The sequence below is a fragment of the Mauremys reevesii genome, unplaced genomic scaffold (genome assembly GCF_016161935.1).
Source record: "Mauremys reevesii isolate NIE-2019 unplaced genomic scaffold, ASM1616193v1 Contig43, whole genome shotgun sequence".
NCBI classification, from domain to species: Eukaryota; Metazoa; Chordata; order Testudines; family Geoemydidae; genus Mauremys; species Mauremys reevesii.
This window is the reverse complement of record NW_024100855.1, coordinates 312,832-383,166: the sequence shown is the minus strand read 5'-3', so window position 1 is coordinate 383,166 and position 70,335 is coordinate 312,832. Positions and strand designations below refer to the sequence as shown.

The 70,335-nt window shown below is 50.4% G+C and overlaps 3 protein-coding genes across 3 annotated transcripts; 1 reads left to right on the top strand and 2 right to left on the bottom strand.

Moving 5' to 3' along the window:
• The first annotated feature begins 30,940 nt into the window (after positions 1-30,940).
• LOC120394241 (C-type lectin domain family 2 member D-like) lies at positions 30,941-36,587 on the top strand. Its single transcript, XM_039518477.1, has 4 exons — positions 30,941-31,091; positions 33,788-33,972; positions 35,571-35,674; positions 35,911-36,587. Exons 1-4 carry the CDS (start codon positions 30,956-30,958, stop codon positions 36,038-36,040), a joined length of 555 nt encoding a protein of 184 aa, XP_039374411.1. The 5' UTR covers positions 30,941-30,955; the 3' UTR covers positions 36,041-36,587.
• Positions 36,588-38,210: 1,623 nt separating this feature from the next.
• On the bottom strand, positions 38,211-47,987 carry LOC120394226 (killer cell lectin-like receptor subfamily F member 1). Its single transcript, XM_039518453.1, has 5 exons — positions 47,903-47,987; positions 44,246-44,395; positions 43,229-43,383; positions 40,552-40,664; positions 38,211-39,134 (listed from the first exon to the last, which is right to left on the bottom strand). The coding sequence occupies exons 1-5, from the start codon at positions 47,985-47,987 to the stop codon at positions 39,011-39,013; spliced, it is 627 nt and encodes a 208-aa protein (XP_039374387.1). The 3' UTR covers positions 38,211-39,010.
• Positions 47,988-61,046: 13,059 nt separating this feature from the next.
• LOC120394231 (L-amino-acid oxidase-like) lies at positions 61,047-69,946 on the bottom strand. The gene is made up of 7 exons (XM_039518456.1): positions 69,899-69,946; positions 66,792-67,015; positions 65,886-65,992; positions 65,058-65,259; positions 64,203-64,256; positions 62,739-62,869; positions 61,047-61,915 (listed from the first exon to the last, which is right to left on the bottom strand). The coding sequence occupies exons 1-7, from the start codon at positions 69,909-69,911 to the stop codon at positions 61,102-61,104; spliced, it is 1,545 nt and encodes a 514-aa protein (XP_039374390.1). The 5' UTR covers positions 69,912-69,946; the 3' UTR covers positions 61,047-61,101.
• Between the last annotated feature and the right edge of the window lie 389 nt (positions 69,947-70,335).

Genomic DNA, 70,335 nt, shown 5'->3' with positions numbered 1-70,335 from the left:
CCGCTCCAGGGACGGTCGCTGCGCACTGCATGGGTGGCAGGAGGGTGCGGATCAGAACCAAGAACCTGCCCCAGGGCCCTCGAAAACGCTTCCTGGGCTGACGCCCCTTGCTCCAGCCTCACCCTCCCTGCTTCCCTCAGTGCTGCTGAGTGCTTCCTCCTCCACCCTCCCTCGCTCCCCTGCCCACTCCAGCTGCTCCCCCAGCATCTCCTGGGATGGCTCCTCCCCCTGCTCCCCACCTGTGCTGTGGTCCTTCCTCAGCTCCCTCTGCACCCCACCCCTGGGTGCCCTCACCCATCCACAGGGGAGAAACCGTCACCACTGACAGCTCTCGGCTCTACCCCCAACTCCGAGTCTGGGAGGGGCCTGTGTCTGACCCGGGGGAGGGCTGGACCTTGTCACCGGGCTGATGGGAGAAGTCTGGCCACTGGGAGCTCCAGGGGGTGCCTGGCCCGGATGGAGGGGCTGGCGGCTGTGGGGCGCTGGGCTGCTGGGAGGTGCGGCCGAGAGCCGCAACAGTTGCATGGGGAAGCCAGAAAGAAAGTGCTGGTTTCTGGGGAGAGAGGGATGGACCAGAGGACAGAGGGATGGACGGGCTCCTGGGTGGGATGAAGGGAAGAGGGCTTGGGTGAGAATGTGGGGTCCTGCCTGGGTAGAGAGGGGGAGGAAGGGACGGAGGGTCCGTGGGGGGGGCAGAGAGGCCGTGATGGGGGCAGGCCCTGTGTAATGTCAAAAACTGCTCCAGGACAGAATTTGCTGCTTAGCTTGTAGGGAGCAAAGGCACATGAACTGAGCATGCTCAGTAACCACTGCTGAAGCTGCTGCCCTCACTCTGCCCTTACTTAGAATTAAAACCTGCTGTTCACAGAGCTTAAAAGGGGGCAAATATTGGGGGCTAGACAGGGGCTGTGCCGGGGATGGACACTGACTGGCCGGAAGTGGGTGTCAAACAGCTGGAGACAGGGGTAGGAGAGGGGCCAAGGGACAAAATCAGGGATGGGGGCAGGAGCAAGGGTTAAGCGCAGGGCTGAGGTGCTGCCAGACCCGGCAGAGGGTAAAACCCTGGCACAAGGAGGGGCGGGGGGGTAACAGTTACCCCGGATGGGGGGAGCCACCAGCTGTGTTTGTTGACTGCCCCAGACCTGGGGGCTGAAGCGGGAGTCACGGAGCTCTGCTGAAGTCATGGAATCCATCACCTCCGGGACCAAATCCTGCCCTTGTCCATCATCTTCCCTCCAAAACTCTCCACCACCCCTAAACATGTCACTGAGCTTGCAAAGCCACCAGCTCCCTGGCACTTCTCTGTCTGTGACACGGTCACTTTCCAGTGCTGTGGCCGATCGCTGCCAGAATGTCAGGGGATGGTCTCGGCATCACTGGCCAGAGCCCCCTGGATACGGGGGAAGGGGGATCATAAAGTCGGCAGGGGGGGAATGGAGACACACGGGGTCTCTGCCACCTTTTGAGCGCAGCCGCTGCTTCAAACAGCTCTGCAACCATCCACAGATCAAAGACCTGGTTGAAGGCACCATTGACCCCTTCATGCTGAACCCCCCCCGCCCCCGCCCCCGCCCCTCTCTGCCGAGCCTCCCAAGAGACTTTGACAGGCTGACGCCCCCAGTGACGCGTCTCAGAGACAGCAAGAAGAAGAATGGGGAAGACGGCAGCGTGGGGGGAGGGGAAATGGGGGTGTTCACAGAGCCCCTGGCATTGGGGGAAAGGGAATGGGGGGCACAGAGAGCCCCAGTCATTGGAGGGTGGAGAGTGGAGGACCTGTGGCCTGCCAAGCTCCCTGCACCCCCCACCCAGTTATTTCCTGTCGCAGCCAAACTCCTCTTACCCCCTGTGATACAGCATGGCCAGAGGGCAGCAGGAGAGTGTTACAAGGGAGCCTTATTCCCTGCAAGGGGAGGAAGGTTTGCTATAGATTAACTAGAGCCCCTGATGCCAATTAGAGCACCTGCAGTCAGTCACCTGATAAAACCCCCTGCTTCAGTCAGACAGTGTGGGACTTGGAGCAGAGAGCAGTTTGGAGAAGTGTTGCGGTGGGCTAAGAAGTCCCAGACCCTAGGTATGGGGCACCTGGCTTGTGCAGAGGGAGGGCAGGAAGCCCCCCCACAAGCTGAAGGGCAGGAGAGGGAAGTAGCCCAGGGGAAGGAACCGCCAGTTCAAGTGGTTCACCACTATCCTCAGGGCCCCTGGGCTGGGACATGGAGTAGAGGGTGGGCCCAGGTCCCTCCCTCTCCACTCCCCTCCTCTAGGACACTAGTGGGGCAGTTCACATTCCAACTTAGGGGCAAGAAATGGTGCCCTGAACCCCACCCCCCCCCAAAGAAGAGAAAGTGCGAGACCCAGCATAACAGTGCCGGCAATTTGCCGCACACCCCAGTTATTTTATGTGGCAGCTAAGCTCCCTGCGCGCTGCTCCCCAATGTTTGGGGCCAGGTCTCTCCCCCAGCCCCGCCAGCCGCCCCCCAGCGCCACCCCTGAGTGTCCCCTGGGCTCACTTCCTGCCCCCTCACTGCTCCGGAGCCTGCAGCTCACACTGGCTCTGCTCCGCTCTGCCGGCTTCCGGCATCACCTTCTGCCGCAGGGCCCTCGTGCCCCCCGCCACTAGGGCCAGGGCCGGCTGCCCTTCCCCTGCCCTTCTGCCCTAGTCCTGAGCCTCTCCAGTGCCCCAAATCCCTCATCCACAGCCCCACTGCCCTCACCCCTGCACCCCCTCCTGCCCCCAAACTCCATCCCAGAGACTGCACCTCAGACCCCCTCCCCCACCCAAACTCCCTCCCAGAGCCTGCGCCTCCTGCCCCAGCCCATAGCCTGCACCCAGCACCCAAACTCCATCTAAGGGCCTGCACCTCAGACCCCCTCCCCCACCCAAACTCCTTCCCAGAGCCTTAAGCAGGTGGGGGAGGAGTTTTGTTGGGGGCAGGTTCTGAGAACCACCAACATTTCTACAAACCTGCCACCCCTGGAAGAGGCAGAGCAGGGGTGCAGTGGTGGTGCAGCCCAGTGCAGTGTGTGGGGAGGGCAGGGAGGGGCGTTAACAGAAGTAAATCTAACTAAGTGTGTGTTTTGGCCTTTCAGTGAGGTGCATTACTGTTGGTGATGCTTGGCACTTTCCAGGAGGGACGGGGAAGAGCAAGGAGCCCTGCGCTCAGGGGAAGAGGTGGAGAAGAGATGGGGCAGGGGTGGGGCCTCATGGAAGGGGGTGGAGTGGGGGCGGGGCGAGGGGCAGCGACGGGGAGTGTCAGTGGTGCGGCCCCTGGGCCAATGCACTAGTCCTCATGTGGCCCTCGTGGTCATTTGAATTTGAGACCCCTGGTATAAACAGAGAGAGGGCATGTTTGAACTAGCAGCAAAGAATCCTGTGGCACCTTATAGACTAACAGATGTTTTGCAGCATGAGCTTTCGTGGGTGAATACCCACTTCTTCGGATGCAAGCAGTGGAAATTTCCAGGGGCAGGTGTGTATATATAAGCAAGCAAGAAGCAGGCTAGAGATAACGAGGTTAGATCAATCAGGGAGGATGGGGCCCTGTTCCAGCAGCTGAGGTGTGAAAACCAAGGGAGGAGAAACTGGTTCTGTAATTGGCAAGCCTGCCCCAGGGGTCTGGAGGCCTCTGCAGTTGCCACAAGGAGGAATTGCTTCATGGGTTGCTGCCAGATCATATCACCGGGGGAAGCTCCTTTACGCAAGAGTATCAGAGGGGTAGCCATGTTAGTCTGGTTCTGTAGAAGCAGCAAAGAATCCTGTGGCACCTTATAGACTAACAGACGTTTTGCAGCATGAGCTTTCGTGGGTGAATACCCACTTCTTCAGATGCAAGTGGTGGAAATTTCCAGGGGCAGGTTTATATGTGCAAGCAAGAAGCAAGCTAGAGATAACGAGGTTAGTTCAATCAGGGAGGATGAGGCCCTGTTCTAGCAGTTGAGTGAAAACCAAGGGAGGAGAAACTGGTTCTGTAGTTGGCTAGCCATTCACAGTCTTTGTTTAATCCTGAGCTGATGGTGTCAAATTTGCAGATGAACTGGAGCTCAGCAGTTTCTCTTTGAAGTCTGGTCCTGAAGTTTTTTTGCTGCAGGATGGCCACCTTAAGATCTGCTATTGTGTGGCCAGGGAGGTTGAAGTGTTCTCCTACAGGTTTTTGTATATTGCCATTCCTAATATCTGATTTGTGTCCATTTATCCTTTTCCTTAGAGACTGTCCAGTTTGGCCGATGTACATAGCAGAGGGGCATTGCTGGCATATGATGGCATATATTACATTGGTGGACGTGCAGGTGAATGAACCGGTGATGGTGTGGCTGATCTGGTTAGGTCCTGTGATGGCGTCGCTGGTGTAGATATGTGGGCAGAGTTGGCATCGAGATTTGTTGCATGGATTGGTTCCTGAGCTAGAGTTACTATGGTGCGGTGTGCAGTTGCTGGTGAGAATATGCTTCAGGTTGGCAGGTTGTCTGTGGGCGAGGACTGGCCTGCCACCCAAGGCCTGTGAAAGTGTGGGGTCTTTGTCCAGGATGGGTTGTAGATCCCTGATGATGCGCTGGAGGGGTTTTAGCTGGGGACTGTATGTGATGGCCAGTGGAGTCCTGTTGGTTTCTTTCTTGGGTTTGTCTTGCAGTAGGAGGCTTCTGGGTACACGTCTGGCTCTGTTGATCTGTCTCCTTATTTCCTCGTCACGGGTACTGTAGTTTTGAGAATGCTTGGTGGAGATTTTGTAGGTGTTGGTCTCTGTCTGTGGGGTTAGAGCAGATGCGGTTGTACCTCAGTGCTTGGCTGTAGACAATGGATCTTGTGGTGTGCCCGGGATGGAAGCTGGAGGCATGAAGGTAGGCATAGCGGTCGGTAGGTTTTCGGTATAGGGTGGTGTTAATGTGACCATCAATTATTTGCACCGTAGTGTCTAGGAAGTGGACCTCCCTTGTAGATTGGTCCAGGCTGAGGTTGATGGTGGGGTGGAAGCTGTTGAAATCATGGTGGAATTTTTCTAGAGTCTCCTTCCCATGGGTCCAGATGATGAAGATGTCATCAATGTAGCGTAGGTAGAGAAGGGGCGTGAGTGGACGGGAGCTGAGGAAGCGTTGTTCCAGGTCAGCCATAAAAATATTGGCATATTGTGGGGCCATGCGGGTGCCCATAGCGGTGCCACTGATCTGGAGATATATGTTGTCATCAAATTTGAAATAGTTGTGTCTGAGGATAAAGGCACAGAGCTCAGCAACCAGTTGTGCTGTGGCATCATCAGGGATACAGTTCCTGACAGCTTGTATTCCATCAGCGTGTGGGATGTTGGTGTAGAGAGCCATGAAGAAACTTGCACAAATACAAACGGATATCATCTTCCTTTCCAAATGTAAACGGATGGACATCATACCTAATGGACTAAAGGTAAAAAATCCACTGCTATCTACATACTACACAGACCACAGTGAGAGATTATGCCTTACTCTATCAAAGAAACTGAGGAACCACCTGATCAGCATCCTATACAGCAAACAGGAAAACATCAAAAAAGAGCTCTCCAACCTGGAGACTCTCATCAATAACCAAACTTCCATACAAACGGACTTCACTGAAATAAGACAGGAGATCTACATTACTCACTTCACCTCTCTACAAAGGAAAAAGGACTGTAAGCTGTCTAAACTCCTGCCTGCTACACGGGGCCACAACCGTAATACCCCTAACCCACCCAGCAATATCGTCAATCTATCCAACCACACACTCAGCCCAGAAGAACAGTCTGTCCTATCTCGGGGACTCTCTTTCTGCCCTGCCACCCCCACCAACATGATACAGTTCTGCTGCGATCTGGAAGCCTACTTTCGCCATCTCCGACTCAAAGAATACTTCCAGGACAACACTGAACAGTGCACTGATACACAGTTACCCTCCCACCAACAGCACAAAAAGAAGAACTCCACATGGACTCCTCCTGAGGGTCGAAATGACAGTCTGGACCTATACATTGAATGCTTCCGCCGACGTGCACAGGCAGAAATTGTGGAAAAACAACATCGCTTGCCTCATAACCTAAGTCGTGCAGAACGCAATGCCATCCACAGCCTCAGAAACCATCCTGACATTATAATCAAAGAGGCTGATAAAGGAGGTGCTGTTGTCATCATGAACAGGTCTGACTACCAAAAGGAGGCCGCCAGACAACTCTCCAACACCAAATTCTACAGGCCACTTCCCTCAGATCCCACTGAGGAATACACTAAGAAACTGCACCATCTACTCAGGACACTCCCTACACCAACACCGGAACAAATAAACATACCCTTAGAGCCCCGACCAGGGCTATTCTATCTACTGCCCAAAATCCACAAACCTGGAAATCCTGGACGCCCCATCATCTCGGGCATTGGAACTCTCACTGAAGGACTGTCTGGATATGTGGACTCTCGACTCAGACCCTATGCCACCAGCACTCCCAGCTATCTCCGTGACACCACTGATTTCCTGAGGAAACTACAATGCATTGGTGACCTTCCAGAAAACACCATCCTGGCCACCATGGATGTAGAGGCTCTCTACACAAACATCCCACACACTGATGGAATACAAGCTGTCAGGAACAGTATCCCTGATGATGCCACAGCACAACTGGTTGCTGAGCTCTGTGCCTTTATCCTCAGACACAACTATTTCAAATTTGATGACAACATATATCTCCAGATCAGTGGCACCGCTATGGGCACCCGCATGGCCCCACAATATGCCAATATTTTTATGGCTGACCTGGAACAACGCTTCCTCAGCTCCCGTCCACTCACGCCCCTTCTCTACCTACGCTACATTGATGACATCTTCATCATCTGGACCCATGGGAAGGAGACTCTAGAAAAATTCCACCATGATTTCAACAGCTTCCACCCCACCATCAACCTCAGCCTGGACCAATCTACAAGGGAGGTCCACTTCCTAGACACTACGGTGCAAATAATTGATGGTCACATTAACACCACCCTATACCGAAAACCTACCGACCGCTATGCCTACCTTCATGCCTCCAGCTTCCATCCCGGGCACACCACAAGATCCATTGTCTACAGCCAAGCACTGAGGTACAACCGCATCTGCTCTAACCCCACAGACAGAGACCAACACCTACAAAATCTCCACCAAGCATTCTCAAAACTACAGTACCATGCGAGGAAATAAGGAGACAGATCAACAGAGCCAGACGTGTACCCAGAAGCCTCCTACTGCAAGACAAACTCAAGAAAGAAACCAACAGGACTCCACTGGCCATCACATACAGTCCCCAGCTAAAACCCCTCCAACGCATCATCAGGGATCTACAACCCATCCTGGACAAAGACCCCACACTTTCACAGGCCTTGGGTGGCAGGCCAGTCCTCGCCCACAGACAACCTGCCAACCTGAAGCATATTCTCACCAGTAACTGCACGCTGCACCATAGTAACTCTAGCTCAGGAACCAATCCATGCAACAAACATCGATGCCAACTCTGCCCACATATCTACACCAGCGACGCCATCACAGGACCTAACCAGATCAGCCACACCATCACCGGTTCATTCACCTGCACGTCCACCAATGTAATATATGCCATCATATGCCAGCAATGCCCCTCTGCTATGTACATCGGCCAAACTGGACAGTCTCTAAGGAAAAGGATAAATGGACACAAATCAGATATTAGGAATGGCAATATACAAAAACCTGTAGGAGAACACTTCAACCTCCCTGGCCACACAATAGCAGATCTTAAGGCGGCCATCCTGCAGCAAAAAAACTTCAGGACCAGACTTCAAAGAGAAACTGCTGAGCTCCAGTTCATCTGCAAATTTGACACCATCAGCTCAGGATTAAACAAAGACTGTGAATGGCTTGAAAACTACAGAACCAGTTTCTCCTCTCTTGGTTTTCACTCAACTGCTAGAACAGGGCCTCATCCTCCCTGATTGAACTAACCTCGTTATCTCTAGCTTGCTTCTTGCTTGCACATATAAACCTGCCCCTGGAAATTTCCACCACTTGCATCTGAAGAAGTGGGTATTCACCCACGAAAGCTCATGCTGCAAAACGTCTGTTAGTCTATAAGGTGCCACAGGACTCTTTGCTGCTTTTACGGAAGAGGTGGTTGTGTTTGCTTTAAATCCAGACATTTCATAACAGGGAGTCACAGCAGAGCAGAGCTGGTCAACATTTTTCATTGCAAGACAGATGGTTCTGTGGGAAGATTTCACTTTTGACAATTTTTTTTTGGGGGGGGGGTTCATTGGAAACCAAAACTGTTTCTATTTTCAGCAACCAAACTCCATTTTGGGGGGGGGGTTATAAAGCAACTGAAAATTTCCAACCAATCCAGTGAAAGTTTTCAGTGAGACCAAAAATTTTGGCCAAAATGTTTCATCCAGCTGTAGCAGCCAATCCTCACAGGGGTGTTTGTGAGTATAAATACATTCATGATGGGGAGGTGCTCAGGTACTATGGTGAGGAGGCATAGACAGACTGGGGACATCTTTGTCTGTTTAATGTGGACCAGGAGGGATTTGCTTATTAACAAGCTGCTCTGGGATCTGCATAAACATCAGAGGCTCCATTCCAGGAAATGAACTCACAGAGTTCTTAGTCCTTCCATTGCTAGAAATGACCAGGATGTGTTGTCACAGAAATGTGTCCTCTCCACCCAGTCGAAGGCTATTGGCCCAATTCCTCAGGGTCCTGCCCGATGTGCAGTCATTAACACTAGTCCAAGGTGACTATCCGGCACTGGGATTTGGAAACATTTTGCACTGGTGTAAATGACCATGCACTGGTGTAAATCAGGCCCCACATGCTCATGCAGAGATAAGACTGCAGCCCGCCTGGCTCTGGCTTTCTCACCATTGAAAGGGGAACATTGTCAATCTCTGGCAACTCTTAAACAATACCCCAGATATGGGTCATTGCTAGGAAGGCTGCTGTGGCCAACCAGTGCATTAATGGGCAGCTGTGGCATTTGCTTTTCATGTGTCACTAGCGTGACAGCGCACCATTATTACAGGGCTAATAACTAGCTATTATATAGCAGGTGTAAACACAAATCACAATGAAATGCATTCATGGAGCAGAACAACAAGAATGATCTGAGGCTGGGAAAACCTGCCTTACAGTGAGGGCTTGGCTACACTGGCGCTTTACAGCGCTACAACTTTCTCAGGGCTTGGCTACACTTACAAGTTGCAGCGCTGGTGGAGGCTTTCCAGCGCTGCAATTATTCTCCATCCACACTTGCAAGGCACATCCAGCGCTGCAACTCCCTGGCTGCAGCGCTGGCTGTGCACCCGTTCGGGTTGGGGTATAAGGAATGCAGTGCTGGTGATCCAGCACTGCTCATCAGGTGTGGACACTCACCAGCGCTTTAATTGGCCTCCAGGGAATAAGGAGATATCCCAGAATTCCTGTTCAGCCACTCTGCTCATCAGTATGCACTCTACTGCTCTGGCCTCAGGTGACCCGCCCTTTAAGTGCCCCGGGAATTTTAAAAATCCCCTTCCTGTTTGCTGCAGCCAGGTGTGGAGTGCAATCAGGTAATCTTTCCAGGTGACCATGCCTCCACGCGCAAACGAGCCCCAGCATGGAGCAATGGCGAGTTGCTGGACCTCATTAGTGTTTGTGGGGAGGAAGCTGTGCAGTCCCAGCTGCGCTCCAGCTGTAGGAATTATGATATCTTTGAGCAGGTATCAAGGTCCATGCTGGATAGGGGCCATGATCGGGACGCGCTGCAATGCAGGGTGAAAGTAAAGGAGCTGCGGAGTGCCTATTACAAAGCCCGCGAGGAATCGCCGATCGGCGCTGCCCCACGACCTGCCGTTTTTACAGGGAGATGGACGCGATACTTGGGGGTGACCCCACTGCCAATCCGAGGACCACGATGGACACTTCTGAGCAGGGTGGGGGACAGAAGCAGCAGGAGGAGGAGGAGGAGGCGGCGGGGAGGTGGAAACCGCAAGTGAAGCTACTGGGATGGGGGAAGACACCCCAGAGTCCCTGGAGGCATCAGCCAGGAGCTCTTCTCAAGCCAGGAGGACGGAAGCCAATCGCAGCAGCCAGAATTTGCTGATGTACACACAGAGTATCGAGTTACCGGTAATCTTCTTTTATTTTCAGGGTGGAACTGTTTCGGGAGAGGAGGGGGGGTGAGGGCTGCATGCATGCCTGCCTAGTGGTTGTATAGCGCATTGATGTGGTCTATCACATCGCGGTAATCGGCTGCAGTAATCTCCTCAAAAGTTTCAGCCAGAGCGTGGGCAATGTGCCTGCGCAGGTTTATAGGGAGAACCACTGTGGTCCTTGTCCCAGTCAGGCTAACGCGTCCGCGCCACTGTGCCGCGAGGGGTGGGGGGACCATTGCTGAACACAGGCAAGCTGCATAGGGGCCAGGGCGGAATCCGCATTGCTGTAGAAGACCTTCCCGCTCTTCCCTGGTGACCCGCAGCAGGGAGATATCTTCCAGGAGTAACTCCTGTGGAAAATGTTGGGAGACTGTTTAGTGCAGATCCCCCATGCAGCTGTTTGCTGTCCCCAACGCACAGAAACCCCTGCACAGCCCTGAAGCAATCTCAGTACCCCTTACTCACCATTTCCTGTCTCCTGTTGTGTTATGTGTGGTCTTATTTGGTATGGGAAAAGAATGCTAAAGTGAACACTGAAAACTCCTTCAGTGTGTGGGAATTACTGTTTGGATGAGATAATTAACAATGCTACCCTGTTAAATGTTGCCATTTTTGCCTTCAAGAAGTGACCTTGACTGCTGGACTGCCCAGATCTACCACAGCACAGAGACTACAGAATCTGAGGAAAAAGCCTCGAAAAACCAGGGAAGACATGCTGAAAACAGTTATTGCTCACTCTGCTCGAGAGAGTAAACAGCTGCAGGAGTGGAGAGAAAGGGAAAGCAGGATCCGCCAGAGGGACAGCAGGATCCGCCGGAGAAACGCTGTGGCAAAGAGGAAAAGCACAGACCAGCTGCTAGGCATCCTGGCGCGCCAAGCGGACTCTCTCCAGGCACTCGTAGCTATGCAGGCAGAGCAGTCCCGTGCTGCCCCACAGCCCCCCCGTCCCAAATTTTATTCTCTTCTGCCCCAATGTTAGCTCCAACCCCCTCCCCCAGCATCTAGGTTCTTACCACCACCAGCTGCCTCCAACACCTGTACGTTCACCAACCAGCCCTGAGAACTACGACCCTTACCCTCTGCACTCAACCCCCATCACCATGCAGTATATGCACCCTGAAGTGCAGCAGCCATTGCACAGCACTGCAGACAGGACATATGCAAACTTGTGACTGTACAGTTCACCCACCCATCCCCCTGCCCTAAGTTCCTGAAATGTTGTGTGTCTGTCAATGAAGTATTTTTCTATTCAATAAAATAAATCTTGGCTTTGAAAACAGTCCTTATTATTGCAGATAGTGAAAGATACCTTATCCCAGTAAAGAAACAGTCACTGGAAATCATGTTAGGGATAATAGAATCCTAACAGTGTAACCACTGCACTTCACTCCCATGCAAGGCAGCAAACATTACTGTTGGCTTTCAGCCTCAGATTCTTCTCTCAAGGAATCCCTAATCCTTGTAGCCCTGTGCTGGGCTTCTCTAATAGCCCTGCTCTCTGGCTGTGCAAATTCAGCCTCCAGGACTTGAACCTCAGTGGTCCATGCCTGACTGAATGTTTCACCCTTCCCTTCACAAATATTATGGAGGTTACAGCATGCGGATATAACCGCGGGGATGCTGCTTTCCCCCAAGTCTAGCTTCCCATACAGAGATCGCCAGCGGGCTTTTAAACGCCCAAAAGCACACTCCACAGTCATTCGGCACCGGCTCAGCCTGTAGTTGAACTGGTCCTTGCTCCTGTCAAGCTTCCCTGTATAGGGTTTCATGAGCCAAGGCAGTAACGGGTAAGCGGGGTCTCCAAGGATCACAATGGGCATTTCGACATCCCCTACTGTGATCTTCCTGTCTGGGAAAAAAGTCCCTGCCTGCATCTTCCTGAACAGGCCACTGTTCCGAAAGATGCGTGCATCATGCACCTTTCCAGGCCAGCCTGTGTAAATGTCAATGAAACGCCCACGGTGATCCACAAGCGCCTGGAGAACCATAGAGAAATACCCCTTCCGATTAACGTACTCTGATGCTAGGTGGGGGTGTGTGTGCCAGAATAGGAATATCGTCCCATCTATCGCCTCCACAGTTAGGAAACCCATTTGTGCAAAGCCATCCACAATGTCCTGCACGTTCCCCAGAGTCACGGTCCTTCTTAGCAGGATGCGATTAATGGCCCTGCAAACTTGCATCAACACGATTCCAACGGTCGACTTTCCCACTCCAAACTGGTTCCCGACCGACCGGTAGCTGTCTGGAGTTGCCAGCTTCCAGATTGCAATAGCCACCCGCTTTTCCACCGTCAGGGCAGCTCTCAATCTTGTGTCCTTGCGCCGCAGGGTGGGGGCGAGCTCAGCACACAGTCCCATGAAAGTGGCTTTTCTCATAAGAAAGTTCAGCAGCCACTGCTCGTCATCCCAGACTTCCATGACAATGTGATCCCACCACTCAGTGCTTGTTTTCCGAGCCCAAAAGCGGCGTTCAATGGTGCTGAGCATTTCCGTGAATGCCACAAGCACTGTAGTGTCACACGCGGCAGGCGACTCGATATCATCGATATCATCGTCGGACTCCTCACTGTCACTTTGGAGCTGAAGGAATAGCTCAACTGCCAAACGTGTTGTGCTGACGACACTCATCATCACAGTCCTCAGCAGCTCGGGCTCCATTTCCCACAGAAATCGCGATTCACAGACAGAGAGTAAAACAGAAAGAGACTCACAATGGCGCCAAACGTGGCCGGAAAGACTGTGAATGCTGGGATGTGAAGCGATGCACCACGGGGCGTTGGCACAGGAAGCGGAATGAGCCACACACTTCCTTCCCCTTCCCACAATACTCAGCGCCAAAATGGGACGAGGTGCTCTGTGGGATAGCTGCCCACAATGCACCTCTCAATACAGCGCTGGAAATGCTGCAAGTGTGGTCACACTGCAGCGCTGGTAGCTGTCAGTGTGGCCACACTCCAGCGCTGGCCCTACACAGCTGCAAGACCAGCGCTGTAACTCCCAGCGCTGCAACTTGTAAGTGTAGCCAAGCCCTCACTCAGGGGTGTGAAAAAACACACCCCTGAGCGCAGCAAGTTACAGCGCTGCAAAGCACCAGTGTAAATAGTGCGGCTCCCAGCGCTGGGAGCTAATCCCCTCGGGGAGGTGGAGTACCTGCAGCGCTGGGAGAGCGCTCTCCCAGTGCTGGCGCCGCAACCACACTCACACTTCAAAGCGCTGCCGCGGGAGCGCTCCTGCACAGTGCTGTACAACTGCAAGTGTAGCCATGCCCTGAGTGACTAAAGACTAAAGCTTGGGGCAATTATCTGACTGTATTGTGTATTCCATACAAAACACAATTTCAGGTCAGCCAAAACTCCTTGTGAATTCACCAAATAGTTTAGGCCAAACTATAACATTGGGGGCTAGATTCTCCAGGGGACTTAGGCGCCATTTACTAAATCACTGGAGGAGGTGGTGGTGCCAGGGCCCCCACTTATACCAGTGGTTGGGGCACTCACCCGGTGCGTGGGAGGTGTTGGTCTATAAGTCTCTACAGGAGGAGAAGGTTCTGAGAGCAGACGGCTCTTTACTCCTGCAGACAAAGGCCGAATGAGATTCAGTGGTTGGACGATGCAGTGGGATAAATTCAAACAGGAAATAAAGTCTTGCATTTTTGCAAAGCGGGTGATTAACCATTGGAGCAGCTTCCCCAGGGACAGGGTGGATTGTCCATCGTGTGGAGTCTTTGCACCAAGAAGGATTGGTCTTTCTATAAGATACAGTCTGGTTCAAGCACAAGTCACGGGCCTGATGGCAGAATCGCTGGGTGAGATGCTCCAGCCTGTGTCATGCAGAAGATCAGACTAGATGAGCAGTAATGGTCCTTTCGACCTTTAAAATCTATGAAACTATTAAAGTCTGTCAGTTCATGAAAGTACCACACCTGCATGGTCAGTGAGTCAGTTTGACAGTTTTGTGAGGTTTCTCTCATACAGCCACAGAGAAGAATCCCATTGAAAAATATAGTGAATGGTTGTAACATGAAAGGAAACGAGATTGGTGGTGAAAAGGAGGGTTTGATCTCATATTGAGACAATCAGATTGGTGTGAGATAATTCCTGGCAGCCAGAGGATCACTGCAGATTGCAACAGCTGCTCTCCTAGTTTCGTACAGTCCAACACTAACACACTGACAATTGCATTTTACATACAACCCACACCCTGCCCCAAAGGCATTAAACTGAGTTCAATGAGGTTTTATTTAATTCAGGATGGTTACTCCAGGATATGACAGAAAACTGCCCTTTGTCACAGCTCTTGGACTGCGGGATCTTAACAAAGTGCAGGTCCTGTGGGCGGAGTGTGTCTGTGTGTGTCATTCTCTGACCCCCCTGCTGAAGCCCCTGGCGGCTGTATCCTCCCGCAAGCTGCAGTCCCTGGCTCAGTGCGCTGGGCTGTGTGGCTGTCCCAGGCTATTGAGGGACCAGCTGGATTTGCACGTGGATGGGATGGGCGTGGGCTCCCCACTCACCTGTTTGCTGTCTGTGAACAGGAGCCTGGGTGGCTCTCGGCACTGCAGGGTGTGAACAGCTGCTGAGCAGTGACGTACAAATGGTGCCGAGAGAAACTGTCTGGGCTGGCTGCTCTGGTGCACCAGAGTCTGATCTGGAAGGAAATAAAATCATCACTGCTAAAGTTGGACACAAAAATTGGGGCAGTGCTAAATAACAAAGAGGGCAGGTCACTGACTCAGACCGATCTGGATTATTTGGTAAACAGGGCACAAACAAATGGTATGTGTTTTACTACAGCTAAATGTAAATGTTAACATCTAGGAACAAAGAATGTAAGACGTACTGACAGGATAAAAGACTCTATCCTGGGAAGCAATGACTCTGAAAATGATTTGGGGGTCATGGTGGATAACCAGCTGAACGTGACCCCCCAGCTTGACTCTGTGGCCAAAAGAGCTAATGCGTTCCCGGGATGTATAAGCTGAGGAATCTCAAGTAGGAGCAGAGAGTTATTTTACTTCTGTATTTGGCACTGGAGCAACCACTGCTGGAATCCTGTGTCCAGTTTCGGTGCCCACAATTCAAGAAGGATGTTGATAAATTGGAGAGGGGTCAGAGAAGAGCCACGAGAATGATTAAAGGATCAGAAAACCTGCCTTGTAGTGATAGACTCAAAGAGTTCAATCTATTTAATTTAACAAAGAGAAAGTTAAGGGGTGACTCAATCACAGTCTACATGGGGAACAAATATTTAATAATGGGCTCTTCAACCACGCAGAGAAAGGGAGAACATGATCCAGTGGCTGGAAGTTGAAGTCAGGCAAATTCAGACTGGAAATAAGGCATAAATGTTTACCAGTGAGGGTAATTAACCATTGGAACCATTTACCAAGGGTCGTGGTGGATTCTCCATTACTGACAATTATAAAATCAAGATAGGATGTTTTTCTACAAGCTCTGCTCTAGGAATAATTTTGGGGCAGGTCCCTGGCCTGTGTAACAGGAGGCCAGTCTAGATGATCTCACTGGTCCCTTCTGACCTTGGAATCTATAAATCTATGAGGTGGAAACTGACCATGAATTTTACTAGCTTGTGCAGTGTTGGATCTACACGACGTGAACATCAAAGAGCTTTTATGCTATTGTGTCCTGCAGCACCTACTAGGACCAAGAGAACAAGTCCAGGCTCCCTGTCCTAGGAGAGGAACCCCCTAGTGCAGAGGAGTAGCATGCACGATAAACCATAGCCAGAAACTCCCATGATGCATTTCCTCCCCTCACAAGGATGGGTGACCATGGTGCATCATGGGAGATATAGTCCAACTAGGGAGTGTGGTCTGTAGAGGAGAATGGGAACATGAGGCACTCAAACGACAACTCCCATGTGGTAGCACGGGGACGTTTCAGAATCACAACATTTTGGTTTCAGCCCAACTGTTTCTGGTCTTGAATTTGCATCAAAACCTCGACGTAGATAAAAATGATTTTATTTCAATTATCTTTGAAATTTTCTCTGGATAAATTTTTTTTGACCAGTTGTAACAGACATATCAGTTATTGGACACCTGCTGCCCTGGTAGATGTTCTGATGAAGGCACCGTAGTCCCTTCCCAGCGGAGGCTGAGCTGAGCTTTCCAGCTAAAGCAGGGAGTAAATCCCTCAGACAGTGAAACTGCAAACTCTTTTCAGATGCTCCGTATGTGGGAAATGAAAAGCAGCTTCCAACACCGAGCTCTGGATGTAGCTAAATATCTGTTTTGGGATGAAGGATGCTCTTGTGACTAAACCATTGGCCAGGAATTCTGGAAACCTTTGATGTATTTTTGGGGCCTTTCTATCTGGTTAACCACCTCTTAACCGCTAACCCACACATTAGACCACAATGGAGATGAACTGCAAGAGCCAGATATTGCCACAAATAGAAAGATACATGGAGAGATGTTTGCTGGTACGATCTGGTGAAAGGCTGAAAACACAGAATGACGTTCGTTTCTGAAATGATTCAAGTCCTGAACTATAAACAAAAACCTGACTTTGAACGTAAACATCCTCTATTCTTGCCACAACTGCCACAACCTTCATGGAAAGAGGCGTTTATGGATTGCAACAGTTTAGTCACTGGTTGAACAAGCACAACAACAAACCTTCAACTTCCCGTTCCCAGTACTGCTGCCCTGAAGTGTCCAAAAATCATGATTCTGGCCCCCCAAAATCATGAAATGTTAAAAAATTATAAATGTTGAAAGCTTTGTATTTGCCTTCTAGTTTTTGAACCTTACATAATGTTCAGGTCACGTTTTTTTAAGCTTTTCATCGTAACCACAAGAGTGAGAAACTTACTTATATTTGTTCTTAAATCAAAGCTGAGATTCTCACCTAATCAACTCCTGGAGATGAAACTTTAAGAAACATACCAAACATTGTGAGACTTGTGATCAAATCATATGACTTGCCACCACTGCAGTCTCCTCCCGCATCTCTCATCACGCAAAAGCTACAAGAAATGCACAGTTGTAACTCTACCTGCACTGGTTGTCTGCAGCTGACTGTAGTTAGATTGTCATGCAGAGGAAGAACTGTTTATTAAAAATGGGGATAATTAATTTTCTCACTCTGTTCCCCTACTTGTCTTCTGAGACTCTAAAATCTTCAGAGGAGGGACTGTGCCTTTATTTGTGTTTGGCCAGGGCCTGGCACAATGGACCCTTTGGGTTCTACTGTAATGCAAGTATTTAATACCAACATGGCATTAAGAGCATGTCAATTGCTATTTGTACTGAGTCATTGCATTTGAAAAGGGAATAATTTGAATTCCTTGTACGGAATGCAGAAGTGGTTACACAGGACTATGAGGGTGATAGTGGTGTTTCTTACAGAAACACTGTCTTTATTTGATCTCCTCTCACATTGAGTTGGCTGAAATAACCCCGCCAGTTTCGTGTTGACCGACAGAGGTGGAATGTGGGAGGACAGTGGGGAGGTAGGGAGTATGGGACACACAGGTATGATTAATGTCTGAGTTCCAATCCGTCACAGTATGCAATTAGCTGGTGGTTTCCATGGGTTCATGTACTTGTCTGCGTTCCACTTCAATAACCTTAGAGACAAACTTTCTAAAGTGCTCTCCATTGGTCTAACTGGTCTCATTGAAGCCAAGACGGAGAGCGTTTGAAAATCCCACCTTGAAACAGCCCAGGAGAGGGCTGTGGCTGGGGCAAGAAGCCTGGGCTGATTGGGGAAATTAAGCTCAGCTGCGGCCATGCCCCAGTCAGGCCCAGCTGGCCCCTATAAGAGGCTATGAGCCAGAAGCCCACTCAGTCTTCCTCTGTCTGTAGAGGGAGAAGGGCCTGGCTGCAGGGACCTAAGCAAGATACCTAGATCGGGAGCAGGGCTGGGGAAGGGCCAGGGGAGCTGGGAGCTCCGGCCTGGAAAGCCCCAGGCTGCAGGCTGAATAGGTGCAGGGTTGCAGGGGCAGCCCATGGGGAGGCAGAGGCAGCAGGTCTGAACCCCTTTGCCTGTGATGAGTGGCTTATACTGCAGTCTGCCCCAGTGAACGGGGGCTAAGTGGTGACTGGCAGTAGCCGAGACTGAGGCAAAGTGAGGATAAGGGGTGAAGGTTCCCCTGGAAGGGGGAGACCCAGAACTGTGGGGGTACTGCCAGTGAGCAGCTCCCAGTTAAAGGGGCACTGGGGTCCTGGGAGGGACATGGTGGGGCCCGCAGTGGTGGCGAGACACCGGCCTGAAGAGGGTGCCCCGGTGGCTGGATGCTAATTTCCCGAGATGACCAGCAGGAGGCACCACAGGGGTGAGTGCGCACTCTTACAGGCAGTATATAGTCATGTGATAATGGAAGAAACTATCCAGGGCCCCGAATATTGGCTAGTAGCTTGGATGAAAGAAGCAACAACGATAAACTGTGACAGAGCCAGGAATTGAATCCAGATTGTGCTTTAGCCACGGATCACGCTTTAACCACTAGGTGCCAATGAAGATCAGTGTTGATGAACCAGAAAAAAACAGCCATGGACACAACAATGGGGGACACAGAGATTTGGAATGTGGTCTCAGGGAGGATCTAAAGCACAAAATTGCTCACCTGTCCGAAGTGACATATGTTCATGACTGAAAACGTGAACTTAACAGAGAAGTGGTGACTTTCTTTTGATATTGTTAAACACGCAGCCCATGGACTTTCCAGAAAGTCCTAAACAATAATGTTAGTTCCAGAAAGAACTAAACAATAATGTATAGAGAACAAAAACCAGTTGACTTACCTAATTCTCCATTTTGTGCCCACATCCATGATCACATGACTATATGCAGTCATAATGTTCCCCACACTGTTGGTCAACAACTAGCTACATTCAGACTGTTGGGCAGAGAAATAAAAGTATATTAAATATTGTACCTCTTTAACTGTATCCCCCCCACACACTTTGTCTCTCACTTGTCATCTTTCAGTGTAAGTTTTCCATGTCTTCCTAGTGTTTGTACAGTATGTAACACAGTGGGGTTCCAATCTCCCCAAACGCCAGCATCATTCAGGTGTTGGATAATGTCTGTAGCAGTAGTGTATGCGTGTTTATGCATGTGCGTGCTCACGTGCGCATGGACTGGTATTCGTATTGAATAATTGTGTGTGTTGAGTTCATAAATTTTACTTTGTGCAGACTGCAAAAGTGTCAGGTCTATGGCATGTGCAGTGGGTGTATAGAAAGGTAAGGGTGTTAATGGTTAGGACTGGTTGAAAATTTTCCACTGAAACTGGTTTTTGATGGAAAATTGGGATTTCAATTAAATTAAATTTCCCACAAAGAGAGTCTGTTTCCCGTGGGAAATTTTTACTTTTGGTTGAAAAATCAAACACACAAAAATAGAAAGTTTTTGAATTTTGGCTATAAACCAAAATATTTTAGTTTGGACATTGTGCTGTGGTGCATCATGGGGGTTATAGTTCATGTCTCTGTATGGGCCAGGCTCGCCAGACAGACCTCCTCTCCTGTGGTGCACTGCAGCCATGGGGCTTCCATGATACACTGTGGCAACTCCCTAAGATGGGATACCATGGTGCATCATGGGAGATGTCGTTGATCTACAGAGGAGAATGGGAACATTATTATTTGTATTATCATAGCACCTAGGAGTCCTACTCATGGACCAGGACCCCATTGTGCTTGGTGCTGTACAAACAGGACAAAAAGAAAGTCTTTGCCCCAAAGAGCTTATTATTTTATTACATGATGGTTACAGAGACTGTAAGCATGTGAGAGAAAACCCGTGAGAGAGACAGTCCCTGCCCCAGCTGAGATCAGGGCACCATTGTGCTGGGCACGGCAAAGACACACAGTGAGAGATAGTCCCTGTGCCACAGAGAATTTGGCCATGTTAGAATAATCCTAGGATTAAATGTAACATGAACAAAGTCCTGTGCCCTTGTCAATCATATGGTACAATCATATTAGTTAATAGCTCTAGTGTAAACACACCTTAACATGTCAAGAACCAAAACCGGATTTCTTGATCCTAATGCACCACCTTAGCCACACAACTACCCTGAGTTAGAAGAATCAGGCTTTGTCAGCTTTCTCATCCATACTGAAATATAACAGTAAATAAAATGAAATAAAGCCTCCACTTCTTTCTGAAATTTTAAAAAATCTGCTACTGTTACATGTAACATCTAAGATTCCTGAAAGACAAAAATTAGAGGCAATGTTTGTATTTAACTTGTCATTGTGCCAGAGGATGTTGTGAAGGCCAAGACTATAACAGGGTTCAAGAAAGAACTAGGTAAGTTCATGGAGGATAGATCCATCAACGGCTATTAGCTGGGATGGGCAGGGATGGTGTCCCTAGCCTCTGTTTGCCAGAAGCTGGGAATGGGCGACAGGGGATGGGTCATTTCATGATTTCCTGTACTGTTCATTCCCTCTGGGGCACCTGGCATTGGCCACTGTCAGTAGACAGGATACTGGGTTAGATGGACCTTTGGTCTGACCCAGTATGGTCGTTCTTATGTTCTTTCTTTCATTCAATTCACTCTTTCCACTGTGAACCCTGATCCTGCAAACACTTAAAAACACACCCAACTTTTTTCACATGGATTCAGTGTGACTGCTCGTATCATGAGTGTTGTGATACTTGGTGTGTTTTCTAAAATCTACATACAGGTCACTGAGAGGCTGCATGTGTGTCACCAAGGGCATGATGGGAAGGGGACGGGGGATGCACGGGGGGGTCAATGGAGGCAGGAAGGGAGGAGATCACAGGACTGCAGGGTTTGTCATGCCAGGGATAATGCATCTGCCAGTTCTCTCTTCCCTCAGCTGTGCTGACTCTGCACGGCAAAGAAGAGAAAAGTGTCAGTGAAAACAAATTTTAACCAGTAAATTCCACTGGTCTCTCCCACAAACGTCCCAGCCCGCACCATGCACAGGGGATATCGCTGAGCATGCCGGGGCTGTTTTTAAAGTCACTGTTCACAGTGTAATGGCTCTGTTAGCAATTCAGCTCTAATGCTGAGGCAGCTTCTGCTTGTGCCTCTAGGTGCCTGTTTTGGGCTGGGGGTGCTGTGCGGGAGGGTCAGAGCCCTGAGCATGACACGGCTTTAGCAGGTCCTGGCCCGGGGAGCAAACTGCAGCATTTCCCCCTCTTCCCAGCAGGGGTCGACATGGAGCTACATGGCCCGATGGTGGAGCTGGGAGAGGGAGCATTACCCTGAAGTAAAATTACCACACACAGGGAAGATCCCTGATTCACTGTTCACAGTGTAATGGCTCTGTTAGCAATTCAGCTCTAATGCTGAGGCAGCTTCTGCTTGTGCCTCTAGGTGCTTGTGGTGGGCTGGGGGTGCCCTCAGCATGACACGGCTTTAGCAGCTCCCTCCCCGGGGAGCAAACTGCGGCAGTTCCCCCTTTCCCAGCAGGGTCGATGTGGAGCTGCCTGGCCCCATGGCGGAGCTGGGAGAGGGACCATGGGTCAGGGAGGCATGAAATTACCCTGAGCCTCTATGTGGGGCTCACTCTGTGACTTGGTGCGGTGGTGAGAGCCTGCAGCACCCACCTTCTCCCTTTCCACTTTGGGGGCGGGTCACGTGTTCCTTGTCCTGCCCCCCATCACTGCAGCAAGACATAAGTGGCCACCAGCAGCTTAATCCTGCCTCCCAACCCCTGACCCTGCCGGTCGCAGAGACCCAGGCAGCAGCCACCTCTGCCCCACAGCACAGGAGACCTCTGCCCCTGCCACCAGGGGGAGCCCTAGGGGAGTGTTGTATGTCACAGGGGGGCAGAGCTTATTGAGACGTGGTGGGAGACAAGGGCTTCAGGGGTGGGGCCTAAAGCCCCCAAACAATTCCTGGCCCTTCCCCTCTGAGTCTGGATTTTAAATGTGCAAAAGTCCCTGCATGCCATGCCTGATGCCCTTTGTTTGTCCTATAACCAGAGCCCTTTTCATTTCTAATCCGTGTTGCAAGGTTCTGCTAGACGGCAGCCAAGGACATTCGTTATATAATCAGCATTAGAATTTACTGCCACAACAAACTTCAAACGAGCCTGTCTTTCCTGTTTCAGTCTCCCGGAACATCACATCACTGGCTGCTCCGAGCAGGGAGGAGCTGTGGGCCAGTGTATAACCCGCCTGCTCCAGCGAGGGACTGACACAGGACTGCGTGTGTCTCACAGCCCAGCAAACCCGTCCTGATCCGAATTAACCCTTTCGCCGCTGTTGGGCCTCCTGCGGGGAGCTGGCTGGCTGATGCTCAGGTGAGCAGAGAGCTGCAAGCGCGGGGCTGGGGGGGAGAGGGAGATATCTGCATGGGGAGCTCTCCTGGGGGAGGGGTTGGGCTGCCTCCATTCTGTCTCACTCCTGCTTTGTCCCCACGAATCCAGTTCAGCTCCCGGCTCATTTGCCCCGCGGGGCTGTGCGGGGCTGGTTGCAGGGGGCTCCTATGGGGCAGGGTGAGCGCGGGGCAGGTGCAATGCCCCTGGGCTCCCCATAGTGCCCAGCCCGGGATGTGCCCGCCCTGCAAAGCCAGGTGGGGTCTGATCTCTGCACCCACTGCAGAGCCCGCGGGGTTTGCCCTGGGGTCAGACCCTGGTGCCGGCTCCGTTTGGTGCCTTTGCTGGGGCCCGGAGCTCCTGGGTTCACCCTTTCTGGGATCCTACTCTGTTGATCTGTATCATCTGTCTGTCCCTGCAGCTAGGGACCCTCCTGCAAACACCCTAGGCAGCAGCTGCCAGAGCAGATACACAGAGACACTGGAGAGTGGTTGTCAGTTGCACTGGCTGGACTCCAGTTACCGATTATTAAAGTTCTTTTTGCTGGCGGGTGCTTTTGAAGAGGTGTGTGTGTTATGGGGGCGCATTCTGCTAGTTTGGGGGGAGGCTAGGTGAACATTTCTGTTATATTCTAATTACTGAATGTGTCAATCATTGGCATCTTTATTATTTTAATAACAATTCAGTTATGAGCTACCTAATTACATTCTTATGAATTACAGTATATTAAAATCATTGCAGCCAGCTGCAAGCTGTGTTCACTAATGTCCCAGTTTAAAGACATTATGTCTCACTGTAGCTTTCTGGATGAAACTACAGCCAGCAATCTTATTTACACCTAGTTCCCTGGGATGGTCTTGATGCACATTCAGGACAGCTGCATTATCCAGTTGTGTCTGTCCCATTGATGACTGGAGAGAATTTTTAAGTCTTCTGAAGCTGGAGATGAGTTCGGGATGATACAGGCACAGTGAGATGGATCCATTTGCAGTAATCTGGAAGCATAGTGCTTCCAGAGTCCTGCAAACGATTCCAAGGTCTCTTTCTTGATGGGTAACAGCTAATTTAGACCCCATTATTTTGTATGTATAGTTAGGTTTATATTTTGCCATGTCATAGAATCATAGAAGATTAGGGTTGGGAGAGACCTCAGGAGGTATCCAGTCCAACCCCCTGCTTAAAGCAGGACCAACCCCAACTGAATTTGCGTTACTTTGCATTTAACATTGAATTTCATCTGCCATTTAGTTGCCCAGTCACCCAGTTTTGAGAGATCATTTTGTAGCTCTTCGCAGTCCGTCTGGGATTTAACTATCTTGAGTATAATCATAGAATAATAGAACTGGAAGGGACCTGGAGAGGTCATCAAGTCCAGTCCCCTGCACTCATGGCAGGACCAGCACCATCTAGACCGTAACCACCCTGAGAGGAAGTTTTTCCTAATGTCCAACCTAAACCTCCCTTGCTGCAATTTAAGCTCATTGCTTCTTGCCCTATCCTCAGAGGTGAAGGAGAACAATTTTTCTCCCTCCTCCTTGTAACAACCTTTTAGGTACTTGAAAATGGCTGTCCTGTCCCCTCTCTGCTTGTATCAGCTGCAAACGTTGGCACCTCACTACTTACCCCCTTTTTCCAGATCATTGATGAATATTGCACAGCACAAGCCCCTTGGGGGACACCTCTATTTACTCCTCTCCATTCTGAAAATGGACCATTTATTCTTGCCCTTTGTTTCCTACCTTTTAACTGGAGCGCCTGGCAATGCTTTCAGGATCATCTAACCTTAATTTCATTTAATGCCCAAGACTTTTCTTATCTCAATCACTCTGCAGCTTTTTATAAACACATTCCCTGCCCCAAGGGCAGAAGCTGTTAGCAGCACAGAACTCCTCACATTCCACACTCCGGAGCTCTGACTCCTGGGTGCTGAGCACCCACTGTTTTTCTTCCAGAGCACTCAGGGAGTCACACCTATGATTAAATTGCTGCCCCAGCTTGTGCATGTGTTTGTGCATGAGTGGCGGGTGTGTGTATGCCTGTTTGCTATGTTAGTCTGTAAGGCTATCATATATCATGCAGTCTGCCAGCCCTATTGTATAGCCTGGATCCTGTGAGCAGCCAAGGACAAATGCCCCCTGGGGCAGATGGGGGCTGGGGGGGGCTGCTCCTTTCATTGTGCAGGGGGACGTGATGCAGGAGGGGTCGGGGGAAGCTCTAGGCAGAAGCTTTGCAGTGGCAGAGACTAAAATCTAAGCAGAGAATGCTGAGTTCCTTATTCTACTAGTTTCTTGCTGACTGGTGGAAAAAAGTGACTCTCAGGGTGTGTCTACACTGCACAGTGAGCCCAGCTCAGACTCAGGTTTGAGACCAAACCCCTTTTTGTCCACACACAGATCAGTCTGACTCAGGTCATGTCAGGTCCTAGCATCCTGCTGGGGCAAGTCTGAGCCTGCGTCTTGGTGTGACTCTGGTCCGAGCCCTGTCATTTTGCAGTGTGGATGCAGTGGTCAGAAGATCGGCATGGTGCGGTATTGACCATTAGCAAGGCTGAGAGACCCAGGGCAGCAATTGTAAACCCAGGTTTGCAGTGCAGTGTAAACGCTCATGCATGGGTTCAGACACAAGTGTCCAAAATCCGGGTCCCACCAACTGGGTTTACAATGCAGTATAGATGGACACTTAGTGATTCATTGGCACCATCCCATGCCAGGTGTAGTTGCCAAGAGGTTGGTGATGAGGCCAGTGGATACCAGTAAGACGAGATTCTAATCCGGTGGCATTTCATACCCCACTGGGCAGGTGGCCAAGATGTTACAAGGTGCCAGGCAGGGGAGAATCCGAATCTCTGTATATGCACAGGAGACTCTTACCGGGGAAACTGCTGCATTTTCTGTCTCCCGCATTCCTGCCCTTGTAGCATTTTATGACACATAATGGGACTATCGGGCAGTTCCCAGTTGGCTGAGGTAGCCGTTACCCCCCTCCCGCATTACCCCACGGCTCTGTTAATACCCGAGAGGAGCTGTGAGAGGAGGGGGATGTTGGTTTAGCTGCATTTTAGTGATTCACTGACAGAGCTGTTTATTGTCTGATTGCAATGACATTTCATTTCCACTAGGGGGCAGGTGTCATTTTGCAACAGATCTCCCAAAAGCCCTATCAGAACCACCCCCGACCACATCCCTGACTTGAAAAGGCGGCAAATTCAAATCTTATGAAATACATTTCACGCAAGGCACAGCTGGCCTGTGGAACTAGCTGCCACAAGATCTCATTGGTCAATCTTCTTTTCTGACTCCTGCCAAGCTCTTGGCGTTTATAGGGATAATGGGACCATCCTGAGTTACAAACATCACTCACTCACTCATGCCCGTCACCCCAGTCGGGGTATGGGCCGCCAACCACAGATCTCCAGAGTCCTCTATCCTGGGCCATTCGCTCTAGCTGGTTCCAGGTATAGCCCATTTTTTTGCTATCAGCCTGAAGGTCGCGTCGCCAGGTGTTTCTTGGACGGCCTCTTTTCTGCTTGCCTTGGGGGTTCCACCGCAGTGCCTGTCTGGTGATGTTAGTTGGCTGCTTGCGTAGTGTATGTCCTATCCAGCCCCACCTTCTCCTTCTGATTTCTTCCTCTGCTGGGAGTTGACGGGTCCTCTCCAAGAGGTGGATGTTACTGATGGTGTCTGGCCAGCGGATCTGGAGAATCCTTCTGAGGCAGCTATTAATGAAGGTCTGGATCTTCCTGATGGTTGTTTTGGTTGTCCTCCAGGTTTCAGCTCCATACAGTAGGACTGATTTCACGTTGAAGTTGAACAGTCGAATTTTTATTGCCAAAGACAGCTCTCTGGAGCTCCAGATGTTCTTGAGTTGTAAGAAGGCTGCTCTTGCCTTACCAATCCTTACTTTGATGTCTGCGTCTGTGCCACCCTGCTGGTCGATGATGCTACCTAGGTAGGTGAAGGACTGCACTTCTTCCAGGGGGCTTCCATTCAGTGTGACTGGGTCATTGCTGATGGAGTTAATCCTAAGGATCTTGGTCTTGTCCTTGTGAATGTTGAGGCCAACCTGTGATGACATGGCTGCCACTATGTTGGTCTTCTCTTGCATCTGCTATTTACTGTGCGAAAGGAGTGCAAGGTCGTTGGCAAAGTCCAGGTCATCAAGCTGGGTCCACAACGTCCACTGGATTCCGTTCTTACGCTCGTAAGTGGATGTCTTCATAATCCAATCGATGACGAGGAGAAAGAGAAGTGGTGACAACAAGCATCCTTGTCTGACTCTGGTTCGCACCTGGAAGCTGTTTGTGAGCTGCCCTCCATGGATCACTCTACAGTGTATGCCGTCGTATGAGTTCTTGATCAGGTTGACCACCTTTGCTGGGATGCCATAGTGCCGAAGGAGCTTCCAGAGGGTCTCTCGATCCACGCTATCGAACGCTTTCTCATAGTCAACAAAGTTGATGTACAACGAGGAGTTCCACTCCATAGACTGCTCGACTATGATGCGGAGCGTTGCTATCTGGTCCGTTCATGATCTGTTCTGCCGGAAACCTGCCTGTTCATCTCGTAGCTGTGGATCAACAGCATCCTTCATTCTCTCTAAGAGGACTCGGTTGAAGACCTTCCCTGGCACCGACAGGAGTGTGATTCCTCTATAATTGGCACAGTTGCTGAGGTCTCCTTTCTTGGGGATTTTGATGAGGTATCCCTCTTTCCAGTCTGCCGGAATCACTTCTTCTTCCCATATCTTCTCAAAGAGGGGGTACAGCATTTCCACTGAAGCATCCAGGTCTGCTTTCAGGGCCTCTGCTGGGATGTCGTCAGGTCCAGCCGCCTTCCTGTTCTTCATCATGGTGATGGTTTTTCTGATCTCATCTTTGGTTGGTTTATCGCAGTTGATTGGGAGGTCTTCGTTGGCTGGGTCGATGTCTGGTGGATTTGGTGGTGCTGGTCTGTTCAGGAGTTCCTCAAAGTGCTCCGCCCATCTGTTCATCTGTTGTTCTATTCCTGTTATAGACTTTCCCTGCTTGTCTTTAACAGGACGTTCTGGCTTGCTGAACTTTCCAGACAGTCGCTTGGTAGTATCGTACAGCTGTTTCATGTTGCCGCTGTATGCTGCCTGCTCCGCTTCTGCTGCCAGTCCATCCACATAATCTCTCTTATCCTTCCTAATATTCCTCTTCACTGCTCTGTGGGCTTCAGCATACTCTTTTTGAGCTTTGGCCTTTGCTGCTCTAGTCCTGCTGTTGTTGACTGCTGCCTTCTTCTTCTTTCTCTCTTCTATCTTAGTCAAGGTCTCTGCTGTGATCCACTCTTTCTGCTGGTGTTTCTTAATTCCAAGCACTTCCTGGCATACTGACCTAAGTGTCTCTCTCACTTTCTGCCATCTGTTGAGTACACTGTCTTCCTCTTCCTCAGACCGATCCTGTAATACTGAAAACTTATTCTTCAGCATCAGTCCAAAATCTTCCTTGGTCTTATGGTCCTTCAGAAGGCTGACGTTGTACTTCATTCTTCTGTCTGATGCGTCTATCCAGTTCTTCTTCTGCTTCAGCTTCAACCTGGCCACTAAGTGATGGTCGGATGCCGCGTCTGCTCCTCTTCTAACTCTAACGTCCTGCAAGGATCTTCTGAACTTCTTGCTAATGCAGACATGGTCGATCTGGTTTTCTGTCGTGCCTGCTGGCGATACCCAGGTACTCTTGTGGATCCGCTTGTGAGGAAAGATGCTACCTCCTATGACCAGGTTGTTAAGTGCACACAGATCCACAAATCTCTCTCCATTCTCACTCATCTCTCCCAGAGCATGGGTCCCCATGACTTGTTCGTATCATGTGTTGTCAGGTCCAATTTTGGCATTAAAGTCTCCCATAAGGATGGTGATGTCTTTATCTGGGAGAATCTCTAATATTTTCTGGAGTCTGTTGTAAAAGTAGTCTTTGTCCTCCTCTTCACTGTCATTGGTTGGAGCGTAGCACTGAACAACATTCATCTTAATCCTCTTCATTTTAGTTCTGAGGGATGCTGTGATGATTCTGGGACCATGTGCCTCCCAACCAATCAGTGCTCTCTGTGCCTGTTTGGACATCATGAAGCCTACTCCCTGTGTGTGGGGTGCGTCGCTCTCTTCATGTCCTGAATACAGCAACAGCTCTCCTGTCAACAGTCGTCTCTGTCCAGCTTGCGTCCATCTTGTCTCGCTAATGAATAGTAGGGTCAGGTTGTTGCTCCTCATCTCTGCTGCAACCTGCGCCGTCTTTCCTGACTCATACATGGTCCTCACGTTCCATGTGCCGATGGTAATCCTCCTGGTTGTAAGAAGGGTGATCGGCTTAGTGGCTTCCTCGTGGCTTTCACCACCCAGCGTCATGCGTCTTCGAGTTGAAGACCCTTCTTTTTCCAGGCTAAAAGTCTCTGTTATCTCTATTGTTGGCTTTTCTGTAGCAAATTGATTTTTTTACGGGGTGGAGTTGCTAGCCCCACGCCCAACCCTCCTCCTTTACCCTAACTTGGTATATTGCAAAATAACCTGGAATGGGAAGAGCTCTAAACCCGCCTGTGGCAAGGTATAAGCCCCAGCTTCTAAGCAATGGGGGTGAGGGAGGAATCTGTCCCTGGGGCAGGTTATTCCATCACTGTCCAGTACAGGGGTGTCCTGCCCCTCCCACTGAAGCAGCTGGTGCTGGCTGCTGTTGGAGTCGCTCCCTTCAGATCTGCTCAGCTGGCAGCTCTGCTGCTGTCACAGGGCGCAGCTGGGATCTGTGTCTGCTGCTCTCCCAGGTTCTGTCCTGCCAGGGTGCAGGGACTTCATGGGGCTCCCCCAAGGGCAGAAAGCAGGAACTGCTCCTCTGCATGCAAAATTCCAGGCTCTCCAATTAAACCATAACGACTTCTTGTGAACTATCTGCATAAGGGGAAGCAAATTCATTCCTGCCAATACAGGTGTGTCTGGAGCAACTGTAAACAGACATAACCAATCAGAGCTGGGGATCTGGCCCCATTGGCTGTAGTGGAACCACGGTTAATTTCACCAGCTGGGGATCTGGGGTCAGTGATTTCAGTGGAGTTGCCCCAATTCACACCAGCAGCTGGGGATCTGGCCCCACTCTCTCTGCAAGGAACTGACCCCAGTACAGCACCTGCCTCCATGGGTTTGTCAAGTGCTTTGGGATCCTTCTGATGACAATTGCTGTAGAGAAACCAGGGCCGTCCTAGCACTGTCGGCTCTAACCACCCTGCTGTGCAGGGCTGTGGCTGGGCAGATAAACACCGACAGGAGCCAGCCAGAGTAACCCGACAATTCTCTCCACAGGCACAGCCTCGAACCCAGACCCCAAGGAAAACAGAACAAGGATGATTCAGCGACCTGGAGTCGATTTGGGCAGCGCCTGCTGAGGCCTAGTTGACCCTGGGGATCAAAGCAGGGCCAAGGATACCTTTGAAACAGTTCATTCGAACACAACCCAGACACAGTCTGACTGGTGGGGTATTTGGACAAAACTCACCATCCAATTATATTTGACAGGGGGGTTTCCTCATCACCCCATGTAGCCAAACCGCTCCTGAGCTGTAATCCAGTGAGCTGCTTTGAAACTGTCCTGAAGAAGGGCTCTGCCGGCACCGCCAGCCCCACTGTGAACAGGCCTTAGTGACCGGTGGCTGCAGAAAGATGGTTCAGATGAATAGGTCTCCCGTTTTGGACTCCAAGAGTCTTTCAGAGAGAGAAGATGTGGGAGGAGTCCTCTCCTGCTGAGGAGCCAGAGCCAGATCCAGAACTGGGTTCCCAGAAAACCCCAATGACACAAAATGGAACAACTTATGTGCCCATCCCCCCCCAGGGTGGAGAGAGCTGCACAATCTGCCCTACAGGTACAGCTGCCTCTTTGGGGTCTTTCTTACCCTTCTCCTGTCCAACCCGCATTAACTCAGCGAGGGCCTTTAGCTCCCTCTAGTGGCCGGTCCATGTGAAAGACACTTAAGTCAGCCACGGCCTTCAATGTACTGCACCCGATCTCTGCCCTGCTTCAGTGCCTGCATAGTCACCCCACTTCCTCCGTCCGCGCTAGACAGGCTGGTCAACTTTCCATCAACACCTTCTGGGTGGGAAATGCTTTTTTGAACAAGGCAGATTTCCCCCCACAACTCTTTTTGCTCAGAAGTTTTCCGAGTTTCAAATGGAAACAATGACAATCTTCATTTCTAATGAGCAGGTTTTTGTTTAGGGGGGAAATTTGTGTTTGAAGTAGGAAAAGAATCCAATTTTTATTTTAAATGTTGCAGTGTCCCCCCAGCGTGCCTCTCCCCTTTTAACTGAGAACAGTTTGAGGGTGCAGGGGAAAACCCTGAAAACTTCCAATTGAAACCCAAGTTTTTCTGATTTTTTTTTAAGTTGAAAGGACTTTCCCCTCCCCCCAATTTGGAATGAAAATTTTCACTGCCTGCTCTGTATATTTCTCTATTTGCAAAATAGCCCCTGTTTTTAAACCAGCTCCAGCTGATGCAGTTAATCAGTGAAGGGCCCAGCCCTCCCTGCTCTGGCAGCAGTGCAAGGGTTAATGGCTTTTCCTATTACAGGTTTGCTGTCTGGGTTGAAACCAAGGGCGCATCGCTGGGCTGTTCAGAGCCTGGTTCTCAATCCCGTAATGCTCATCCTCATCCTCGTCCTCCTCATCGCCCTCATCGCCGTGTCAGGTGAGTGTGGCGCCCGCACTGACCCCGTCTCTGCATCTTCCACTCAGTGTGGAAACATCACAATCCCCCCCCAACTTCTCCCCCTCCCCCCCACAGCCCACCTCTGCTTCAACAGTCACATCAGACACTGCTGAGCCCGTAGCATTTCTGTGGGGTCTCCCCCGCCCCCAGTGTCCAGCTCCCACCGGCTATTGGTTTACTCTGCCCTGTTACCCAAACACACCTGGTTACCCAGGGCTGTGAGTCACTGTGTCATTCCTCTGCCTCCAGCGGGAGGGCTCTGCACCTGTACCTGGCTGGCTGTCGGCTCCCTGACCCCACCAGCCTGTCAGCCTCGCAAGCCCTCTCCTCCCGGCTAGGCCAGCCCTGGCTTTGCCCTGCAGGTAACAATAGCTGCACCCCAGTCCCTTTGCAGCGCTCCCTGTGACATCCAGCCCTGACACTGGCTACTCACAGAAATCCCAGATCCGCTGCCCCTAAAGGGGCAGTGTGCCCCCATTTACCAGTTTTACCATAAACCGCCGCTCCTGTATCTCACCCAGCCCTTGTGAGTGCGGCTAATAAACAAGAGGATGTTTGTTCAGGAAAGAATAAAGATTTAATCAGAAATTAGAGCGTGGGAGGGAAAGAAATGGTAACAATACAAAACCAAGTAATAAAATGTGAACCTGGGTCTACACTCGCCATTTCTGTCTAATAAAGCTGCTTCCCCCGCAAGTCCAGTCTCTTGCCGAGCTGGCCGGCTTCACAGAAACCAGGAGCCAAGCGGTCCTGAAAGCCCCCCTGCTCCTCCTCAGTGAATGGATCCAGTGGGGCTTTCCCCCTCCTCTGGTATATTCAAACAGAGAGAGAACAGCACCACCTGGTGGCTGGTTGCATCATCGGAGGTGTTTCTATTCTGTACCGGTATCAGAGGGGTAGCCGTGTTAGTCTGGATCTGTAAAAGCAGCAAAGAATCCTGTGGCACCTTATAGACTAACAGACGTTTTGCAGCATGAGCTTTCGTGGGTGAATACCCACTTCTTCAGATGCAAGTCAGATTTCATCTGAAGAAGTGGGTATTCACCCACGAAAGGTCATGCTGCAAAACGTCTGTTAGTCTATAAGGTGCCACAGGATTCTTTGCTGCTTATTCTGTACCTAGCATCTCATCTGTAGGTGCATGGGGGTAACAGCGCCACCTAGTGGCTGTTTATAATGATCTTAGTGGTTGGTCGTAAGGGGCCTCACCCCCTGGCCTTTTTGAGAGCACAGTTTTGTGCCCACAGTCCATTGCCCTGGTATTGCTCCCCCCGCAGACCAGCCTGGCCGTTCAGATGTCAATGCGCCTGGTGTGCAGGTGCAATCAGGTGTCTCAGTGACCGCGTCTGTCTGGCGTAGGGTACATGGCAGCCCTCACTGAAAATACCCAAACTCAGGGCAGTTTGCAAAAGGGAGAGCAGATCCTCCCAAGACTGGTGGGTAACAGCCAGTCACAAACTGTGCTTCTGATCCCCCACACTGGTTATCAAGAAGTTAAAAAAGAAATCAGCCAGCCCCCTCTATTGCATTCCAGTTCTCTGGCTCCCAGTCAGCACCTTTGTCTAGTACAGTGAGAAGTTATTTAAAAACTCTGCTCACTGTACAAAATGTTCTTCTGACCCCAAAGGGCCAGTCACATCACCAGGCCAGTATTAAGTTGGATCTTACCCAAAATACCACACTGCCAGCCAGTCCTTTAGTGTCTAAAACTAAAGGTCTATTATAGAAGAAAGAAAAAGAAGAGAATTATTAAATGGCCAAGCAGTCAGATACATACATAAGACTTCAAAGTCCATATATCAGGTTCTTAGCCATATTGGTGAGTTTGCTGGCTTGAAAGTCTCTCTGGAACATCCCCAGCTTGGATGGGTCATTCAGTCCTTTGTTCAGAGCTTCATTTGTAGAAAAGTTGCTTCAGAGGTAAAAAGCAGGACTGAAGACAAAATGGAGATGATGCAGCTGCTTTTTATAGTCTTTTGCCATGTGTCTAGTACTTCCTGTGTCCCAAACACAAGCTCACAGCACATGGCATGGAAGAGCTGTAGAGTTCTCTGTCCACCGGCCTGTCCCTACATGTCTTGCTGACTCAAGGTGTAGCCCCTGTCTCCTTTCCACGGGTTCATTGTACAGCTGATGACCCTGGATGGGCCACTGAGCAGGCTGGGCAGTGCCGATGCCAATCTGTCTGGGGGTGTCACCCAGACACACAGCACAGCTATACCCCACACATCTATAACTCATAGCACAAAAGTGATACAAACATATAAACAAGGTTATTGTGCTTGGCAAATCATATCATTTTCGCAGCTCCCTCACACGGCCTGTCTGGCCAGCTCGGTTGCCATTTGATAATATTGGTATCAATAACATCACTAAGTGTCCCACATATTCCACAGCGTCACCGTCTGTGCTTGCAGGGGCCAAATTGGGGACCCCAGCAAAGGAGTCCAGGGCTGGAAACGTGGCCCCGAATTCACAGCTGGCGTCGCTGTGGGGAGCTGGTGGGTGGCGCTGGCCTCTCTCTGTTGTGAAGGGGAACGTGCCCAGGCACAAGCTCAGCTTCTCATGGTGTGGAGGGGGTGCGGGGTTCCGTGGTGTGGTGTCACTGGGGCTTGTTGCCGTGGCTACAGAGGGTGACGGGCAGATCTCTCACCCTGTTACTTTCTCATCTCCAGCAAAGAAACTTGAGCCGTCTCCAGCTGGTGCTGCCTCCCCAGTGGCTGCCTGCCCAGACAGCTGGATCGGGCACCTGGGGAAGTGTTACTATTTCTCACAGGCTGAAGGGAACTGGACCTACAGCCAGAGCCACTGCTCTGCCCTCGGTGCCTCCCTGGCGGCGATTGACACCCAGCAGGAAATGGTGAGACCCAGATTCTGGGTTGCACAGGGTGGGGGTGGCAGGGCTTGTCCTGGGGTTGTCATGGCCCCAGATGCTGCTTGAATTTAGGGCAACTTCTCACATCCCAGAATAGCCAGAGTACAGAGAGCTCCACCCACTCTCCATCCTCCCCATTCACTGGGGGTTGAGTCGGAGCAGTGTGGGGCTAATGTGCCAACTGTCAGCTCCCGGGAAATTCCCAGCAGGGGAATCCAGTTGCTTTCCAGCCCCTTTAATGGGACAGGAGCAGCATTGCCAACCCAAGTGCTCAAAAATCATGGATTGGGACCCCCCAAACCATGAGATTGACTTTAAAATAACAGCTGTCATGGCTTTTAATTTGTTTTCTGGTGTCGTAGCTTTTAGGGGTCACATTTACAAGTTTTTCTCTGCAACCATGAGGGCTAGAAACTTAAGAAAGATGAGAGTCCCTTGGAATCACCTGACTCCAGGCTGGAGTGTTAAGAAAAGCACCAAACAGCATGAGACTCTCAGTAAAATCAGGGGATTTGGTAAAAATGCAGGAGTGGTAAAGGTCTGGAATGCAGCTGAGAAGCTGAACCAGGTAGCTGCTAAATCAGAATTGAGATGGGAAATTCTGATATTTTGACATTTGTGTCTATCATGATACAGGACAAGAAGTGGAAATATACAAACTTTTTACTTTGCATTCAGTTCCAGAAATGTGTGAAAATATCTGATTTCCACATTTGATCAAACCAATTTCTTTCATCATTCACATAGCAAAGCAGTTTGGTTTGTCAAACCAAATCAGAACGTTTTGTTTCAGCTTGGTCCAACCTTGAACAGCACCTGTGGCTCCTCATGGGAGTTGTAGTTTGGGGGCCTTCTGCCCCCTTCTGAGTGCTGAGATCCCGGGTTGGACTACATCTCCCATGATGCCCCACAGTGGCTCAGCCAATAGGGAAACCCTGGTGCATTATAGGAGATGTAGTCTGGGGGAACCCAACCCAGAGCGGAGAATGGAGGTGTGAGGCCCAAACTATAACTCCCATGAGGCACCTTGGTAACTCAGCTGGATACAGGTTAATGTGAACTGAACCCAAACAAAATCATTGCTCAATGGAAAATAGAAACTTTTCAGTGAACTCAAAATTAAATTTAAGAAAAAATCATCTTTGTAGGAAACACATTTTCTGTCTCAGAAATATTTTGATTAAAAATCTTCAGCCAGCTCCACGAAATATACCAGACTAGTCTTAGCACCATGTCCCTGCATGGGCTGACCAACCCAAAGTTCACGGAGCAGATGGGTGTTGCTTCCATAGATGCTGGAACTACGGGTGCGGTGGGTGATCTAGCACCCTCTAGCTTGAAGTGGTTTCCATCATATCCAGGGTTTACAGTTCGGTTCCATGGCTCTCAGCACCCCCACTATACAAATTGTTCCAATGCCCCTGGTTGCCTCTGAGTTGGGGATGTTATTTCTGGTGTAGAATTCCCAGCCTGGACCACCTGCCCAGCGCCCTGTGTAGCAGCCCAGAGCACCCAGTGTCGGTTGTAGAGATCCCAGACACGGAGATGTGTAACGTGTATTTGCTGTTACTTTTTTAACACAGGATTTCCTGATGCGCCATAAAGGACCCTGTGACCACTGGATCGGCCTCCAAAGGGAACCGGGCCAACCATGGAGATGGACCAGTGGGAGTGAATTCAACAACTGGTGGGTCCATTTTAGTGCTATTAACTCAGTAAATGCTGCAGCTCACATGTAAAACAGGACACTGGCTTTGTGGTTCAGGCCTGGGGCTGACTTGGGAAGTTGTGGCTCAGCGCCTGGCTCTGCCATAGATTTGCCATGCGACCTGGGGTGAATTGCTGGGGGCTGGAATTTCAATCCTAGTTGAAGCTGCTGTAACAGTTGTGTCGGGTTTTTATTATTATTTGTTGCTGTTGCAGGTTTACAATAGCGGGAGGAGGACCATGTGCTTTTGCAAACCACGATGGTATTTCCAGTTCAGGCTGCTCCATAGAGGGACGCTGGATCTGCAGCAAAGCAGCGGAGAAACCAGCAGGCAGAGCAAAGTGACTGACCCTGGATGCGTCGGGCCTTGTCCTGTCAGTGGGGCTGGCCCAGCTGCCTCAGCGCGTGGGGAACTGGACGGGGCTGGCGAAGGGGGACAGCCCAGCAGCAAGGAAGAGAGTCGCTCGCTGAAGGACATCAGGTAGCTCCTCCCCTTGGAGCCTCTGGCCCCCATTGGCCATTGGGGCACTGGGGTGAGGGTGCGGATTGGCCGGCAGCCCCCAGCTCACTCTGGCACAGAGACAGGAACCTTCTGACTTGGAAATCAGCAGGGGAGCAGCCAAGCTGCTGTGTCCCTCCTGTCAGGGGCCCAGGGCAGGAGCCTGGCCCGGGCTGTGGCTAGAGGCCAATGTACCGGCTGGGGCCTTCACGAGGTGCTTCAGCCCCTGCAGCCATGGGGCCTTCGGGAGGGGCTGTGACCCCTGCAGCCTGGGGCGAAGGGGCCGGTGTGACCCCTGCAGCCATGGGGCGAGGACGCATGAACTCTGCTGTACAGCGAGAAGGGCTGTTGTGCAGGCCCTGCTGAGCACTGTGGGATCGTGAAGAGACGCCGCGGCCAGGAGCAGATTGCTGGGACGTGCTAGGACGAAGGGAAGAACGGGTCTGTAACGAGCCCACTGGAATGTGGGTGAGAGATCAAAGAGCCGGGCTGGTCTCAAGCTGGCCAGGCGCAATCCCCAGGAACAATTCCTGATCCGACAAACTGCGAACAGTGACACACGCGCCCTAACCCCTGAGCTAAACATCAGGAAGATACAAAGATTATTTGTATCACATCAGCAGTCAGAAGCCCCAGCTGAGATCAGGGCCCCATTGTGCTGGGTGCTGCACAGACACACAGGGAGAGACAGGCCCTGCCCCAGCTGAGATCAGGGCCCCGTCGTGCTGGGTGCTGTCCAGACACACAGGGAGAGACAGTCCCTGCCCCAAGGAGTTCACAGTCTAACTAGACCAGGGGTCTCAAACTCAAATGACCACGAGGGCCACATGAAGAGTAGTACATTGGCCCAAGGGCCGCATTACTGACACCTCCCCTCCACTGCCCTTGGTCCCACCCTCACTCCACCCCTTCCATGAGGCTCTGCCCCCTGACCCACCTCTTCCCACCCCTTCCCTGCCCCCATTCCAACCCCTTCCCTGAAATCCTCACCCCCAACTCCACCCCCTCCCTGCCCCCAGGGGGTGAGGGCAGGGAGTTGGGGTGTGGGATGCAGGAGGGATGAGGGGTGGGGCAAGGGATTGGGGCACAGGAGAGGTGCGTCAGGGGGCTCAGGGCAGTGGGTAGGGGTGCAGGGTGCGTCAGGGGGTTCAGGGCAGGGAGTCGGGTGCAGCAGGTGGCTCAGGGCAGTGGATTGGGGTGCAGAAAGGGTGTGGGGTGCAGAAGGGGGCTCAGGGCAGTGGGTTGGGGTGCAGGAAGGGTGTGGCAGGGGGTCGGGGTGCAGGGTGCGGCAAGGGGCTCAGGGCAGGGGGTTCAACTGCAGGTGGGGTTCGGGGGGCGGGATCTGACCCGGCACGCACCAGGGGCAGGGCAGGCTTCCTGCCCCACTCCGGGAAGTAGCTGGCACATGGGAGAGGAGAGGTGCAGGGGGTGGTTGCTGTTGCTTCAGGCACTGGCCCCAGCAGTTCCCGTTGGCCACAGTTCCCCGTTCCTGGCCAATGGGAGATGCTGGGGGCGGTGCCTGAAGCAACAGCAACACCAGGGGTGGCTCCAGGCCCCAGCACCCCAAGCGCGTGCTTGGGGCCGCACGCCACGGGGGACGCTCTGCCGGTTGCCGGGAGGGTGGCAGGCGGCTCCGGTGGACCTCCCGCAGGCGTGCCTGCAGAGGGTCCGCTGGTCCCGCGGGACTGGCGACCGGCAAAGCGCCCCCCGTGGCATGCCGCCGTGCTTAGGGCAGCGAAATGTCTAGAGCTGCCCCCGACCAACACCCACCTCTGTGCCTCTCCTCCTCCAGGTTCTGTTGGCTTCCTGGAGTGGCGTGGGGTCAGGGCAGGCAGGCAGGGAGCCTGCCCTGCTCCCGGTGCACGCCGGTCCAGACCCGCTTTAGGTAAACACTGTGGGAGGGCCACGAGGAGCTCACGGGCTGCAGAAAATAACCTCGCGGGCCGTATGCTGCATGTTTGAGACCCCTGAATTAGACCGACAAAGTCTGGGAGAGGAAACTCAGACACAGGGAGGGCAAGTGATTTGTCAAAAGTCACAGAACAGGTCAGATCCAGGAATAAACCCAGGTGCCCTGAATCCCAAGCCAGGGTTCTGGCTGATCTGTGGCCCATCAACAATAAACACACTCAGCTTTTGCACGGTTCAACAGAAATCTTTACTCTCTGAGTGATGATAGCCAGCAATAGGCATAAGCAGACTAAGCAATTGCCTAGGGGTCCAAGCAGCTCAAGGGGGCCCCATTCACTTTTTATTATAAGAACTTGTGGTAGTATTGAGGGGGAGTAATGTTCCTACTTAGGGCCCCAAATGACCCCTGCTGATCCCTAGCTCTGATCTAGAGCTTTTCTGTCTCATTACCCCATTTCACAGATGGAGAAACTGAACCACAAAGGGTGGAGTCACTGGGCCCAGCTCGGACACTGGATCTTTGCTGATTTACATGACCCAGGGCAGACTCTTCTCTCCTGGTCCTGGGGGGTGAGGGATAAGTTTCCCTCTGGCTGTGCAGAGCCTGATACTCTACGCCCCAAGCCCAGCCCCCGCAGCGCTCTCCAGCCCCTGCTGGAATATGTGAAGCCAGAGCTTGGAATCACTCTTCTCTAGGCTGAGGTAGGACTGGGAGTCAGGATGCCTGGGTTCTATTCCCAGCTCTGGGAGAGGGGTTAGAGGGCTGGGGGCTGGGAGTCGGGTCCTGGGTTCCATTTCCCACTTTACCACCAACTCTGTGTAATCTTGGGCAGGTCAGTGTCGGTTTCCCCAGGTGAGACATGGGGCTAACAGTGCCGCACTCTGAGGTCTCCTTCGTATCTTGTTCAGAGCGGGACGGCATCTTGCTGGCAAATTGACTGAAATGCAGAGCTGCAGGTGTCAGAATGAATCTGATTCCCCTTCACTGCCCCACAGCTGTTCCCCTCAGCCGGGCCTGACACCGGGAACCTGCAGGACAAAGGAGAGGACCCCTGTCAGCGCATGTGGGTCCATCACACTCAATCGTTAGCAGCTCTCCCCCCTTCTAACAGGATCCATGACTCCTCTCCTCCAGCTCTGCCCTGGGGGGCTGCCCCCTTTCTGCACTGTCAGGGCCCTGGCCAGGGTCTCTAACAGCCTCTCCCTGCCCAGAGCCCAGGGACCTGCTCCAGCCTCATCTGCCCTGCTGCATTAGAACCTGTCTTCTTCTTCTGCCCCGTGTCCCCTCCTCACTGGGCTGTGCGGATGCTGTCCATCCTGGTTCCCTCCTGCCTCTCTGGCTGCTCTGTGTCTTCCCCTCCCCCCTGCCCCACTCTCCAAGGGATCCCCAGGGCTCTGGCCTTGCTCTTCTCACTCCACACCCTCTGTCATAAACAGATAGTTAAGGGTTAAGGTCTCCTTTACCTGTAAGGGGTTAACAAGCTCAGTGAACCTGGCTAACACCTGACCAGAGGACCAATCAGGGGACAAGACACTTTAAAATCTCGGTGGATGGAAGTCTTTGTTTGTGCTTTTTGTGTTGTGTTCTGTTCTCTCTTGGGATTAAGAGAAGCCAGACGTACATCCAGGCTCTCCAAGCTTCCTGAAATAGTCTCTTCTATTCAATATAGTGAGTATTAGTTAAAAAGGGGGATTAGTCTTTGGTTACTTTCTGTATTTGCAAATGTGTGTTTGCTGGAACAATATTTTATTTCTGTTTGCTGTTACCTGTGTTTATGCTAGAAGGGCATGGTGGAGGGGAGTCCCTCTAGTTTTTAGGCTAGTCCCTGTAATATTTTTCATCCTGGTGTTATAGAGATAGTGTTTACTTTCTTTTCATAAAATCTTTTCTTTTTAAGAACCTGATTGATTTTTTTTCCTTGTTTGAGACCCCAGGGGATTAGTTTGACTCACCAGGGACAGGTGGGGGGAAGAGAGGAGGGGGGAAGCTGAATCCCTCTTTGTTTTAGATTCAAGGAGTTTGAATCAAGGTAGTCTCTCCAGACGACCGAGGGAGGGAAAGTCTGGGAGGGGGAAAGGTGGGGGAATGGTTTATTTCCCTTTGTGTTAAGACCCAAGGGGTTTGGGTCTTGGATTTCCCAGGGAAGGTTTGGGGGGAATGGAAAGTGTACCAAAACACTATATTTTTGGTTGGTGGCAGCGCTATCAGATCTAAGCTAGGATTTAAGCTTAGAAGGGTACATGCAGGTCCCCACCTTTTGGACGCTAAAGTTCAAAGTGGGGAATAAACCTATGACACCCTCCCTTGTGGGGAGTCTCATCATCACCTTACACTGATCACACAATCCCCAAACTTCTGACCTTCCCCCCAAGCATCCCTTCTCCTCCCCACATCTCTCTCATGGCCCCTTCTGCCCAAAGAGGGGAGGGAAACTGAATCACTCACTGGGTCTGATCCAGCTGGGAGCCGTCCACCCAGGTCCAGGCCTTCTCCACGGAAGGGATGGACAGTCCAATCCAGAACAGAGATGTGCCTTGTGTCAGGTCCTTTATGAACTCCTGCAGTGAGGGAGTGACAGGCAGCTGGTGATTATAACACTCTCTTACCTCTGGGGGAATTCTGTGCCACTGAGCAATGCAGAATTTGCGCAAAAATTAATGTTGTACGTGCAGAATTTCCCTTTTCCCCCCAACAGAAATAGGCTACAGAGCTCCCGGTCGCCACTAGGGGCTGCTGGACCCAGCAGATCCAAACTTGCAAATAAGAGACACTGCTGGAGTGGGAGCTGGAGAGTTCCTGGCAGCTGAGGTTCTCAGCCCGCCCTGAAGGACGGAGGTGGCATGCAGGAAACTCTGTACTAGCCTGGGACCCAGCATCAGGCTATTTCTCCCTCCGGATCCCTGAGCTCTGGGGGAGGGAAGGGTGTAAGTGGCTGGACTGGGGGGGCCTGTGGCTGGGCTCTGGGGGTAGGGGTGCAGGTGTCTGGGCTGAGGGGGTACCATGTGGCTAGGCTCTGGGGTGCAGGGGGCAGAGAAACAGGAACTGGGTTGATGTAAGGGTGTGGCATTACACACCATATTCTTCATAGTTATATTATGATATGATTATGGATTACTTGATGTATTTTATGCAAGATAGGTCATGTAAGATATCATTGAAAGGTTACAATTTACTGAATATGATTATCCTACTTGTATGCATGTATCATGTCTGTATCTGATGTTAGGAATATTGTCTATGTATCTATTACAAATGTGTTTACATCTGGGGAATGCCCACTAGACAGAATGCAATCAGTCTAGATGGCTGGGAAGGGCCATTAGGGAGAACAATAGGTCTCAGATGCTAATCTCCCACTGGGAAGCCTTCCTGAGGACACTACAAACAACCTCCCAGTTATGGTTGCTATGGCCCTACAGAGACATGTGACCAAGTCACCTGGTACTGGACTCCGTCACAGAATCCTAGTGTTTTTCCACTGTCTGGCGTGAGAACTAAAACGGGGAGACAAAGGGTTCCCGCCATAGGCAGAAGCTATTTCAGGCAGGGGAATGACATCATCATGGTTCTCCTTCACTGACTCCCCACCCAAGAAGACTGCTGGAAACACCTGAGAAACAAGGACTGAACTGGGGGAGAAGGGCTGAACCCAGGCTAGAGGGATTTCTAGCCTGTGAAAGGAACAGCTGGGGTTTTAAGCTGCAAGTGCAGCTTGTCCGCCAGAATCTCTGCAAGCTGCCTAAATCAACAATTAGGGTGAGAATTTGCTACTCATTTCCAATTTCTTTAGTACATTAAGCTTAGATTGTGTTTTGTTTTATTTGCTAGGCAATCCGCTTTGATCTGTTTGCTACCTCTTATAGTCAGGGCCGGTGCAAGGATGTTTCGCACCCTAGGTGAAACTTCCACCTTGCGCCCTCCCCCTCATCCACCCTGAGGTGCCCCCCTTGCGGCAGCTCCCTCCGCCTAAATGCTGGCGGCGACCGGGGCAGCTGAAGATCCGGCCGCTGCCGAAGAAAACGGCATCCCCCAAATCCTAGCGCCCTAGGCGACCGCCTAGGTTGCCTAAATGGTTGCACCAGCCCTGCTTATAGTCACTTAACATCTATCTTTTGTAGTTAATAAACTTGCTTTTGTTTTGTCTAAAACCAGTGGGTGGAAATCATAACTTGGGGCAGAAAGTTGTGTATGGTCCTTTCCACATGGAGGGAGGGGGTGAATTTCATGAGCTTATGCTGTACAGTTCTCTGGGCAGTGCAAGACGGTATAATTTTCAGTTTACCCTACAAAGGGGGGTGCACTTGAGTAACTGGGCAGTTCCTTAGCTGAGCCGTCCCATGCAGAACTGATCTCAGCAGCTGTGTGTGTAGCCGCATCTGGGAGTGTCCCAATCTGTATGTGTGCTGGGAAAGGCTTGTCACAGCAGTGCAGTGTTAGGGTGCCCAGGCTGGTGGGTCAAGTGGGCTCAATGGTACCCTAGTTCCAGGTGGCACCTCGAGGGGGGTGGGGGACCCATCACAAGGGGCTTGTTTAACTCTCTACTCCTGGGAGAAATTGTGTGTGTGTCTCTATTGTTATAGACATACTTGCTGACAGGTATTTTGAAATAAATTACCAAAATATTTGAACCTGGACAGATTATACTATGTTATTTTGACAAAATATTGTGTGCAGAATTTTCAATTTTTTAACACACAATTTCCCCAGGATTAACTCTCTTCTTGCATTTCCAAGTCTTCAACAACTTCAGCACCAGAATTACAGGGCTGTCTGTCTAATCCATCCTTCTACATCTCACACACAAACACACACACACACACACACACACACCCCGCCCCTCGGTTCCAGCTGAGCAGTCTTGGGCACACACAGAAGGGGGATGGCTTAAAGCAGCCTTTGTCCCCCCACCCTGATCCTGGGGCTACTGATTTAGGCTGGGATTGTCAAAGCCACCTAGGGGGATTGGACACCCTGTTATTAACAATGGGAACAAGGTGTCCAAATCCCCATAGCAGCTGTGAAACTCCCAGCCTTAAAGTGTATCTAACAAACCCCTTGGACTCTGCACCCAGAGCCCAGCCCTGCAGGGGCAGCTCCAGCAAGAAGGTATCATCCCCTTTACCAGCTCCTCCCGGTCCCGGATCACCAGCAGCTGAGAGCCCCTCGCTGAGCAGTCGGCGCGGCTCTCGTTCCATATTTTATTTTCTCTGGAGACCCAGTAGCACTTGTTCCCGTCCAGCCGCCAGTCCGTGGGGCAGAGTTTGCATCTGGAACCCCCTGGACAGAGACAAGCATCATTAATGCTCTGAGCCCTCTGGGCCTCATTCCCAGATACTCCCTTCCTGCAACTGGGGCAGGGATGGGGTTAAAATGGTTTTGAGTCCCCTTTGTGCTCCCTGAAATCTGGGGCTAGGATGGGCCCTGCCTGGCTCTTGGTGTCAGTTAGAGCAGCCTTGGGGCTGCTCTCCCTTATCCATTGCTCCCACATGGGCCCTGGGGAGGAAAGGAGTGCAGGGCCCTTACCTTAGCTCCAGACCAGCCGGAGAGACCCCCTCCCCCAGGACAGGGGAGATTGTCAGGGGCCTATGGACCCACTTTAAGGCCCCTTTACACTGCCAGAGTGGCCTACAGGCATCTTGCAGTAACTTGGGGGAAGGGGTGTTGTTAAACTGGGAACAGAAGGGAAGGCTGGGACCCAGCAGTGATGGGGAATGGATGGGGAGATAGGAGTCAGGTGTGGGACAATGGGAGAGGAAATAGGGCCCAGATGTCAGGGAACAGGAGGGGGTGGCACCATAAGACAAGCTCACTAATGGGATGGGATGTGACACCTCCACACTGAAAATAATTAGACAACTTTGTATTAATTATTAAAATCTTCATGGGTGGATATTACCCTGAATGGCCATTAGATGTCGCTGCTCCACACAGTCTCAGCAGAGGCCCCAGTTCCAGTCCCAGTTGAGGCGGGTACATTCCTAGCTTGGCACCCAGAGGGGCTGGTGGCTAGAGAGGTGCAGCCAGCAGGGGACGGCGTGTCCCTGCTCTGCAGGATCCCCACGGCCTGGGACGGCAGCTGGGTTCCCACTGGCAGTGCCAGGGGTGGAGGGCAGCTCAGAGACACACGTGTTGGGGTTACCTGCTGGGCTGGGTAGGGCCGGGTGGCACAGTTGGGATCGGAAACGCTCTAGGCAGGTGCTGCATTCTGCTGTGCTGGGGTCTCTGCTCCCGGCTCCGTCGCAATCAGGGGCTGCCGGGGTCTGTCCCTTCTCGGACACCAAGTGGGAAACTGCAAAGCAGCGTAAGTGGGAGTGAGGACGACCGGTCAATGTTAAGGGGGGTTGGTGGAAGGACCAGCAGAGAGTCCTGTGGTACACAGTGCCTGGTCCAAAGCCCGTTCAGCCCCATCACCACTGACTCAAATGGGCTTTGAAGCAGCCCCAAATGGCCACGGTATAAAAAACTGGCTGGGATTGAAAATCTGTGGGAGCTGGTGCCTAAATCCATTGGGCCCCTTTGCAACCCCAGCCAGTGTTTACATCTAAGTTTCCCATCCCCCTTCACCAGAATGGAAGAGTGAGGCAGGGCAGGGCTGTTATCCCCATGGCATATGTGGGGAAACTCGAGGTGGCAAGGAACAACTTCATTTCCAGGCTGGGGACAGGCCACCTGAGCTGCCCTCTTGGGCTGCAAGTTCAATACAGTGTAGCCCTCGTGGTCCTGCGTGGTGCCCCAGCGAGAGGAGGAGCCAGGAGCCGTGTAGGCTGGGGGGTGAGATCACACAGGAAGCTGAGACGCTGGGCTGCAACTGTGTGGACGTCTGGGCAGCAGCTAGAGCATCCGGTGTCAGGGGCTCTTTGCTGCTACAGAAGTTGGTTCCATGAAAGCGCTCCCAGCCCCTGATGGGAGCTCCTCCCCCTTCAATGCTGCCACCTGATACCAAGGTGAGGGGCGCAGCCTGTCTGATGCCCCTGTCACTTCCTGTCTGTGTCCCTCACCCACATTCCCTGTGATGCAGGGGAGGATCATGGAGACAGATTGTTTGAAATTTTGAATTTTCAGAATTTAGAGGGTTTTTTTTTAATTTTGAAAAGAGGGTGCCAGGGTGGTTTTATATATATATATATATCTGCAAAATTTTCCCTAATTTTTATCCAGTTCTAGTGTATCTCTGGATCTATCTTCTCTCTCTCTCTCACACACACACACACACACACACCGTACCCCCTCACATACTTATTAATCTATCTACACACACACACATCATGTATTTATTCTCTCACACACTCATCAATATATCTATCTATCTATCTATACACCCACATACTCTCTCTCTCTCTCTGTTTCAGTCAAGCTGTCAGCAACTTCAGGTGGTTTGTCTACAATGGAAGTGAACTCTGCTATGGGAGAGCAAGAGAATCCATGCTACACACGTATGCAAATACACAAATAAACACCCAGCTTTTGGCACTTACCCCAAATCCCCAGCGCTATGACAACTGCCAGCAAAGCGATGATCACAACCCATGCAACCCACTGAGCGAGTCGGTGCCATGGCGGGTGCTGAGGAGGACCTGGAGGAGTTCACATTTGGTAAAACACAATCTGAATCAAGCACAGGACTAATTAATATTTGAAAAGCCAACACGGCTCCAGGCTTCCAATGAGGCCAGGCACTCGTCTGCCTCTCTTCTCTCCACTGACAGTCAGATTTAGAGTGGGTCAAAGTTTTTCATCCATAAGTTTTTCAATTACATTTTGCTACTTTTTTCTTTAACTCGGAACTTGTGTGAAAACAGGTTGATTTTCCCCAAAATGTTCCAGTTTTAGGTCCTTTTTTTGTTATGAAAATGCCTTTTTGTGGTTCTATTGGTTACAGTGGTGACCCATTTCGACTTATAATTTCCTTTTTCATTTCCAAAGCCTGGGGGTATTTTCTTTGCCAGGTTGGACTGGGCAGTTTAGGAACACGAGGGATTTTTCAGCACTGAAAACCTGTTTCCTGATGTTTTACGCTCTTGGAAATGAAAAATGTTGGGCTCGGAAATGGCAGTTTTTAAAAATGGAAAAAAACATTTCCTCCGAAAACCTCAACCCCCAACCAGAGGAAGGACCCGCCCAGCTCAAGGAGCCAGTGCGCTCAGCAGGATTCGCTCCTGGGGCTGGACAGTCACTCCCAGCCCTGCAGGGATCAGGGGTGAAATTCTACAGCCCCGGGGTGCAAGAGATCAGGAGAAACCCTCTGTCCTGTGCCCGGCTCCGGGAGGGGAGTGGGGGCTAGTGGTTAGAGCTGGGGGGCTGGGAACCAGGACTCCTGGGTTCTCTCCCCACTGAGGGAGGGGAGTGGGGTCTAGTGGTTAGCAAGGGGCTGGGGGCCAGGACTCCTCGGGTCTCTCCCCAGCGAGGGGAGTGGGGTCTAGTGGTTAGAGCAGATGGGGGGGACTGGGGGCCAGGACTCCTGGGTTCTCTCCCCAGCAAGGGGAGGGGAGCAGGGTCTAATGGTTGGGGGGAGGGGCAGGACTCCTCGGGTCTCTCCCCAGCGAGGGGAGCGGTGGCCGTTGCTGCCCCTCCCCCCGGTGCCGCAGTACCGGGCGCTTCGCGGGGGGCTGAACGGTCCTGTCCCCCTGAACGTTCGGTGCCGCCCTCGGACCGTTAACGGCCGCTCTGCTCGCGCGCTCCCCCTGCCCCAGCGACCTCGGGGAAAAGCGCGCGCACGCTGCTCGCCGGGCCCGAGCCCGGGACTGAGGCGCTGGCTGGCGGCAGCCCCGCCCCCTCCTCATGGCTGGGTCCGGCGGCGGCTCCTCCTACCTCCGTCCCCCAGTGAGACCCGGGTAGGTGCCGGCGCCGCCTCAGCCCGCGGGGGGGCCGGGGCGGGGGGGGTTTTGGCGCCTCCCGCGGCACCGCCACAGGTCGGGTTCCGCCCCCGCAGGCTTTGCTCCCCACTCGCCCCGCCCTGATACGGCCCTGGGGCGGGGGGCTGGGAGCCCGGACTCCTGGGTTCTCTCCCCAGCTCTGGGAGGGGAGTGGGAGCTAGTGGTTAGAACGGGGGGGGGGCGGTCCCTGGCTCTGGGGTGCGTTGGATTGAGGCCGGGGGATCCGTGGTTCTGAGGTGGGGGGTGGGGTGCGTGGGATTGGGGAGGGGGCTGGGGTCCCTGGCTGGGGGGGGGTGGGTGCATTGGGTTAGAGGAGGGGGTCCCTGTCTCTGAGGTGGGGGTGGGGTGCATTGGATTGGGGAAGGGAGGGCTGTGGGGTCCCTGGCTGTGGGGAGGGGTGGGTGCATTGGGTTAGAGGAGGGGGGTCCCTGGCTCTGAGGTGGGGGGTGCATTGGGTTAGAGCTGGGACGTGGGTGTTACACCTGGCTTCTCTCCCCTCCCGTGGGCGGGAAGTGGGGGCTGTTGGTTCGATCTGGGGGTCGGGACGTGGGGGTTCCAGTCTCAGCTCCGTGAGGACTGTGGGATGCGGGGCTGGCAGGGGGAAGGAAGGGATTCTGGGAAACAGGATTCCTGGGTTCTTTTCTTAGCCGTGCCACTGATTTGCTGCATGTCCATGGGTGAGACACTCCCCCCATCTGGGCCTCAATTTGCCGATTGCTCCCACCTTGGAGATCCTGGGATGCAAAGCTCCCGTAGGTGCTCTCAGTCGTGTGTGCGGATGCTGAAGGATCAGGCCCCGTATCTTTCCCTGCTTTGTGCACAGCTAATCCTGCCCTGGTCCACCAGCCCCAGCCATGCTGTGTGCCCTTCCTGCTGCTGGGACGTGGAGCCCGAAGGTGAGAAGCGGGGTTTGAAATCAATACCTTGGATCCTGTCCGAGGACGGGACCACTGAGCCTCTCCCCTTGGGCTGCAGGTTCAGCACGGTGTAGCCCTCCTCGTCCTCCATCAGTGCGGGTATTGTTCCTCAGAGAGAGGAGGCAGCGACAATGCAGCAGGGAGCCCCGTGGGAAGGGGTGTGTGAGACCTCACAGGAAGCTGAGACACTGGCCTGCAGCCGTGTGGGCGACAAGGTGATGGTCAGAGCTTCCGGCTTGAGGGACTCTTTGCAGCTGCAGAAGGTGCCTCAAGTCACACAAGGACTCATCCCAGCCAGTAACTGGTGCAGCCTACAGCCACACTGATATCAGGATGAGGGGCACAGTCTGTCGGTGTAGGGGCTTTAGCCTGCCCCTGTCACTGTAGCATCTGCAGGCCAGTGTTGAAACTCATATTTAGATGAAAAAGGTGCATGCCTCAGTTTCCCCCACTGGCTTCGAAGGGGTTCAATTTCCCTTTGGGACATAGAGGCCGTGGACCTGTCTGGGTCCCCATAGCAATGCACTGTCCAGAACCTTCCCATATGGATGGAGAGCCAATGGAAGAGTCAACAATTAACTCAACAACTGGCAGCCCAAGCAATCAGCACAGACAGAAGCAAAGACATCTGAGGTGTCTGCTCCTGGAAACACAAATGGGGCTGCCCAGCATGGGGAGAGCTGAAGCCCAGGCAGCTTTGGGGTAGGTGATTCTGCCAGCACAGACAAAGAGCTGAGCTTGGCTTTCTCAGACTAACCTCATGGCCCTCAAATGCTGTGTCCCAGTTGGTTAGTCAGTGTCAGCTTGGTTTGGAAAGGTGGCTGCATCTCTCCCTCAAGGGGTGAAGTCTTTACCAGGCATCTGAACTCACTGGATCCACTGGGGAGCCACAGTGCGAATGTGAGGGTGCTGGATTCCCAAGGCCCAGTGTCGGAGTCACGGGGCTGTGGGGCTTGCCCGTGGGAAAGTGAAGCACAATAAAGGGGGCACTTCCAGAGAGAGTGGGAAAACTTGCAGGCAGAGCACAGCCTGTAAATCCATGACAGCCTCCCAGATGGTAACATACTGAGGGAGAGATCAGCACCCCCACATGGTGAAACTGAGGCATGGAGTGATGAAGTGACTCACCGAAGGCCACATAAGTCAGAAGCAGAGCCAGGTCTCAAGGCCTAGTCCACAAAGACAGCCTTTTTTTCCCCATAGGATCACTTTGGATCTCCTCCAGTAATCCCCCCCAGCAGATCAATCCCCTGTTGCACAGGAAACGTACAGCTATGAAGGTCATTGCTCTGGGATGTTTTATAGCCACCACACAGTATAATTGCCCCCTTCCAGTCAGATGGATCTATCCGTCTGTGCATAAATCAGGAGCCAGATGGATTTTTCACATGCTTTTTATTTATTCACACACATTACTGTAATAGCACAGCTGAATGGGGCATGTGGGGATTGAACCCACGACCTCTGGATCTAAAATACACAGATTATCAGTGCTTGAGCTATACAGCTAAGTCTATTAGCAGTTTTGGCTTTGTTTCTAAGAGAGAGCTAAAGCATGTTGGCACAGATTGCACTATCAAGCAAGCTGCTGATTTTGAAAAAGAAGCACCAGACTGAATGTTTACAGATGTAGCTGGGCAGAAAATGGATTTGATTTCCATGGAAAATTTGGATTTGCCCAAAAGCCATGAACTGGAAATTTTTCAGTTGCAAAAAACTGAAAAGGTTCAGCCCAAACCCAACAATTGTTCAGTCCTGAACTGCTGAAATCTGACGAATTTGGAGATTAAGTGACAATTTTTCTATAGCTCAGATTCCCAATAAAAACTCACATTTTTTGAGAAAACCGACTCTCTGCGTAGGACTGGTACAAACTGATCCCTCAAGACGGGTTTTTTGATGGAAAACTGTTTTTACCGTTTAACCAATTTTCCTTGAAAAGTATTGGGCTTAACATGGAAAAGTTTAAGTTTTCTTTTAAAAAATCCCTAAAGGCCCAATGTGACAGGGTTCCCGGAGTGCAGCCAAGACTGTGGGACCCTTGAGGGTATCCCTCTCACACTGTGATGATGTTGCTATGCCACAAACCTCTGGCAGGTGCTGCAATGACATGGACATCCACAGGCAGGGACACACCCAACTGAGTTACATGGATGATCTCCCAGCCACTCATGAACCAACAATAGGGAAGCTCCAGCACCCCCTTCTTGCACCCCAGAACTATACTCTCTTGTCTTGGTCAGAAGCCTGGCCAGTGTAAGTTCATTACCCATCCACCCCTCCCTCAATGTAGAGCGGACACACACTAGCCTTTGTGTAACCCAAGCTGATATTTTCCACGCACTTCAACCAAAATACACAGTTTTAAGTAAAATAGAAAACAGATTTATTAACTACAGAAAGATCAATTTTAGATGATTATAAGTAGCAAGTGTAGAGATTAAAGTCGGTTATCTAAGAAATAAAAATAAATGTGTAGTCTGAGTTCTACAAACTAAACATGATTTGAATCAAGCAGTAGCTCACCTTGACGGATGGTACAAACAGGTCACAGAACTTCAATACAGAGGCTGCAACTGCCTGGGACCATCCTCCCCTGGTTTAAAGTCTTTGTCCTCCAGACGTGTTTCCAGGTGTTGAGTTGTGGGGGCAGTGAGGCCAAGTCATGATGTCACTTCCCCTCTTTTATAGTTTTCTTCCAGCTTGCTGGAAAAAATCTATGCTTGTAACGTGGGGGTCCATTCCCATTGATCAAGCAGTCTCCATTGTCTACATGCTGTCTCTGAGAAGTCTGCTGGGATGGTTGTTGGGAGAGTGGATTCCCTTTAATGGGCCACTAGCACATCTGGCTACTCCATTGTTGAACCAGAAAGGCTGTTTGTAGGTGTTCCCAACCTCACGACATTACAGTAACACACACTCAGCAATGCATCATAATGTCACATACAATCCAACAGGATATTAATGTCGAACAGATCAAGTCTTTTAAAATGATACATCACAAGGCATACTTTGTACAAAACATATCGTAATTGTATGACAGTGGTGAATATGGGGGTTCAGGGTGCTACTTGGAGGTACAGGGTGCCATACCCAACAACCATAATAGTTTGAGTCTGAAGTGGCCTCATGGGAGTTCAGTGACACCGAGGCAGAGTAGTAATGGGCAGAGGGCAGCACTTGGCCATCCCAGGATGTGTCTGGGTCTCAAATGCCGTGGCCACAATAGATCACTTTAAAAACCAAGATTTATACGTTTAGGTCCCAGTTTTAAGCACCACTGTGATCCATAAAACTTGTGGTCAGCTGCTGCCCAGCCCTGGAGACATCTAAAATAATGCAGCGCCAAAATATTTGCTCCGAAAGCTTCCTAAGTGCATTTTTTGAGGCCTCTGGGGATGTGGATTTCTGTCTCACTATAGGTGCTTAGATACCTTTCTCCTATGTAAGCCTCAGTGTAATCCAGTAACACTAAGAACATAGGCATTCCTCCAGCTACCCCAACAGGTATGCTCCAACCACACATAACTCCAAACAAAATGGCTCGGCTGGGCTAGGCTAGAGGAGAGCTTTTTCCTAACTTTTAGCCCCGTGGTTAGCATGCTCACCCAGGGCATGGGAAAACCCCAGTTCAATTCCCCTTTCTGCCTGATGAGAAAAATAGGTTTGAAGAGGGGTCCCACACATCTCAGGTGGGTGCCCTAAATACTCATTTACAGAGTGATTCTCACTCTTTATCTATCCCACTTAATATTTAATTAAAATGGAACAGCTTCAAGAAGAGAGAGCCCATTATCAGAACATCTCATTGTCCAATGTAAGTAACTGCTCATTCTTGTACCCCATGGGGCTAATCAGAACTAAAGGGCTTGTCTGCACTTGAAACACTACAATGGCATCTGTTTACCTCTTCTGTGTAGACACGATTTACGCCTGTGGGAGGGATTCTCCTATCTGTGTAGGTAAATGCCCTCCCTGAGAAGTGGTAACTAGGTCAACAGAAGAATTCCTCAGTCGCCCTGGTGCTGTCTACTTGGGGACGTAGGTTGGCTTAACTAGGCCAATCAGGAGTGTGGATTTTTCACATGCCTGAGTGACTTAGTTATGATGACCTAATTTTCTAGAGCAGACCAGGACTTAGGTATTACATAAAATAAGGAAGTGTGGTAGAATCATGCCTGGAGTGAAGTACTATTCCATGAGAAGTTAAGTGGCCAAATCACATGCCCAGTTTCAGGATGAACACACTGTAACGGGTTCGATCACAGAGACTGCCCTCAAGACTGTCACTCGATGAGCTGGGATACCACTGAGAACAAGCCTCCTGCCAGAACAAGAGCCCCTCCACTCCTGTCTTGCTGAGTTAGACACACCAATCGACTCCAGCACACACCCAGAGGTTGGGCCATATCGCTCTGCAGTTCACAAACTGAGATTCACTCAGCCCAGGAGCTTCTCAGTTAACCAGGACTTTTCCAGCACCCAGTGTTCAGCCTTTCTGGGAGCCAGAACCCAAGATAAATCCGTTTTACTCTGTATAAAGCTTATACAGGATAAAATCATGAATTGTACGCCCTCTATAACACTAATAGAGAGAGATACACAGCTGTTTGCTCCCCCAGGTATTAATCACTTACTCTGGGTTTACTAATAAACAAAAGTGATTTTATTAAGTATAAAAAGTAGGATTTAAGTGGTTTCAAGTAATAACAGACAGAACAAAGTAAGTCACCAAGCAAAATAAAGCAAAAACACGCAAGTCTAAGCCTAATACATTAAGAAACTGATGACAGGTAATATCTCACCCTCAAAGATGTTCCAATAAGCTTCTTTCACAGACTAGACTCCTTCCTAGTCGGGGCCAAATCCTCTCCCCTGGTCCAGTCCTGGTTAGTCCCAGCAGACAGGGTTTGCAGGGGTTTTTTTCATGACTGGCAGCCTTTGTCCTACTCCACTCCCTTTTATCTCTTTGGCACAAGATGGGAATCTTTTGTCTCTTTGGGTCCCCACCCCTCATTCTAAATGGAAAAGTGCCAGATTTAAGATGGATTTCATTATCAGGTGACATGGTCACATGTCACTTTAAGACCCCTACTCTCCATTTTCCATAGGCTGGCCCAGACGTACACAGGAAGGCTTTCAAGTAACTACGGCCATTTACAACATATTGTTTCTGGAGCACCCTTAATGGCATCCACTTAATATGTTTACATCAGTGATACAGGTTTATATCTTATTCTCCTAACTCCAGAAATAGAAACAATACATGGAAACAAATGGGATGAACACACTTAGTAGATTACAAGTTTTCTAATGACACCATACAAGTGGTATTTAGCGTAAAGCATATTCCAGTTATGGCCTATTCATAAGCATATTTCCATAAAGCATATGGAGTGCAACGTCACACACACCCTCAAAACAAATCCCACAGTGGCAGAGAAATGGCTTATTTCACCCTCATGTACTTCAGCAATATCTGAAAATGTTTTAGTCACATTTTCTTTGAAAAGACATCACGCAGAGGGCCCTGTCTTGAGCAAAATATTTGCTCTTGTTTGTTCAGTGACACAAATATTGCTTCCCGATCCGATTCCTGAGCCCTCAGTTGAACCCGTGACCAACAGCAAGCATTTGTGGGGTATCTACATTTGCATTCAGCCTCATGTGAGTGCACCCAACATGTCAATCAACCTGAGTGATGACATGACCAACAATTCTAGTCTAGTCATGGCCTAGGATTAAAACCATCAGCACATGCCTGGCTTTGTTTATTTGCATTGTCAGAAACATGTTTAGAAAAGTGTAACTGATTGGAGTTGGTTTTAGAATAAGCTGTTCTCTCAGCCTTCTCTATTCCATAGCATTAGTACTGCAAAATATCATGGTTTACAACTAATAAACAAGATAAAAGCAATTCATTGAAATTAAGCAATATTGAATTATTTTCATCTATTCCTTTATTGATAGGATGCTACAGAACAATTTTTTTTCTCTTTATAAAAAATCCAAATCCAAAAAATCCAAATCCAGTACTGGTGTTGATTGGTGTAGCTCTATTGACTTCAATGGAAATAGACCAATTTACACCAGCTAAGGATCTGTCCCAGTGAAGGAGATTAGCAGTGCAGTTTCTAATTCCCTACTCAGGGCATGTCTATACTTATGACTAAATCGGCACAGCTGCGATTGATGCAGCGGTGTCGATTTAGCGGGTCCAGTGAAGACCCCCTAAGTCGATAGCAGAGCACTCTCCCATTGACATCAGTGCTCCAGCTCCTCGAGAAGCATAAGGTATGTCGGCGGGAGACCATCCCCCATTGACGCAGTGTGGTGTAGAAACCGCTGTAAGTCGACCTAACTCACGTTGCCTTCAGTAACTCACATCACCTTACATAACTGAAGAAGCATAATTTAGCTCGATTACAGCTTTAGTATAGACCAGCCCTCAGTGTCCAGTGCAGTTGTGCTTTCCCTAAATACCCATGAAGCAATTAAAGTTCAACTTTTTAAACCCAGTTAACCCTTTCCTGCTCCTGCTGTTGTTGTTCTTGCTGAATCTGCAGCTGAAGTTGCCCCCATGACAGATCACTAGCCCCATGGATGTTCTTTGCTGCTTTCACAGCAGATTTCATAGCGGTGTCGATCCAGGCATGAGGCTGAGCTGTGTGTTCTCCTGCAAAGTGGATCCTTCCTTCATTCTGAAACAAAGGCCCAGAATAGTCAACAAACTGGTAGGAGGTGAATGAGGCATACGCTCCCATGGAATGTTTGTCCAGGTTCCATCTCTGTATCACGTATTTATCATAGACAAACTGGAGATAGACCTTAGATACCTTGTGGATTTCTTCCAGGTCGTCCAGCACCACATTGATGCACTTCTCGTCACTCAGGGGAACAAAGAATTCACCATCATCGTTCCATGTGTAGGAAGCCACAATCACCCCCACCCCATTAGAGAAGTTGTGGTTAGGATAGTAGATGAATCTGGAAGGGCGATCCGTGACTGACGGCCCGCCTCGAATCCCGTCCTTCTCCCAGAACTTTTCGGTACAGGCCAAGACAATCTTGGTGGCGCTGGAATAGTGAATGGAGCGCAGGGCACGGGTCTTATTGGAAGAAAGCAGTGGCATAAATTTGATAAGTCTTGTGGCTTTTGCTGTGGCTGTGACAAGAACATAGTCAGCCATCACTAAGGAGGGGCTCAGTGTGTCGGGTGCACGGTAAAACACTCCGACCTTGTTATCATTGGATATATAAGAGAGGTATGCTGTGAATCAGGAGAGGTTAGAGCTCTTCCAAAACTCCTGGGATTTGTTCAGCATTTACCATTCTTATCTCTGGACAGTCTCATTCACCAGATACATTTCCAGTCCTTTCTTCAATCCTGCTAAACTCTTACCCTCAAATATGTTGTGTGATCATAATTTAAAACTTAATAGAACCGTAAGGATCCCACGTGATCCATCCACTGACTTGTGTAACAAACCAACAGAATTCTCCAGTGTACTGTCTAACAGGGCATTGGCTTGGAGAAAAATATTGAGACGGTTATTTATGCTATGGAATTTTCAGAATTGCTGGAATATTAACGGAGATGTTAGAGTTTTAGATCCACTTTCAAACCCATGAAATGCCATAGACACTCAGCATGGATTGTTATTTACACTTTCAAGTCCTTGTCCTGTTTAAAAAAAAAAAAAGTATATTTAGCCTGGGTAGAATTTGCTTTTTATTTGTTTATATTTTCAAGGGATCATTGTAATCATTTTTTTTCTATTTTCATCCATTTAAATTTTCACCATTGCACAAAACAATGTGTTTTACATTTAAAAAAAAATATTTATATTGATTTAAATTTTCACCATTGTGGGAAATTATGGGGGGTGGGTCAAACAAAATTTGCGGGGGGGAGACAATAACTATTTAATGACAGTAGATGTTGAGATTGAAAAAGTTAATGCTTTATAACCATTAAAACACAAACTGTCAACATCATATGATAGGGTGACCAGCTAGGAAGTGTGAAAAATTGGGAATGGGGGGTAACAGACCCTTATAGAAGACACAGCACCCCAATATCGGGATTGTCCCGATAAAATCAGGACAGCTGGTCACCCTAATATGTCAAGATTTTAGCCTTAAATCAAATTCTAATCCAACGCTGAAGCACCATTTTTCTGACTTTGCCTGTCTATAAATGTCTGCTTTCATTATCATTGATGGAAATATTTTTTCATCGCTTTGTGTGTGTGGTGAAATCAATAGTTACCGATAAATTATCTAATCTTCCTAACTCAAAATGTTACACACTTATCCAGTATGCAGTACCGGCAAGAGATTTTTAGCGGGTACGGGGTACCAGAAAGGCTTGGGGAGGCTAGCCCCACCTCCTCAGGAGGGTGAGGTGGGCTGCACTCTGCTCTTTAAAGGAGCAGAATGTGGCTATGGAGGACATTCATTCTTTAAATGGCTTTAACAGCACAATACATATTCTAACAAATTTAAACAAAGCCTTTGTGCTGTTATGTTGGTCAGGAGTCCGTCCTCAAAAGGGGAGGGATGGGGAGGATGGAAAGTGTTTTAAACACTGTTTTTGATTCTGTTTCTCCCCATTGGTCTGAATTATCCATGACATCCATACTGCATTACATCAAGTCCAAATCATTAGAGGAATGCCTCTGCTTGCACTGACCAGAGGATGTTTGGATTCTGATGTCAGCACAGTTCTGCAGCCTGACAGGTATCAGGTGTTGTCCCCAGTGTACATAGATTCTTCTTTGCAGTCAAACTAGTCTAACATGCATTTTGTTAACTGGAACTGGAGCAGCAAAACAAAGAAAACAAATGCCTCATTTTCCAGCTTTGTGGGTGAGAGAACTATCAGTGAAGATTATAATGCCAGACACTGAAGGCCTTAAACCAGCTGCCTCAGGAATCTGCCAAGAACTTTGCTGAAAATATGTTTCTAATCTTAGCAATGGAGCTAAGACTTATCATACATCTGCCCACCTTTATTCAAATGAAGCTCCTTCTTATCTGTCAGCTCAGGCATTGTCAGTTTCATCCAGAACAATTTACAAACTTGGAACCTAATCCTGTAAACTTTTAATCATTTGATCAATCCCATTGAAGACAATGGGACTATCTGCATGACTATGGACCCTTTTTGTGGACTGGTAAGAGTTTCAGGAGTCTGGTCCTATAAAGGAAGTTGAATCCCCCATTGAAATGCAGTGTTTGGGTACAATACCATAAAGCAGTTAAGGATACTGTTCTACTTAACATTTGTCTTTTAATAAGTCAGACATAGGCTGAAATGGCTCCTCACCCAACTCCCATATTCCATATAAACAGACTGAATACTACATATCTGGGGGGGAAAGGAGTAGTTAACAAAGGGGGTTGTAGGAGGGGATGGGGAGAGTGTGGAGGCCCTGGGCTGGGGGGCAGGCCAGGGTGGAGTCACACGGAGGGTCACGTGGGGAGGTCATGTGCCCCCCCCTTGTGTCCCTCCCAGGAGTGCAGTACCAGCAAGAAATGATTTCTACTTGCACCACCACTCTTATCTCTCTCTTACACAAAGGTTTGAAGTGCCCACACCCTACTCCATGGAGCTGAACAGCGAGGGCTCCTCCTGGTGGTGAATCTGTTCATTGCACTGACATGACCATATGTAAACTCCTACAGTGAAATCACAGAAGGGAAAAAATCCCACAGGCCCATCCAGCTGTTCCCCTGAGGGACCTATGCAGATAGGGTGACCACACGTACTGATAAAATTGGGACTGTCCCGATTTTGAGGAGTCTGTGCCGCATCCCGACCGAAGTACGGTTAGGACGCCATTTGTCCTGATATTTTGTTTCGGGCTTTTTTTTTTTTTTTTTTTTTTAATTCACCCCTCCCGGTCTTCGGCGGCAATTTGGCGGCGGGTGCTTCAGTCGCTGATGGTCTTCGGCAGTATTTCGGCGGTAGGTGCTTCTGTCTTTGGCGGCAAGGTTTATGACCCACCACCGAAATGCCGCCAATGTGCGGGGACAGCCAGGAGGAGCTGGGCTGGAATAAGGCAGGGAAGGAACTAAGCTAAATATTAGTGGGGAAAAACCTTCCTGCCCATGACATGGATCCAGGCAGGGAGCGCCCAGGGCAAAGCTGGAGAGACCCAGCACTTGGGACATTGAAAGCTATGGCCCTGAACCCGGCCTGTGTTACCTTTATGCACATGATTCATCCCACTGCAGTCACGGGGCTGCTCACACATTTACACTTAGGCCACTGTGCTGCTTAAGTGTTTGCAGGCAGAAGGCCCAGGCTAGATTCACTCAGAATGAGATACACGTGAGCTAACCCTGCACTCAGATTTTTTCCTTTCTGTAATTTCTCTGTAGAAATGTGCACATGATCATGTCAGGGCAATGAACAGATTCACCACCAGGAGGAGCCCTCACTGTTCATATCCATGCAGTAGGGTGCTTGCACATGAAACCTGTGTGTAAGTAGGAAATAATATTGTAAATATACTTAGAATTGGAAAATTAGATACTGTGAGGTCGGGCCAGATGGCTACAAGAAAGTAGCAAAAAAGCAGGTATATTAGCCCCAGGTTAAATAAATCCCTGTTTCACTAACAAGGTTTACCCCAGGTTAATTAAGACACCTGGAGGCAACCTAGAACCTGCTAGAACCAGTGGAGACAGTTAGGTTTGATTGGGACACCTGGAGCCACTCAAGGACCAGCTGGACCTGGTTAAAAGCCTCCCCTTTAGTCAGTCTCGGGCATGCCAGGAGTGGCGGGAGGAGGATGTGCTGCTGGAGAGCAGCAGAGATGCTGTCGGGTACCAGGAGGGAACCCCGCAGGTACAGAGGAGAGGGGCAGGGAGAGCCCAGCCCCTTCGGGCCCCAGAAGTCTGAGGGAGGTGAACCCCTGCTAGAGGGGGAGAGACTGAGTTAAGAAATCTGGTCTGTTGCCTCCACATCTGGAGAGGCCAATAGAGCAGAGGTGGGCAAACTACGGCCCACGGGCCACAACCAGCCTGCGGGACTGTCCTGCCTGGCCCCTGAGCTCCCAGCCAGGGAGGTGAGCCCCCAGCCTCTCCCCTGCTCTTTCCCCTCCCCACATGAGAAGTGCTCTGACCCGCTGCTCCTGCCGGGCTGTGCGGCTTGCGCCCGCCCACCTCCCAGGCTTTCCGCTAAGTCAGTCCTGCCGCTCTGAGCGGCATGGTAAGGGGGCAGGGAGCAGGGGGGTTGGATAAGGGGAAGCGGGTCCTGGGGGACAGGAAGCGGTTGGATGGGGTGGAGGTTTGGGGTGGGGCGGTCGGGGATGGGGAGGGGCGGTTGGATAGAGGTGTGGTCCTAGGGGCTGTCGGGGGGCAAGGGTATGGATATGGGTCAGGGCAGTCAGGGGATGGGGAAGGGTTGGATAGGGGTGGGGTCTGGGGCCGGTCCCAGGAGGGGTGGTCAGGGGACAAGGAGCGGGGTTGGATGGGTCGGGGTTCTGAGGGGGCAGTCAGGGGCAGGAAGTGGGAGGGGCAGATAGGGGGCAGGGGCCAGGCTGTTTGGGGAGGCACAGCCTTCCCTACCCGGCCCTCCATACAGTTTGGAAACGCTGATGTGGCCTTCAGGCCAAAAAGGTTGCCCACCCCTGGTGTAAGCCCTTTACTTCTGGGGCAAGCCTCAGTCTGTTTTAGCCACACTCGTCACTGGCATAGCAGGGGAGGGGGGAATCTCTTAGTCTCTAGTGCAGGGGTGGGCAAACTTTTTGGCCCGAGGGCCACATCAGGGTTGTGAAATGGTATGGCGGCCGGGTAGGGAAGGGGATGGAGTGAGCGGGGTGGGGCCTTGGGGAAGGGGCAGGGCATGGGTGGGGCCTCGGGAAAGGGGCGCTGGGTTTTCTGCCCACTGATGCGCTATAAGGGACACCTTGACCATTGGATCAGTCTCCAGAGGGAACCGGACCAACCCTGGGTGTGGACCAACAGCACCGAATTCAACAAGTGGTGGGTCCCTTTTGCTTCTGTTAACTCAGTAAATGCTGCAGTTCACATGTAAAACAGGACACTGGCCTTGTGGTTCAGGCCTGGGGCTGACTTGGGAAATCAGGGCTCAGTGCCTGGCTCTGCCATAGATTTGCCGTGTGACCTGGGATGAATCGCTCGGGGCTGGATTTTCACGGCTACTTGAAGCTGCTGTAACAGCTGTTACACTTTTCCAATAGCTGGAGAAGGACCATGTGCTTTTCTGAACCACAAGGATATTGCCAGGTCAGGCTGCTCCAGGAAGGGACCCTGGACCTGCAGCAAAGCAGCAGAGAAACCAGAAGGCAGAGCAAAGTGACTGTGACCTGGCTGAGGCCGACATTGTCCTTTCGATGGGCCAGGCCCAAGCTGCTTCAGCGTGGGCAGCTGTGTCAGAGTCTTAGGCTTCCCTCTGCTCTGCGCTGCTGGAGCTGTGGGCTGCAGCTCTGCTCACCTCCAGCTCTGCCGCCCAAGGGAGCTCATTCCCTGCCTTTCAATGCCTCCAGCAGATGGAGCATTTGCTGCAGGTGTGGCAGGGCAGGGCTGGCTGAGCCCAAAATAATCCCTTCGCTCCTTGTTGCCCAGTGTGGGGTTTGTGCACCCCCTCATAGGCAGGCACTCCCTCTTTTGTGTTCTGCGTTTTTGGAGTGCCGCACACTGCAGCACACCGAGGCACCACAGGCGCCAACTTTTGTTGGAGCTGGTGGGTGCTGCGGCCCCCTCCCCGCCCGAACTCCGCCCTGGCCCGGCCCCGGCCCCGACTCTGCCCCCTCCCTGCCCCATTGGATACCTCCCCAAATCCCTGCCCTGGCCCCGCCTCTTCCCCAAGCATGCCACATTCCTCCTCCTCCCCCTTCCCTCCCAGGCTTGCGTCAATCAGCTGTTTGGTGGCGCAAGCCTGGGAGGGAAGGGGGAGAAGCAGGACGCGGCAGCGCGCTCAGGGGAGGAGGCGGAGGTGACCTGGGGCAGGGGGTTGGGGCCACAGGGAGCTGCTGGTGGGTGCTCAGCATCCACCAATTTTTCCTCTTGGGTGCTCCAGCCCTGGAGCACCCACGGAGTCAGCACCTATGCAAGGTGCTACCACCAGCACAACCTCAACAATAAGGACACTCAATGATTAGCAGTGCACTTTTAATTCCCCCGTCAGAATCCCCGGGGGTTTGTACCTTCACCAAACAATCAAAAATCCATTACAATTTATTTTCCTTCAGCTCTTCCTGTTGCCACCCGGGTGATGCACTGACAGCACCATGGATGTTCCTGGCTGCTCTCACGGCAGCTTTCATAGCCGTCTCGATCCAGGCGTGAGGGTGAGCAGTGTATTCTCCTGCAAAATAGACCCTCCCTTCGTTCTGAAACAAAGCTTTGGAGTAGTCGACTAACTGATACGGGGTTAATGAAACATATGCTCCCATCGCATATTTGTCCAGGCCCCATTTCTTGACCACATGTTTATCACAGACGTTCCGGATATAAGTCTTGGGCAGCTGGTGGATTTCTGCCAGGTCCTCCTGTATCACATCAACGCACTGTTCATCACTGAGGGGAGTGAAGAATTCAGCCTCATCATCCCAAGTGTAGGAAGCCAGGATCACCCCCACTCCACTGGAGAAATTGTGGCCGGGGTAGTAGATGAACCTGGATGGACGATCAGTGATTGACCTCCCATAATAGATTCCATCCTTCTCCCAAAACTTTTCCCTGCAGGCCAAAAAAATCTTCACATCCCTTGAGTAGCGGAGGGAGCGCAGGGCATGGGTCTTGTTGGAGGAAAGAGGTGGAGAAAATTTAATGAACCGTGCGGCTTTTGCTGTGGTTGTGACAAGGACGTAGTCGGCCATCACTGAGGAGAGGAGCGATGTGAGTGGCCTGCGATAAAACACTCTAGCTTTTTCATTGTCGTGTAGTATCTTCACCACTGTGGACTGAAATAGAATATCCCTAGGCATAGTCTTGTAGAAAGCCACTGGTAGCTGATCGAATCCCCCTATGATCTCATCAAGACTGAAAGAAAGACAGTGGGGTGGGGAAAGGAGATGATAGTAGAAGAATGACAGCTTGTCAATAGTTCTCTGAGTGAATAGCACAAAAATAATAAGTGGATCAGTAGAATATCAGGGTTGGAATGGACCTTAAGAAGTCATCTAAGTCCAACCCCCTGCTCAAAGCAGGACCAATCCCCAGACAGATTTTTGCCCCAGATCCCTAAATGACCCCCTCAAGGATTGAGCTCACAACCCTGGGTTTAGCAGGCCAATGCTCAAGCCACTGAGTTATCCCTCTCCCACATAAGGAGCTTCTTAGCTGAAGATATAATTCCCCCCTCCCGACCACTTCAATTCCAACTTCTTTTATTAGAGGCAGGTGCCAGGTCTGTGGTAGTTCAGGCTAAGACCAGCTTTCTGGTTAAAGTTTCACTCTTCTACGTGATCTAAATTCTGCATGATTTTCAGCAGAGTGATGCTCCAGTATCACTATTCCAGGTACTCTTAGTCAGAAGTTAATTACTGAATTCCACAGGAAATCTCCCCAGGAGAAGCCGGAGATAGACACTTTCAGTAATGTTCATCTCATCCCTTGTGAAAGTGTCCCCTGCCTTGTATGGCTAGAGAAATATAGTAATGAACACCTGCCCTCAGTGACAGTTCAGACCATCGGTGCCTACTTGAAAGAAGGCAACTGGTCGCACCGATAGATGGACGAGATCCATCTATCTCCTTATCAACCTCATTGTATCAGAAGATGGATGGATAGATAGACAGATCCTACCATAGATACATGTTCTTCTCCATATAAAGCAAGTAATTAAAGATACTCTTCTTCTTACCCTTCTTTGAACGCAATATCGTCCATGACAGAGTACAGAAAAGACAGGTGGAAACTACCATCTAGATTCAGCACGTCACCAATCATGTCAATGGCTCCTCTACTTAATTTTCCTTCTTTGATCAAATATTCCTGGTTGGGGAAGAGAGGAAGGGCAGAAAGTGCATGCATATCACATCCACATTGAAACATGACAGCTGAAGAGATGAACGTAGGAATTATTCGGTACCCATAAAGGGTTAGCCAAAGGTCACAACCACAGAGACACAGAGACTCCCTTGGCAAACAGTCCTGTGTTCTTTGCAAACATTTCTCAGCTCAGACCTGACAAACTGACTACACCAAACACATCTTACAAGCTATTTATCTATGAAGAGTAACATGTAAGGTATCTGCAGAAAGCTCACAACTTGTCAAGATTAATAGTCGTGGCGAGATGTATGTATGGGTAATATTTAAGGGGTAAAGTATTTATGTTTGATGGACTTGGGGTAAAAATTAGTCACCAGGGATACAATGTCTAGGTGACGACTCTTTCACACCAGAGGGGCTTGTTCCCCTCCACCAGTTGGCCAAGAGGTAATGCAAGGTTCTTTTCCCTACCGTGGCCCCATCACAGAACAAATTAGCAAAAAAGACCATTGTAACAGGCAGCAGATCGCCCTGGCTATGAATCAAGGCAAAAGTCTGTTTTGGTATAAATAGAGCGACAGGGAAGGCATTCAGGATTGATTCGCTGAGGAAACCCTTTACGGCAGTGGTCTCCAAACTGTGGGGCATGCCCCCCAGCGGGGCATGGAGGAACATTTGGGGGGCTTGATGGGGCAGAAGCTACGTTGATGGGAGTACAGAGTAAAAATAATGGTGGGCAGTAGGGTGACCAGATGTCCCGATTTTATAGGGCCAGTCCCAATTTTTGGGTCTTTTTCTTATATAGGCTCCTATTACCCCCACCCCCATCCCGATTTTTCACATTTGCTGTCTGGTCACCCTGGTGGGCAGGTACACAGAGGAAAGGTACCTCAATGAAATAACCATGGATGAGGACACATAGCTGGAGACCCAGGGTGAGAAGAAGCGATTCCAAGTCGGTTACATAGGAATGGAGGACGGTCTTGTCTTCGCTACACAAACATAGGGCAGATGGGAGCACAGGGACCGTTTGCTTTCTACAGACCGATGTCTTGGGTAGAGAGAGGCAAAGAAGTTGTGGATCCGTGGCCCTGCCCTCCCCCTTCCACAAAGCAGAACCCGGGAGACCACAGGGGAAAGTATGCAAGGCCCCATGAGGCAAGCGTGTTTCCTCCACATATAGCCAGGAAGCGTAGGAGGATTCAGATGTAATACCTCCTACCATGGACTGTGTGAACATGGCACAATCTATCCCACAAGGAGTTGCATTAGCTGGCGTGAGGAAAGCTTTAGGAAATCAGGCACAAGATACTGGAATGCCATCTTCAATTACCTTGATGGAAAATGAGTCATATTTCTCTTTCAAAGCTCTGCAGTCTGTTGTCACCTGGGGAGCAACGAAGAAAACAGTCACTAGTTTCACAATCACACCTCTACCTTTGCAGACTGGTTATTTTCCCTGTTTGTGATCGTGTACTTACGGATGGTATCCTAGTGCATATGCCCAGGGAGGCAGGCCATGAAATGACTGCTGAGGTGAAAGAGCTGTTAACAAGGTCTTTTTAATGGGGACATTGGGGCGGACTTCTCCTTAGCTGGGGGGTGCTTGCCCCCCCCTGCCCCAGGCCTCACCCCCACTCCACCCCTTCCACCAAGCTCCTGCCACTGCCCCGCCTCTTCCCACCCCTGCCCCACCTCTTTCCGCCCCCTCTCCTGAGTGTGCCCCATCGCCACACCTCTCCCTCCCTCCAGGAGCCTCCTGCATGCCGCAGAACACCTGTTCAAGGCAGGTGGGAGGCGCTGGTAGGGAGGGGGAAGAGTTGATCAGCGGGGCCGCCGGTGGGCAGGAGGCACTTGGGAGAGGGGCCAGAACTGGGTGGGAAGAGGTGCAGAAGAGGTGGGGTGGGGGTGGAGTGGGGGCAGGATGAGGTGGGATGGGGGTGGAGCCTGTGGTGGAGCAGGAAGGGGACATTGGGGGAAGGGGTTGAGCTGGGTTTGAGCACGCCCAGGGAAAGGAGGAAGCCGGCGACCTGTGCCCTCAAGCCATGCCAGCTAGCCTGGGTTGAAAGGACCACTTAAGTTGAGCAAGATGGTGTTGCGTGTGGATGAGATGGGGTTTAGGACCAAAATCTAACTTTGAAGTGAAGACCTACCTACAGTACATGAGTCCATTCCACAACACACATACCTTATCCAGTGTCTGGTCATAAAGTTCACTGGCAGACTTCCCCCTCTCTGTGGGAAGCACAGGGTATTGCAAGATATCAGGGTTTCGGTCAACATCTCCAGATTTTGCCCTGACGTTGTTAGTCAAATACCAGGCATTGACATTAGTATTATAGAATGGCTTCAGTTTAAGTCCGAATCTGGTAATAAATTCACGCACAATCCTAAAGAAAAGAGAAAGAGTAAAAAGAGAAATATTCCATAATGAGAAAGAATGTTATATGCTCATGTATGGTCCCGAGCATGAATGGCCCAATCCTACCTAGGTAAATGACATTATTTGTGTGTCATATGACCCCAAATCCATATTTTACCAAATCCACATTCCACCCTGTTTTGCAGTAGCTGAAAAATGTGGACAACTCTTTCAATAACGATTATAAATCTGTTCATAATAAACATGTTAGTTAAATGTGTCATAAAACATGTTGCTAAAACTGAAACCAAAAAATGCACTGAGCAATTTCCTTTTAGAAAAATGCCATTTGGCATTTTGTCTGGTGGAGTAGATTGTCATAACTCAGCCGACTCTGCATTTCCGCCCACCCCAGTGCCATCCCATCTACGCAGGAAGAGTTACAGCTCCATAGAGATTTCAGTCCATGCACACAGACTGACTATTTGATGCAATGCAAGTCGTCCACATAAGGAAGCAAGGGGAGATTTTAACCTACTCAAATTAAAGCCTTCAAAGATTTTTTTTCCTTGGCATTTTCATAAAAGTCTTTGAAATAGGGCTTCCACGGTTCTGAACAAGGCTGGCGGGTGAGGAGGGCGAGCTGTGTATTACCTGTGGCTTCTTGGCAAACGCATGGCTCCCAGCTCCGCGTACCAATCTCCTTCTCGGTAGGTCAAGATACGTCCTCCCACACGGTTACTGGCTTCCAGAATCAGGACCTAGGGGCAAAACGCAGGTTATGGTTTTCAATCCCTTGCTGGTACCTAGTAGCTGTAGGTAGGGCTTGAATGATCCCACATCCTTTCTTTTGTAAATGGCCATCAAAGAAAGAACATTCATGTTTTATCACAGTCATGTCAGATGCTATGTAAGCAAACAAGCCTGGATTCAGGAAAGCAGGTACCCATATAAAATACCAGGGTTGGAAGGGACCTCAGGAGGTAACCTAGTCCAACCCCCTACTCAAAGCAGGACCAGTCCCCAGACAGATTTTTGCCCCAGATCCCTAAATGGCCCCTTCAAGGGTTGAACTCACAACCTTGGGTTTAGGAGGTCAATGCGCAAACCACTGAGCTTGCTCAACTTGAATATCAATGTCATAAGACTTAAGCATAGGCTTAAAGTTAAGCACGTTCTGACGCATGCTTCCAGAATCGGGCTGTATTCCTGCACTGGGTACTCCCTGCCCTGGGCCCCCTCGTACATCCTGCACACCTCCTGGCCCCCAACTCCCTGCCCTGAGCCCCCTCCTGCACTCCGCACCCCTCCTGCACCCCAACCCCCTTCCCTGAGCTCCTTCATACCACCCCTCCTCTGCCCAAGCCCCTTCCCGCACACCGCAGCCCCTCCCGCACCCCAACCCCCGCCCCGCCCCTGAATACAATTTCCCCACCCAGATGTGGCCCTCGGCCCAAAAAGTTTGCCCACCCCCGCTTTATCGAAAAGGAATGATAAGAGTATTTCAGAAGAGCGCTGTCTCCCTGGCCTGTCTCGGGCGCCTCTCGGTCATTTAATTACCTTGCAACCAGCTTCTTTCAGCAGTGTGGCAGCAGTGAGTCCACTGATTCCTGCCCCGACAATCACCACCTCCTTTGAACGACATGCTCCTTCCAGCCCATTTTGGGCAATGTCCACCAGTTCTTCGTAGTCAGGGTCAATAAAGCATTTCTCCCACTCCTTCGATTTGCGCGGGAAGCCCTCCGAGCTCAGGACTGCTACGAGGAGGAAAAGCTGAAGAAATACTAGAACAGAGATGCAAAGAAAACACCCACGTTGAAGCAAACTCCCTCTCTGAGACCATGCAGCTCAGTAACATCACTGACCTCATCTCTAGGAAGGGGCTAACAACCGCAAATGCAGAGCTCTGTTATATTAACAATACAATCTGCGTATAAACCCAGAGAAGGAAAGTCAGTTCTCAAATCCTCTCTCAGTTCATGCTTTCTTATAAACTGTAAAATATAAGACCGGCCATACTGGGTCAGACCAATAGTCCCTCCAGCCCAGTATCCTGTCTTCTGTCAGTGGCTGGTACCACATGTGGCCTACCGCCCACTCTACCACTGAGGGTCCTGGGCCCCACAGATTCACTTAGAGCTGTGCATGCCACAGAGATGTGATGATTTGTGGGGCCAGTCATCACCTGAGGAAATGGTGCAGGAGAAATTCTTCTAACATGAACAATGTGACTGTACAAGGTCTTCAAGATTTAACTTCATGAGGTGAATTGAGGAACCTAACCAGAGTCTCTGCTTTATGCCATTTAAAAAAAACCTCAGTTCCGCTTTTGCTTTCCACAATTCAAGATAAGCTTTTTGTTTTTCACAATGGAAAGCTGTGATTCCCCCTCTCGATGACCACGAAGGAGCTCTGTGTTCTGTGGACTGTGGTTACGGAAGGATCACACCAAGAAATACGTGGTGCATGAGGCCACCAGTCCCCTAACTCCTTACAGCTTTAAAATTCAAATCAGCACTCGAAACTCTGTCTGGAAGTTCACAGGCGGCCAGTGCAGCTTTCAAAGCAAGATTATTATGGTGTTCTCAATGGAAAGCTCCTTCCAAGTGCACACCCAAATTTTCCACTAGTATCAGTTTCTGACTGGTCTAAACTGAAGGTGACAAAGGCATGGAGGTCCCACATTGCACAGCAATGGTGCCTGTGCTCAGCAAAAGCAGATGAAAGGGTATATTAATCTGGGCTATAACACCATCCTGAGCATCCACCAGCACCCTTGGACCTAACCAAACCCCTATGTTGAATTTCTGATGGTGTCCAGCCCCACCAGGAGATGAAAGGTCTACATGGAAGGATGTTCTCTGCTGCTTTTTTTCTCACCCTTTTGAGCTTCCTTTATCTCTCTTTCCTGCTTGATGACTCTGTTGACTGCTTCAGTGCAAATTAAGCAGCACACACAGTCCTCTGTTTGAGACCGAACTGTTTGCCAATCTCAGTTTGGGACATGAGTTAATAACACCATACAGTGGAATCTTATCATTGCATGACAATGTTGCCACATGCAAGTTCTCGGAACAATATTAATCATCAGATTATGAGTTTTCAATTGATACCTTACAAAACATACTTGGTACAAAAATTACCATAGTGTGGAGGGTGTGGACACAGAGCTACATCCTGTCACAAATCCTCTTACTCTTTTTAATAACACAAGAACTAGGGGTCATCAAATGAAATTAATAGGCAGCAGGTTTAAAACAAACAAAAGGAACCGAGTAGCAGAGGGGGAGCCGTGTTATTCTGGATCTGTAAAAGTGGCAAAGAGTCCTGTGGCACTTTATAGACTAACAGACGTATTGGTGCATGAGCTTTCGTGGGTGAATACCCACTTCGTCGGTTGCATGTCACACTCAAGGACTAAGTATTATTTAGCCCATCCCTGACAGGCATTTGTCTAACCTGCTCTTAAAAATCCCCAGTGATGGAGATTCCACAACCTCCCTCGGCAATTTATTCCAGTGTTTAACCACCCTGACAGTTAGGAAGTGTTTCCTAATGTCCAACCTAAACCACCCTTGCTGCAATTTAAGCCCATTGCTTCTTGTCAGCTAAGAGCAACATTTTTTTCTCCCTCCTCCTTGTAACAGCCTTTTATGCACTTGAAAACTGTTATGTCGTGTCCCCTCTCAGTCTTCTCTTCTCCAGGCTAAACAAACCCAGTCTTTTCAAGCTTCCTTCATAGGTCATGTTCTCTAGACCTTTAAATGCAGGTTAGTTCAGGACTGTGAAATACACTGTACAATTTAACTGTAACAGTTGCAGGTGAAAACAGTCAGCCAAGGTATAATTCATCATCATCATCAAATCTTCATTTCTCCTCCATCCACATTTCCAAATGGACATTGGACAAGAAATAAACAGGGCATCTAACATATGCTGTGAGGAAAAACAGCCTGCAGCTGGGAGCACCCTGGCCATGGTAACTCAAGGGAATGATTCCTAAGAGCCCCTGCAAGAACTTCAGCAGCGTCAGTGCTTTGATTTTTGAGTCAGTGTATTTACAATCTCAAAGGCTTTTCCAGCGTATTGAAATAAATACGTTCAGCACTGACTGACAACACTGGTGTCCCTTCACCAGGGCTGCCCAGAGGATTCAGGGGGCCTGAGGCAAAGCAATTTCAGGGGTCCCTTCCATTTAAAAAAAGTTGCAATACTATAGAATACTATATTCTCATGCGGGGGGCCCTGCAGGGCCCGGGGCAAATTGCCCCACTTGTCCCCCACCCCCACCCCCCGGGCAGCCCTGCCCTTCACTTGGTGAACAGCTCATTTGTTCTCTTAACACTTTAACTGAATCTAATCACCGAGCCACAGCCGCAGAAAGTGCAGAACTGCTACCACAGTAACAATGATTTACTGTGTCACTGACCCCAAGTGCAACCGAAACTACCACACTGGTGGCTGTTTCCTCCTACATTCACACTGAAAGAGGAGTAGATGATTCCAGCAGAAGCTCAATTGAAAATGAGGAAGAAAACGACAAACAGAGAAAGACGGTGAGAGAGAGAAAGATGTGAAACACGAAAGCCCCTTGCTACAGTAAGATGTGCCCAAAGGAACAATGAATTCCATCGCTCTGAGAAAGCTCAAAAAGACGTTTCACTCACAGAACCTGTCCATTTCGGATGGTGGGTGGAGTCATCCAGTTACCCTCTTATTTTATACCCACCTTTTATATAGACCTACGGATAAATATCCTAGCAGGAACTGCTGACTCTGTGTCTAGTGAAACTGTCACATGGCTTATAGGACCTCCTCCTGTGATGTGCTCACAGCCTGCAGGTGACTGAGTTGAGTCAGCTCCACCCAGGCACATAGGACCTGGGAACAAAGGATTGTGGTGGTAGACTCTGTCCCATCTATCTTCTTCCACACCCTGCTGAATCTCCTAGTCTTTCCTGGAAACCGCCCCAAAACTCCCTCTATATCCTCATGAGCCCATATCTTCTCTCCGGTTGAAGCTGTTCCCCTGTGGGGGGAAAAAAATAATTTAAAAAGTCATTGGCACAGAGGGACTGGATGCTGGGTCTCCTACGTCCTTGCT

Excerpts from the sequence above, each read along its gene's own strand:
- LOC120394241 (XM_039518477.1), top strand. The coding sequence starts at position 30,956 with ATGGCTTTTCCTATTACAGGTTTGCTGTCTGGGTTGAAACCAAGGGCG. Across the intron at positions 31,092-33,787 it reads CGCCCTCATCGCCGTGTCAG|CAAAGAAACTTGAGCCGTCT; the intron begins GTGAGTGTGGCG and ends TCTCATCTCCAG. Across the intron at positions 35,675-35,910 it reads GGGAGTGAATTCAACAACTG|GTTTACAATAGCGGGAGGAG; the intron begins GTGGGTCCATTT and ends TTGCTGTTGCAG.
- LOC120394226 (XM_039518453.1), bottom strand. The coding sequence starts at position 47,987 with ATGGAGGACGAGGAGGGCTACACCGTGCTGAACCTGCAGCCCAAGGGG. Across the intron at positions 44,396-47,902 it reads GTCCTCGGACAGGATCCAAG|TTTCCCACTTGGTGTCCGAG; the intron begins GTATTGATTTCA and ends GCTGCTTTGCAG. Across the intron at positions 39,135-40,551 it reads TCCCAGCTGGATCAGACCCA|GTTCCCGGTGTCAGGCCCGG; the intron begins GTGAGTGATTCA and ends TTTGTCCTGCAG.
- LOC120394231 (XM_039518456.1), bottom strand. Across the intron at positions 65,993-66,791 it reads TGAAAGAAGCTGGTTGCAAG|GTCCTGATTCTGGAAGCCAG; the intron begins GTAATTAAATGA and ends TTTTGCCCCTAG. Across the intron at positions 65,260-65,885 it reads CGTTTGCCAAGAAGCCACAG|GATTGTGCGTGAATTTATTA; the intron begins GTAATACACAGC and ends TCTTTTCTTTAG.